Genomic DNA, 72,089 nt, shown 5'->3' with positions numbered 1-72,089 from the left:
TTAATGTTTTAAATGTAATCGTGACGTCTTATTTGTATATATTCATGTTTTTGTATGGAATGGTTTTATCGTTTTTCTGGTATTCTAGGATGGTTAGATACTGCAGCCACGAGCATCAATGAAGCTTACGTTGCCAACGTTACAGATAGTGGACCCAGCATAAAGACGTATTACATCACAGCGTTATATTTTACGTTTACGTCACTGACGTCAATAGGATTCGGAAACGTGTCACCAAATACTAGTGGAATTGACATGCCGGTAAGTTTATACAGACTTTCTATTAATCAAGAGTTTAACTATAGGTAGTGTACCGGTGATGACATTCGGGAATTTTCGTGAGATTACATAATTCTCCGTGTGTGAGTTCGGAATCCTTCTGCCATGATAGGTAATTCACAGTGAGGATGCGCGCCCGGATGTTGCCATTTAGTAATAAGATATCTTAGCTGACCTGAGCGGAAGACTCATGGTGAGGTTTTGTGACCGTCCGTCGTGTGACGTGTTCCGTGTGACGTGTGTCGTCCGTCCCTCAACATTTCTAAAAAGAATCTTCTTCTTGAAAACCACTGGGCAGAATTACACCTAACTTCACAGGAATGATCCTTGGGTGCCCCCCTTCAACATTGTTCAAAAAATTGAATTCCTTGCAGAACTCTGGTTGCCATGGTAACCGAAAGGAAAAAATAAAAATAACATTGTACAAAACCACAGGGCCTAGGGCTTTGATATCTGGTATATAGCATCATTTTCAGCAAGACCAAGACACCTAACTCCAAGGGCAAGGTCACACTTAGAAGTCAAAGGTTAACAGTGTCTTTTTGTGTCCGATTCATAACTCTGCCATTCACAAAGGGATTTTGTAATTACTTAGAACAAGTGTTTACCATAATGAGACAACGTGTCATGCGAAATCTCCTTAGCCCTAGCTCACACCTAGCTCTAAGGCCAAGGTCACACTTAGAGGCCAAATGTCAGGTACAAGAATGACTTTGTCCGGATCATTTCTTCTTAATGCATGGACGGATTTGATGTTACTTGGCACAATTGTTCATCATCATGAGACGGAGTGCTACGCGCAAGAACCAGGTCCGTAATTTAGAATAACTTCCGTTTGTTGTTACTAAAAATGGCTGATATTGTAACATATAATGACTGACTGTAGGAAAAAATCGAGACCGCTTTTCAGTAGTACAACATGCATGTTACGTCACTTTTTGGGGTGTATTTTGACGTATCGCAACATGTTAAGGATTTTTGCGTAGACTTAGGATTTTTTTTTTAAGTTAACTTCTCTTTGCTGTGAATAACTTGTATTGTTATTATATAAATATTGCATTCCTGAGAGGGTGATATGAAAAATGTTCACCGCGAGATATATGAATATTCATACTTTCTTTTTTTTCTAAACGAAACATATAAGTGTGAGCTCTCATTTTCTTAGTTAGATCATTTCCAAACCTATTGTGGTAGTTACGATTCAATATTTGATGAAAAATTGTTTTCGAAATATTTTGCACGTAGCATAAAAAAGAAAATTCGACCGTGTTCGCACATGCAAGAGCAGCAGAAAAGGGTAATTTAATCCTAAAGTATAATTATATAAGCGCCTCCTCAGAAAATTAATCGACTCACTCTTTTAATCAATGCAAAAGTATCAATCTCTCAACGGGTGATATGAAAAAATAATAACACAAGCGCAGAAAACAAAATAACACTGTTGCGCATGTATATGAAATTATAGTATCATATCACCTGCGCAGAAATTGAAAATACGATTTTGCGCATGTGATATAAAATCACTGGGGAATAAAGATATATTATTCAAGTTAAACTAATGGGAAATTTGCTTTGGACATTTATGTGAGGTATAATAATCTTTAATATTGACCACAGGGAAAAGTCAAGACCACTTTTCTTTGCCGGGTACGACACAGATTTCTTGTCGACTTTCAACATGTTCATATCTATAAATACAGATATCAGCATTTGAAAGAATTCAGATCAGTTTATATCTTCAGACATTTTCAAACTTAATAATTTCTTCTGATATGCTATATAGTTGTAACTTACATACGTTCTGTTAGTATGTTATATAGATGTAACTTACATACGTTCTGTTAGTATGTTATATAGATGTAACTTACATACGTTCTGTTAGTATGTTATATAGATGTAACTTACATACGTTCTGTTAGTATGCTATATAGATGTAACTTACATACGTTCTGTTAGTATGCTATATAGATGTAACTTACATACGTTCTGTTAGTATGCTATATAGATGTAACTTACATACGTTCTGTTAGTATGTTATATAGATGTAACTTACATACGTTCTGTTCTGTTAGTATGTTATATAGATGTAACTTACATAAAGTTCTGTTAGTATGTTATATAGATGTAACTTACATACGTTCTGTTAGTATGTTAATATAGATGTAACTTACATACGTTCTGTTACTAAGTTATATAATGTAACTTACATACGTTCTGTTAATGTTATATAGATGTAACTTACATACGTTCTCTTAGTATGTTGTCTCGTTATTTAGAAGCTGCTGTGTTGACATGCAGTATGTTTTGTGAAAATGTTCCTAGGCAGTAGACGTTGGTAACTCTGTTACATGCAGTATGTTTTGTGAAAATGTTCCTAGACAGTAGACGGTGGTAACTCTGTTACATGCAGTATGTTTTGTGAAAATCTGTTACATGCAGTATGTTTTGTGAAAATGTTCCTAGACAGTAGACGTTGGTAACTTTTTTACAAATTCTTGTTTCATTTTAGGTAAAGATGATATATTTTGTGGTGCTTGCAGTGACGTGGAATGCTCGGGAAAATCGTTCTATTTTGTACGTGCCCTTAGTTACTGTGATATTGACAAGATAGAGTTACACGTGCTGAAAGAAACAATGGATATATAACCAGAATTTTCAAAAAGAATTAATGGGTAAAATACAAGTGACATTCAATCTTAAGGTAAGTATAAAGTAATATAATCCATCCTAGCAATGAACAAGTCTCAATTTCAAAATTGTTCCAAACTTTAAGAAAAAGCTTTACAATGCTTGTTTTAAATTCTGAAATAAACAAGGTACCACAGATGTAACAGACGCACCACCTCTATCGTTTTTATCTCTATCATAGATATTTTGTTTAAAAGATATTTTTGGAACTGCTTTGATATATTGCTTTTGACCTTTTCTAGACAATTTCTGACAACTTTTTCACACGATAAGGTCATTGACGTATAAAGGTGAGGCTATGCCGAATGAGCATATACTCGCGTTTTAGTTGATTAAGAGACAACGAGTGCTTCGCCTAATTACATTAGCATTTTCAACTTGATTTATTAAAAACCATAAGATACTTTTCATTCACTCAAGATGCTAAATTGTGATCTCTTTTGACAAAAGCTCGACGAATGGGACCGCAGATCGGAGAAGATGACCCGACGTCTAGAGCATTCGAATTTTCTCCGCTATCAGCAAGTAGTGGTATAGATACGGCGTTCAAAGACAGATCAGTGTAAAGTATAGACGTTTTTACAATCATTTACATTAATCAAAGTCTTTCATAATATTAATGATATATCTAAGCGTTGGTTACATATAAAACATTTGAAATTTTCAAAATTTTCTCAGTTGAAACACTGTGAACGATATAACCACAATTGTTTATGTTTTCGAATTGTTTTAATAGGGACAATAGACCTAAATTATTGAGTAACGAGTTAAAAGATTTGCCCTCCTTACATCAGGTGTCTTTAAAAGTACAAACAAGGTCTCAAGAGTTATCTCCCTTGTAAAGTACTGTTTTTCTCTTCTATTTAGTTTTGTGCTGTTTGACGTGGAAGGAGGCTTGAAATCATTTTATGTTCTAATAATAGAATTACTGATAGTATTATAAGGGAATAAGTGCCATATCCGTATATAAAATGGCGATGTCTCGTCAGTTGAACATTCATAGCACTTTTAAATCACCAGAGAAGTTATCTTGTATGTTCAGACATGTTACAAAGATTTTTTGTGCCAATGTTTAATTATAAATTGTGAACTTCAAAATAACGGGGTTACCCTTAGCGGGCTTAATCTATAAAAATGTATAATTATGTCCCTTATATCCTTCTCATAAATGTAACGCGAGGAAATAAGAATATTTGACACTTTTTTTTACTAAATAAAAGAGAATATCTTGTTTTTAGCAAGACTACTGGGTGACGAACGTTCAGAAAGAGAATGTTTCATTTTCTTCATCAAATTCCAGCCGGTACGTCAACGCCACAGTGTGTTTTCGGTGGACCTATAAGGTCATTCTTAGAAACATCAGACAGTTGAGCGCACTCTAGTATTCGGCGCATTTCCGGGAAGCTGGTGATACAGCGCCACCTGTAAGAGTGAGACAGACGTCACTGCCTAAGCCCGAGGAAATCGACATGGAGTTTTAAGATCTACATGTGCCTTGTTGAAGAGATTTCATATAACATGGTGTTGCCTTCCAGCCGCATTGAAATTATAAAAATGAGATTAGTATTTTGTATTTTCACATCCTAAATGAAATTCAATGGCGTTAAAGACACGCCTAAAAATAAATGTCTTCTTTCGTATTTCAGTAATAATAATAATACTTAATGCATGAAAAATATTAGATATACAAGCATTTAGTTTCAAATTGACAGTGATATACATTAAGCCAAGACAATATGTTAAATGTCTTAATATTTTATTGTATTAATGTAGCAATATGTACATAAGTCAGTGTATTTAGTTAAATTTCAATCATATTTTGTTTCTACAATGTAAGGTAGATAATCATCTATATTCTTAAAACTATGGTGAAGAGAGATTGAATAAGTTTGCAGATGAAGTTGTGAAAACACATTTATTCCGGAAAGGCCTAAATTGTCCGACTCAAAACTTGTGGTATAGCTGTTTATTACCTGTATTATAAGAATGCTTTTCATGAAGTTTTGTGGGTAAAGAAGTAGGTCACTAGTGAAGGCGGGTCTTTAAGCTATTCTTGAAATCACGGAGGTGGTAATACTGATATTACATTGTTAAGAAAGGTATCATTTTCTGAAATATTTATATTCGGAGTTCATGTGAAATGAACGACATAATAGGATATCAAGGAATTCTTTCAGTACTACCAAGCGGGGAAATATGCATATGCCCAAGCACTCCTGTCTTTCCCTAGGGCAAATCCTTGTCTAAAATTGCGTGCACGTAGGTGACGTTATATAGAGAATATTAGGTTACTGTCTGATAAATTTAAATTTATTAGGCGAGTTGAAGAAAATATATTAGGCGAGGCTCTGTCGAGCCATATATTTTTTCGTAGACGAGCCTAATAAATTTAAATTTATTCAGACAGTAATCTAATATTCTATTTATCCTACCTGTTCAGAAAATTGGGGAAAAGTGGTTGAAAAGAGCAACAGCGTGCTAACTAGTGTAATTCAGTTTGTGGAAAATTGAAAAAATGCAATAACTTTTTTGTTTCTGGATAAAAACTTTTGATTTTACCACTTATTTTCTTAGTTAGAACATTTCCAATACAATGATAACAGTTTCAATGAAAAATTCGGAAAAAAATTGTTTTCAAAATTTCCGGCTGAAGTGCTGTACAGTAAAAGTGAAAAATAGCAATAACTTTTTTGTTTCAGTATAAAAACCTTTGATTTGACCACTCATTTTCTAAATTCAGACATTTCCAATACAATGGTGATGATTTAAATGCAAAATTTTGATAAAATAAGTGATTTCAAAAGTTCCCGGAAAAGTGATATCTTGACACTGACTAGATAAAGCAAAGTTTATTAGGCAGGCCGATTTTGTGCTTTTTATCCTGTCACTTGCAGTATTTTCGACCCGATATCAGGGTGCCGTATATCTTTCTTGATATACCGTCAGTTGATCATGTGACCAGTGATATACGGTCAGTTGATCATGTGGCCTTATGATCGATATTGTTGTCATAAGAAATTTTGCAACGAAACCATCATCATTGTGTTGGAAATGTCCGAACTAAGAAAATGAGTGGTCAAATAATGAGTTTTTATTCAAAAACGAAGAAGTTATTGCGATTTTTAATTGTAACCACATTACTGTGCCGGTGATTACGTCATTATATAAGTGACGTCATTACAAATATGACGTCATTAAACCGGTAAGATAAATAGAATAATAGGTTCGTGCCTAAGATAGAGAAAGTTTATCTGGCTCGGCTCCGGACGTTATCAGGTTCAATTCGGATCACCCGATAACCTCCTCCATCTCGCCAGATAAACTTTCTCATCTACGGCACTAACCTATTATTCTCTATATGAACCGTGCCATGAGAAAACCAACATAGTGGGTTTGCGACCAGCATGGATCCAGACCAGCCTGCGCATCCGCGCAGTCTGGTCAGGATCCATGCTGTTCACTAACAGTTTCTCCAATTCCAATAGACTTTAAAAGCGAACAGCATGGAGCCTGACCAGACTGCGCGGATGCGCAGGCTGGTCTGGATCCATGCTGGTCGCAAACCCACTATGTTGGTTTTCTCATGGCACGGCTCATATCCTTTTTCGACCCGATATCAGGGTGCCGTATATCTTTCTTGATATACCGTCAGTTGACACGTGACCAGTGATATATGGTCAGTTGATCATGTGACCGTATGATCGATATTGTTGTCATAAGAAATTTTGCATTGAAGCCATTACCATTGTGTTGGAAATGTCTGAACTAAGAAAATTAGTGGTCAAATAATGACTTTTTATTCAAAAACGAAGAAGTTATTGAGATTTTTAATTGTAACCATGTTACTGGTCAGTGATTACGTCATAAGTGACGTCATTACAAATATGACGTCATTAAGGTAGAACACGACACTTTGCGAACTTTCGAGTAGCGTCATGAAATTTTGCATGTCGAGGGCTTGGTGCAAAACTATTTAAGTGTATATAAATAAAGAACAAGATACAATAGTTTTGCGCCAAGCCCTCGATGTGTAAAGTTGACCATATTTCAAACAAGAAACAGTTTATTCTATAATGGTAGAGCCAACCAGTTTTTGTACACGAGACGTCAAAGTTGACCACCAAAGGCTGTTTTTGCAACTGACGTTGGCGCGTATCCTTGGCAACTATTACGGTTACTGCAACGGCACCATCCAACAAATTTTCTTAAATTATACATTAATCGACGAGAATTATGTTTTTCTTTATGTTGATGTAAAAATCATTGTTTTACATCGACAATGATTTGAAAAATGGAAAGAAAATCGCCGTTTTTAACTAAATATTGACGTTCAGTTTCACAGTATTTTTCGGCTTTAAATCGGCATATTAAAAAATCCTTGAATTAAATTTTTGAATTTTTTCAATAAACGATGTTTAAAATGTATACCAAGTCCAAATGACAAATAAAACTGGGGGTCACCGACTTAGTTTTTCTGTACATGTGATTTTATCCCCACCCCCATGCGTAAATTTCGTACCGTAATTGGACGTCTGCAGGTACGTTTGAGACATAATTTTGCCATTGTGTTTAGCTTATCAGCTGCGCCATTTAGTGTTTTGCTTGTTCTTTAAGACCTTTATACAAAAGAAGAACAGACATTTTGTTCCATGACAAGACGTTTATATATAAACAATGATAAAAGCGTATTAATAAGTGAAATCTCAGTACATTTCAATATATGATATAACGTGCCACTGGTGCAAAAATATCCGAAGCATTTGGTATCTTTAAATACGTGGACAAAATGTCCTATAATTAAGGTGAAATGCGCCTTAATTCAGAAGTTTATGGGTTCCGTTTCGACATTTTGTTTAATTCAAAATCCAGCATTTTCCTCATATAACGCGAATTTTACACTTTTGATATTTCTGTTATTTCTGTAACTTTTTTCTCCGCAAACCTTAAACGTCCAATTTTGATGAACCGTGATTCACGTCCGTCGGACTGTTTTCGTAAATCGTTCTGTTCGGTCAACAAGTATCTGCATTTTAAATGGTATATAATTTGTGGTGATCACTTAACCTTAGACTCGATATTTACGTTAAAGTTACGTCAGAGCGACAAATATGACGTTGAGTTTTGGATAAAAAAAATATAATTGAGCCGTGCCATGAGAAAAACAACATAGTGGGTTTGCGACCAGCATGGATCCCGACGAGCCTGCTCATCCACGCAGTCTGGTCAGGATCCATGCCGTTCGCATCAAAGATTTTAAAATAATAAGAAAAATAAAGCCCTAATATCGTTATGTCATCATGATGGAATTAAGATCATAAATTTATTTAACTTATTATAGATTTTACGTTTTGGAAATATTTCGATTTTATTCATTTATTCATTTGGGTTTTACGCGTATAGCGCACCAATACAATATAGGTTATATGGCGCCAAACAGGACTACAGATTTTGGTTTCACATCCAATTTACATCGAAATAAAAACACGAGGTATGAAATCAAAATATGCATACCTGCTGGAATCACAGAGTTACAGCAAAACCAAGTGTTCAGACCCTATTAGTCGCCTCTTACGATCATGCAAGGGTAAGGCAGTGTTGCCTATTCTTTTCGAACACAGATCGTCCCAGAACCGCATGGGGCGAAATATTTCGATTGTTTTGAGAGTAGTTAGATACCCCGATTCCAAATAAAGTGCAGCCACGGGGAAACAGAATTTATATTCACTGTACGGAGGTTGTTGCTTTGAAAAGGTTAATTTATTAACAACGCTAGATAGAAGCACCATCCTTTACAAAGAGGTTTTAGCTCTCCATAGATGTGTTTTAAGAAAGGTTATTTCTTGTATTCATGGACATATAATAAAAAAAAATATTCCATAATTATATAATATTTTCCTAATATTAGAGACCTATCAAACATAACAAGTACGAGTAAATACTCTGCTAAAAATGATAAATATTCCATAAAATAAAACAGAAAGAAAACTGTTTGTTTGTTTGTTTTAGGTTTAGTGCTGTTTTCTGTTACGATAGACGGTTACATGTAACCTAACCAGTGTTCCTCAACAAGTAACTTTCAACTTCACCACATAAAATCGGTGGTGGAGGACGAATGATTTCGAACAGATACCTTCTACCAAATTGTCATGCCCTACCCAGGGATCGAAAAAACGATTAATAGAACTGAGCTAAGCGAATGGGGTAAAAGAAAGAAACACAGAAAACAGTGGTTGTAATGGAAATTCGCTGTAACTCATCAGCGGTTTTAAGCATGTATAATTCTATGCTGTAATTATCTATATCAGCAACTCAAGAATCGTAACTTTGTACGTAGGACCGACAGCTCCAACTTGCTAGTCTTGGTTACGAGATACTAGGATTTGTACCAGTATAATTATGTTCATGTGTAAGATTTTATTTTTTTAATTTGATTTTAATAAGCGTCTGAGATGCCAACATTCAGAATGTAACAATTTTCAAACAATTTAGCAGTTCACTCATCAGAATTTTCTAAAGCTACGCTTATGCGTTAATGTAACTTTAGGATAGTATCGAAAGCAAAACCTCTTATTGAACCGTGCCATGGGAAAACCAACATAGTGCATTTGCAATCAGCATGGATCCAGACCAGCTTGCGCATACGCACAGTCTGGTCAAGATCTATGCTGTTCGCTAAGGGTTTCTCTAATTACAATAAGCTTTGAAAGCGAACAGCACGGATTCTGACCAGACTATGAGGATGCACAGGCTGGTCTGGATCCATGCTGGTCGCAAACGCACTATGTTGGTTTTCTCATGGCGCGGCTCATATCATGATTGTCCTGGAACTCATATCTCAAACAGTACCCTTTACTACAAAACTTCAAAATGCTCTGACTAGTAAAAAACCCGCCGTCAAAATACGTGAACATTTGCGTGGAACGGATAATTAACCGGAAGAGACTGTGGAAACTAATCTTATATATGACTAGGCTGGAGAATTAAGAAACGAAATAGTAAAAATGTATGACATTGAGATGTGCAGGCGTGCGTGCGTGTGTGCTTATGGGGGAATAGGGATAATATCAAGAAAAAAACACGAAACAATTAAACTTTACTCTCGTGGAGGACAAACCTAAAATTTATATGAAACTGCTGTATAATACTGATCTATAATATTTTACAATAATTATGCTTTAACTTTTTGTTTCAAATGTGAAATCTCCGAACTATCTAAACAATTGCATATGTATAAATTCTTCATTTTAGCAATGTATTACAACGTAAAACTTGTTTACTGGTACTTTGAAGTAAAAGATGAAAGAAATAATCATTATTATATAGAAAATATTTTTAAAGCGATTTTCAGAATGGCTGAATTATGATGTCTCGAAAGTATCTGCTGACGTCAAATTATGGTACAAAATTTACGCACGGGGGCGGGGGAAATAAAATCACATGTACTGAAAAAACTTAAGTCGGTGACCCTCCAGTTTTATTTCTCATTTGGACTTGGTATGCATTTTAAACACCATTTATTGAAAAAATTCAAAAATTTAATTCAGGTATTTTGTAATATGCCGATTTCAAGCCGAAAAATACTGCGAAACTGAACGTCAATTATTAGTTAAAAACGGCGGTTTCCTTTCCATTTTTCAAATATTTGTCGATGTAAAACAATGATTTTTACATCAACATAAAGGAAAAAGTAATTCTCGTCGAATAATGTATAATTTAAGAAAATTTGTTGGATGTAGAGATTTTCATTAGTGATATTATTTATGGCTGCGAAATAAGTAGATGTTAACTTGAGATTTCAATCAATTTGTTTATCTGTGCTATATGTCAGAAATAGAATGCAAAGACACTTTAACGTTATTTGAAGACATTTTGCATTTTGATATTCAAGTAATTAACATTACTATTTACTACGTCTTTTTTAAATGATTTAGTCATTACATTTCAAAATAAGCAGTCATTTTGAGGCCTCCAGTGTCGGGAATTTATAGTGTAATGATTGATGCAGACGTTATGTATACTTTGACGCCATTTTCTACGTGGCGTCTGTGACGTCATATCCGTATTATGTTGTTTATGATCAGAGTTTTGAATAGAGATTTATCACATGTTTGACGTCGCGGGAGTGTAATAAAGCCATTAAATAAAAATGATAATACACTAGTGTAATAAAGCTTTGACGTCGACGTCGTTTATAGTATAGGAGACGTTGGTCAAATTGACTTGTTTATATAGTAAAAGGAAGTAGAATTTATGATGTTTCGACAGGAAAGGCTAACATATGATAAAAAGAATATTACATTTGTGACTTTCCACATTGAATTTATTAAACGCGTTGAATAAATTCAATATGAAAAGACACTCATGTAATATCCTCTATATAATCCGAACGTCGTATTTGTTATATCTGTCATAGAAAACCCGCAGATATCTCCACAGTGGTCACGCAGTATTTGGAGTTTTTACCAGTACTAGCAAGTGTGCCATAATTTTGTGAAGTTTTTGTAGCTAAAATTTATAGAATGTTTGATAAATACCTGCTACTCATAAAAAAAACATTTTTATAGCCCCCTGTGTCATACAGTCAAGTGACATATAGTGTCAGACAGACAGCTCCAACATCTGTTACACATTCTTGTGTACTCAATTCTTACAGGTTCAATCCAATTGAAATGAAAGTTTGTATAGTATTACGTACATCATAAGCATGAAGTGGCATTCGCATATGGTTTAGATTTCATATAGAGGTGTATAAATAAAAGGTCCGTGATGAAACCAAAAATATACGGTTACGTTATCTCAGTAAAATCATTTTTAAACTGTTTCTAGATATTCAGATGTGTGATGTTTAGTTAGTAAGTGATACGCATAATCTAGCTGTTCCATTAATGACTTGAAAAATACGCACCATGCATGACGTCATACTGTTTTGATGACGTCGCGTCCCAAAATGCCTTCGGTGGCGTACTCAAAGGCCTTGTAACTCTTATGATAGATAAAATATAGATATAATAAATTTTCAGATTTGAAAGGTAAAAGGAAGTTCTTCAAAAATATTTCATTATCTCAATTTTGAAATTTTTGTCACTAATACAGGTTTTCTCATGGAACGCCCCATATATATACAAGTTGGTTAATTTTAGGGTCTTAGTTAGTTTGGAAAGTCCACAGGTGGGTCCGAAGTCGATTTTCGGGCCACGAAGTGGAAAAGAGTGGAATTGAGAGGTTCACGTTTTGACGACATCGAAGACCTGCAAATGGTTGTTCCAGAGTGTATTCGGAGAATACCAACAAAAAAAACTCCACAGCTGCATTAAATCTTGGGAAATGTGTGAAGTACTCCGGGGAGTATTTTGAGAAAATTTGATATGCCTTGTGTCCGACATTAGGCCTACGATATAGACTTCCTGGATTTATTTAATGAAGAATAATTTCTCAGTTGTGGTTTATCGTAGACTAACCCATGTTTTGAGTTCTTATGCGTAAGAATATATCACGAAGGCTGTAGGCAACAATAAACTCTGGTTATTCTACGATAAATCACACTTTGGAACTTGTTATTTCAATTCTAAAACAACATACTGGTACAAACAGTGTTAGAAAAAAAAATGTAACTACTCTTAATACGACCGTTTACGAACCTCCAATGACGTCACTGCACGCGCATGGTTTATCGCAAAATAACAATCGACTGATGTTTTCTTTCATGTGTATAAGATATTTGCTGGTCGTGATAGACTTACACACTTAGTTGCTCCGCTCACATTTAGTTTATACAGAATTTATGTTAGGTCGATTGTGAAGGAAGTTCTACAACTTATATCAATCACTCTCGACACCTCATTCCTGATGGAATTCATCGCCACGAGGGAATGAGAGAACAGGCCAGTTTCCCTTTTAATGCTGAGCGCCAAGCAAGGGAGCAGCTGATACCATTTTTCACCGTTTACGTTTACCTAACGTCGCTATGGTAATTCCTGGCGCAGATGGGCCTTTGTTTAATATGTGGCTGCCACATTTTCCATTATAAACAGAAAATACATTTAATATTTTGTTAAATTTCCTATTTATGATAATTAAGTTCTATAAAAATTGTCAAAGTTTTCAATATTGCTAAATCCACTAGAATGTTTTGTTAAGCCTATTGCTTTTTATTACCTCCCTTTATGAAAAGTGCGGTTCATTTTAATCATGGACAAATATAATAAAGATATGCACACGGACATTTACATTTATGTTCACCACATTATAGACCATGTGTCTATTTACAACTGTAAGAATTTTCATTAAAATTAACTTTGTAGAAAACTTTCTATATGAAAAATGTGAATTTTCCAAAGTATCTCATTATGAAAAATTGCATGCGGTCCATATTTGTCAAATCTGTCTAGCAAAATGTCAAGCGCATGATCCTTCATATTATTTGCTGAATTTTCTAGGTATTTTCAGAAGTTTTGAAAATCAGAGTTTAATCAAATATTATTTTGTGTTAAAAATATTAATCCGAACGTGCAGAACTACATGTACCTAAATGTCGTACAGTAAACCGCGAAAATACGATAACATGAGTCTATTGCGCGATATAATGAGCTTCTGCCGACTGCGACAGCACTGAAACAGCAGTGCGATAGCACGGCAACACGATACCACAGGCTCGAAATAATGTCATAACACGATCTTAACCGTGCAGTCTGATCTTAATCCACACTGTTCACCAAATATCTTTTTGGTAAGCACTCCTTTTAACAGTTAATGGTACTATGCAAACTGAAAAATGGCCATTTTAAATTTTTCATCAGAAATTTAGCGGGGTTAAGATCGTGTTATGACATTATTTCGAGCCTGTGGTATCGTGTTGCCGTGCTATCGCACTGCTGTTTCAGTGCTGTCGCAGTCGGCAGAAGCTCATTATATCGCGCAATAGACTCATGTTATCGTATTTTCGCGGTTTACTGTACGACATTTAGGTACATGTAGTTCTGCACGTTCGGATTAATATTTTTAACACAAAATAATATTTGATTAAACTCTGATTTTCAAAACTTCTGAAAATACCTAGAAAATTCAGCAAATAATATGAAGGATCATGCGCTTGACATTTTGCTAGACAGATTTGACAAATATGGACCGCATGCAATTTTTCATAATGAGATACTTTGGAAAATTCACATTTTTCATATAGAAAGTTTTCTACAAAGTTAATTTTAATGAAAATTCTTACAGTTGTAAATAGACACATGGTCTATAATGTGGTGAACATAAATGTAAATGTCCGTGTGCATATCTTTATTATATTTGTCCATGATTAAAATGAACCGCACTTTTCATGCTAATTTTAAGACAATTTGTATTAATTATCTAACATGTCAGATGTTTTGTTATCGTTTTTCAACTTAAGAATGAAAGGAATAGTGCCTTTGTAATAAATTTACTGACAAGCTGTTATTAAATCATAAAACGCCGAATCTAGGCTTTATTCTACGTTTTACGGCTAAATGTCGTTACGCAATCACTTCCGGTTAACCAAACGTGCAGAACTTCCTTAATATCATGTCATTTCGTTACAGTAAGACATGTACATTAACAATAACATAGTAAGTTAGTGTTACAGACCTAGAAATTCAACGATTCAGCAAAAGAGAGTTTTGTCTAGGAATCTGTGGGAATATTATCATGTGTACCTTATCTAAAGTTACGTTTTGTTTCGTCAAAACCACTTCCAGATAATAAAGTTGTAAAGCAAACGGTCGGCATTTTTTCTAAATGCAACATAATTATGGCCCCAAAAAGTGGCCCTCACACAATTTTTGTATTCCCATTTCCTCCCCTTGCAGATTGCAATCTCAGAGTTTTAGGAGTTTTAAATAATTTAGAATTAGCTCTTGTTTTAATTATCAAGTTAAATAAAATATTCTGGAACTCGTCACTGATATGAGTTTTTACAAATAAATCACATTTCTGTTTTAAAGTTCGTCAGAGGCTATATACTGAGCCGGATGTAAACAACCCTAGCAGACGTCACACAAGACCCGCACGTTACGTTTCTCGCCATTTTGTACATGGTTCAGACGAGTGTACAGGACATTATCTCTGCTGGGAACCATTTAATAATTGTCATAAAATCAGCTCTTGACCTCGTTGATTTGAACGCCCGTTCATTGAAGTTTGATTATAAACACATTTTTCTCACCTACTGAGGTACAGGCCTTTACGCAAGCTGACGTCTGCAAAAACAAAGTAGAGGCGGGAAACGTAACGTGCAGATTTAACGTAACGTCTGCTACCGTAATTTTTTATCTGGCTCAATATCATACATGTACCTCCTCACAAACTTGAAAATGAATTTTTCATATCATTTGAGTGTTTCTGTTCCATCTTGAATTGTCGTTCGTTTGGTTTCCCGGCATTTCCGGGCGTACGCCGATGTTCGCCGGTCTAGAGAGATAGGCCAAGCGGCAAAACATATATATTGATATAAAATCGGTTAAACAACTTAAACATTGGAAATATTTTGCCAACTTTTTTTTGACAAGGCCTAATAGAAAATCATAATAAATTAGAATTTCGTCTTTTCTTTATTTGCTGCACACGTAGCTGGCGAACGCCGAAGCGTTCATTTATCAATATGAAATAAGGCAAAGCCTCAAAGCCAGCTCAAAGAAATCAGGCCTAGCTAAACACATATACATCATTTATATTTAATAAAGAATCTATTCACTACTTATGGTGGTATATTTCTGCCAACCACATATCATTCCTGTAAAAGCGAATATCATACGTTGCAAAAGTTATGAGAAGCCGGTGTCACAGTGACGTCATGGCCTATTTTTACCACGTTTCCTTGGCTTTATGCTTTGAACACTAATTTTTCAAAAGTGAAACTTCGCTCGAAACAATTGACATTTAGTGTCATACCTGTTATAGCGAATATCATAGGCCTACTTTGCAAAATTTACGAGAAGCTGGTGTGATGGTGACGTCACTCACCGCGTTCTCGCACTGACTTTAGGACTTGTTGTTTTGTTTGTAGGGCTGGGATGATTTCAAAATTATGAAACGAGTTTAACTTTGGGGGGGGGGGGGGGGCAAACCTTTTTCGACCGGGGGGGGGGGGGAGGGGGGGGGGGGTGCGGCAAGGTATCCCCAGTGCATTATTCATGACAAAGCCTCAAAGCCTTGTACAGGGGCCAAAGGCCCAATCAAGCCTCTATGTTTTAGCAATCATTGACTTATTCTGATGATACACATACGACTAGGCACTGAACTGTCTTAATCAGTCATATTATGTATTTTATGTATTGTTCTAATTAAGTGTGCTATTTTTTTACGTTCTTCTGTTGAAGCCCTGGACATACAATCAATTAAAGTAGTGCTGCATTTGTCTAATTGTGATATAAAGTTGTGGAAATATCATTTCCCTTTAATGGACACTGAAAAACAAGAAAATACATAACGTTAACATGCTAAACAGGCTTAAGAGTTACATAGATTTTGCAGGCGCTCAAACCGGAACTGTAGTGGTTGCGCTCAATGATATATTATTTTTATAAAATGTAATCAAACAATCCTTGGCATGGCGCGTACAGATTTCAGTACTCACACTACGGAAAGAGACAAGTCAGAATACAAGGGAAGGCAAATTAGAAATCAGGTTGAAAAGAATTATATGATGCTAAGTAAATGTTATATTAGACTGCAAGTTATATCTCTTTTCCAAAATATTGGGGGGGGGGGGGGGGCAATCTATAGTTTGCCCCCCCCCCCTCTCCTAGCTTTGGGGGGCCTGGCCCCCGCTGCTCCTACGCCTATGTAATCTTATCACGACAGGCAAATCCGAGACTATTGATTTTGTTGATGTCCTAGTGCATAACATCTCTTTTTTATATGAATATTGCCCTTGTACAAATGAATATTGCTCTTGTCCAGACGGATATTACCCTTGCTGGATATTTGTGGAAACAATAAGTAGTAACCAAATCCTTGGAAAGTGTTTAGTAATAACACAAGTCAAAACTCGGTGACATGTTTTTATTTTCATGTATTTATACTATTTCAATAAATTGCACAATTCTGATTTATATTATTTATCAAAATATGTGTTACACAGAAAACCTACACTAGGTAATGCATTAAAAATATTAATGACATAAAAAAATGAAATAAAATACTCAAGTATGGGCATATACTTCATGAACTATGATTAAAGGTTATTAGCTTTGTATCGGGGAATATGCACGGGTTCTTCAGTACTCTAGGAGCGCAATATTCTTCCGCGAACGAGAACGAGTGCATATTTCCCATTACAAAGATAGTAATATTTTAATTACATATACACCTACACGTACAAATATCATATAAATATCATAAATATGTTTAATAGCCTGAATAGTATTGACAATACTTGACTAAACAGAAAATTATAGTGCAACAACACACACGCACCCGATATGAAATTCAGGCGTCAGTGTATGGAAAAATATTGGCGTTTCCGGTACCAGTGTAACTTAAGGTAGTTCTGCACTTCTGGATCGATTTTTTTTAAAGAAAATTCAGCAAATAACAAAGATAGGATCGTGTGCTTGATTTTTTGCTAGACTGTTTTGAAATATTTGGACCTCACGAATTTTGTCATAATGGAAATCTATGGGAAAATCACAACTTTTGTAACATTTTCGCAAATAGATTTTTTTCTGAAAAACATTTATAAATTTTAATAAAACTTTTCATTAACGGTAAATAAACATATGACCTATAATATGGTGAAATAAAATGTATAAGCCCGTGTGCTTACTTTTGAGATATTTGGCCATGATTAATGTGAACTGCATATGATATTTTAACTTTAGAAAGATAGTAAAGCCCTCTACAGACGGTAGGTTTTTGTTGTACAACACTAATTATCTCAAAGATGTACAATTTTGAAATTGTACATTTTTCACATACAGACAGTATTCCATTCCTATATAAATCAGAGATTTTCCTAGTAAACATAGTACATCAGGTACTGAAAAGAATGTAACTATTAATAATAAAAAATAATATTCACCTTTTTATGTCCCATGAATTTGATTATGCAGGACACAAATGAGCCACGCCATGAGAAAACCAACATAGTAACTTTGTGACCAGCATGGATGCAGACCATGGCATCCTGTGCATCAGCGCAGTCTGGTCAGGATCAATGATGTTTGCTTTCAAAGTCTGTTGCAGTTAGAGAAACCGTTAGCGAACAGAATGGACCAGACTGCATGGATGCTGGTCGGAAATGCACTGTGTTGGTTTTCGCATGGCGTGGCTCATTTAACTTTTCGGTGTCATACTTTTTCCAATATGCATTAGAAGCCATTTTATATTCAGATTTGTGTTTATTTTTTAGGCAATTGTTTCTGGAATTTCATTCACTTGCCTCTTATCAACTAATTATTTACCAATTTGTTGCTTGTCAATGTGGGTGGTACGTAAGGCAAAACTTACGAAATAGAACATGTCCTAATCATTAAGTCAAGACTTAAGGGGATTACTTAAATTTACACTGTGCCATGTCTTTGGAACATGGTGGGGGATAGAGTGAGGTTGGGTGCGCACTATAAACCGGTTTAAGCTCCCCAGTGGTGTTTTTGCCACTGACCGTTCCAAGGCGGTGCCCCACTGTGTTCCTTTGTTTGTTCGTTTTGTCCTTATGTGTTGACTTTGTGTGCGCGCGTGTGTGTGTGTTGTTCGTTTCGTCCTTATGTGTTGACTTTGTGTGCGCGCGTGTGTGTGTGTTGTTCGTTTCGTCCTTATGTGTTGACTTTGTGTGCGCGCGTGTGTGTGTGTTGTTCGTTTCGTCCTTATGTGTTGACTTTGTGTGCGCGCGTGTTGTTCGTTTCGTCCTTATGTGTTGACTTTGTGTGCGCGCGTGTGTGTGTGTTGTTCGTTTCGTCCTTATGTGTTGACTTTGTGTGCGCGCGTGTGTGTGTGTTGTTCGTTTCGTCCTTATGTGTTGACTTTGTGTGCGCGCGTGTTGTTCGTTTCGTCCTTATGTGTTGACTTTGTGTGCGCGCGTGTGTGTGTGTTGTTCGTTTCGTCCTTATGTGTTGACTTTGTGTGCACGTGTGTGTGTGTGTGTTGTTCGTTTCGTCCTTATGTGTTGGCTTTGAGTGTGTGTGTGTGTGTGTGTGTGTGTGTGTGGTGCACGCGTTTGCGTGCTGGGGGTTTCGTTTTGAGGAGGCTGCGCTTTTGGTGCGTGGCATTCCCTGTTTGATATTTTTCTTAGTTTTTTTAAGATTTACGAAATCACGGAATAGCATCATACACACGATAATATTTGGCTGTACATCTTGAATTTAATTAGTGTTGTACAACAAAAACCTACCGTCTGTTTAATAAATTAACTCACATATTACCATTAATTCATGACTGATTTTCATTCCCGTACGTCAAATTCAGGTTTTATTCTATGTTTTCCGGCTAAATGACGTTACGCCATCACTTCCGGTTTACCAAACGTGCAGAACTCCCTTAACAGGGAGCAGAAACGAGTATGTAATAATATTTATAATTAATTATGAAACTGATTTTGCACAGCCATGATAAGATAAAACCAATTTGTACACTATCAATAAACCGAAAGAATTCAATTTATCATTTAATCATAATGTTTTTTTTGTGTGTTGTTGGTCAACACTTGCACTATATATAAGCTCAGGACTGGGTAGCCAAATTATACCTTATGCCTTCATTGCTTGTAGTACCAAGTTGTTTCTTTTGCTTCTGCTTTGATACGGTGAACGGCTTTCAGCAGCGCAGAACACCGTTTACAGCGTCTAATTTTTATGTGATAAAAGATTTTGATTAAAAATGCCTTTAGTTATAGAACTCGTTGATTAAACAATATTATGTTTGGCAAGAGCTCGAATGCTATTATTCAACTTTACCCGTCCAATAACAACTACTGAAACTGCACTCATTTGATACCATTTTCATCACTAATATAGACAAAGCAAGTTTAAGAGAAGAGCCGTTTACCTATGTTGGCAGAACTTGTGGCCCGACCCTATTGCTATAATTCAATTGATTGTTAATATCTATATGTTGATGTAATGATATACATGCATGTATTATAAGCAATAAAATATGTTTAAACTAGACAAAGCAAATGTTATGAGAAAACAATTTTCACCGTCAATAAAGCAATATACATCAGACGACAATCTTATATTACAGTATATAGAACAAGACGTATGAAATGATACAACTTTTTATCATTTACCTATAAAACTTCTGTCAAAAATATCGCTTGTATTTCACAATATTATATGAGCAACCAGAAAATATCCGTATTGTACCTTTTGTATTGTATGTTGCCACAGCACTTTCATTTAATATGCATGGACTGACAGTTAAAAATAGCACATATAAAAACGTCACTCAGTTCTATTTTAACGTCAATAAACATTGAAGATTTCGTTCGATAACAAAACAGTAAACAAAAAGTGTGATGTATATAGTAAAAGGGTCATTCGGAGCTCGATCTGCATAATCTGTGATTTTGTATTCGTCTATATTCGGCTCTAGTGGCTTTTACAAGGTTGGATAACACTCGGTGCGAAATCAAGTGTAGTAAAATGGTCACCATATACAATATTCAATGTACGTAATAAAGCTAATCCGCGGGTAAAAAAAAAGGAAACAAACTTTACTATTTCTCTTGAAATAAGTATTTTAACAAGAGCTGTCACAGGAGACAGCGCGCTCGACCATTTCGATGCTGGATAGTAAAAAATCAACTCAAATATCCTTAATTAATACCAGGAAGCGAAATGTCAAAATACACCTAAATAATACGATTTAACATGCATGTTGTACTACAGAAGAGTGGTCACGGGTCTTGATTTTTTCCTACGGCCAGTAATAAGAAAGATACAATATAGGCTATTTACAGTAACAACAAAGGAAGTAATTCTAAACTAGGGACCAGATTCTTTTGCATAACACTCCGTCTGGTGATGCTGAACAAATGTGCTTAGTTTTATCAAAATCTATCCATGCATGAAGAAGAAATGCTCCTCCGCAAAAAAGAATTCTTGTATCTGACATTTGGCCTCTAAATGTGACCTTGACCTTAAACATAGAGACCTAGTTCTTGCGCATGGCACCCAGACTTATCGAGGTGAAAATTCGTGCCAATTAACATCAAAATCCCTCCATGTATAAAGAAAAATGCTCCGGACAAAGATGTAATTCTTGTGTCTTTTGACCTATAAGACTTGGCGTTACTTTGACCTTAGACCTGGGGACCTGGTTTATGTGCATGACATTCCATCTCATAATTGTGACAATTGTGCAAAGTAGCATCAAAGTCCCTCCATGCATGAAGAAGAAATGCTCCGGACAAAGTCATTACTGAAACAGACCTTTGACCTCTACTTGCGACCTCGACCTAAGGACCAACTTCTTATGCATGACACTCCGTCTCATGTTAGTGAATATTTGCGCCATGTAACATCAAAATGCCTCCATGTATAAAGAAGAAATGCTCCGGACAAAGTAGTCATTCTTGTATTCTATGACCTATAAGTGTAATTTTGACCTATGACCTACAGACCTGGTTTCTACGCATGACATTCCGTCACATAATTGTGAACAATTGTGCAAAGTAACATCAAAATCCCTCCATGCATGAAAAAGAAATGCTCCGGACAAAAGTCATTACTGAATTTGACCTTTGACCTCTAAGTGAGACCTTGACCTTAGACCTAGGGACCTGCTTTTTATGCATGACACTTCGTCTCATGTTGGTGAACATTTGTGCCTTGTAACATCAAAATCCCTTCATGGATAAAGAAGAAATGCTCCGGACAAAGTTATTGTTGAATTTGACCTTTAAGTGAAATCTTGATCTTAGACCAAGGGACCTGCTTATTTAAGAAAATTTTTTATAGCAAAACAGTGCTTTATCACTATTTATACACGATGGGCGGTTATACGTCGGGCGTAATAATTTCACGAGGGCGCAGCCAGAGTGAAATTATTTCGGACGACGTATAACCGCCCGAGTGTATAAATAGTGATAAAGTACTGTTTTGCTATAAATTATTTCGATTCTAATATGTTCTTTATTGTAAAGTTTATATCAAATATGATGGAACTGTTTCTTCGCGCAAGCATGGCGCCAATAGTAGGTATTTGGTAAAACACGCCAAGACCGGAAACGGTAATACGTCTTGCGGCAGAATTCAGTTCAAGCGAAAATTATTACGAATTATTCAGCATATCGAATAACTAATTTAGTATGTGTATAAATTAATCAAAACATTTGCGCAATGTGACATTTCGTTTAAAACAAGTTATTAAGTAAAATATTTCATGAAATTTGAAAGTGATATTTCTTGATGCGTACATGGCGCTAAATATCACGTTGATGTTACGTCAACATAACATCGTTGTGATGATTAAAGCATTGTTAGACATATTAGAATATGCATTACACTTCGTCTCATGTTGGTGAAAATGTGTGCCATGTAACATTAAAAGTCCCTCCATGTATAAAGAAGAAATGCTTCGGTCAAAGTCGTCATTCTTGTATCATTAAGACCTATAAGTGTCAATTTGATCTGAGATCTTTTTTATTTTATTTTTTATTTTAAAAACAAAGTCATTATTGAATTTGACCTTTGACGTCTAAGTCAGACCTTGACCATAGACCTAGGGACCAGGTTCTTATGCATGACACTACGTCTCATGTTGGTGAACATTTGTACCAAGTAACATAAAAATTCCTCCATGCATGAAGAAGAAATGCTCCAGTCAAAGTTTGTGGACGCCGCTCGCCCGCCCGCCAGGAGCGTTTCCATAATACGTAACGTTATTTAAAAGAGCGTATAAAAGGATTGCTTAAGTATGCATGGCAAAGTTACAGCCTGGACAAGCTCTATAATACCTTTGAGTTCGGAACCCGAGATTTCCGTCTCATAGAGGTGAACATTTTACGCCAAAGAAAAAGTGCCAGACTGACACAAATTACGCCCGACTAAATATTCAATTACGTAAATTCAAGGGCCATAATCCAAGAGTGTCAGGATGGATTAGGGTGGTTTAAAGTCTAACTTAGCCAAGATATTATGCCGAAAAAACATTGTCGTTAAGTTTTGTGAAGATCGGGTGTAAACTGACTTAGAGGGCGGACATGGCTTAAGTCGCAGTTTTTTTTTCTAATTAATCAAGAGCCATGATAATCCAACAGTGCCTACAGCGCTTTTGGTTGTTATCGAACTTGGCCAAGACATCATGCCCACACACTTTGTCAACAATTTGGTGAAGATCGGATGAAAACTCTTCGACTCAGAAAGCGCACAAGGCTAAATTGGTAGTTTTTCGAACTTGGCTGTGATATTATGCTCACAAACATTGTTTGCAAGTTTCTTAGAGATCGGACATGCTTTTTGATGCCATTTTGGTCAAATATTTAAATGCCGCTTTCTCAATTTTTAATTTGATTTTGAAAATTCTTTCACTACCTTAAATGATTTAAGAAATCCCAGCGGTTGAAATTAACATACAAACAACATAACAACCTTTAATTCTATTATATTAGTAACTTAAATGGGGAGATAATTCATGAAATATTCGTGCAAGAGTTATGGCCCTTGTGTCATGGTGTCAGGTCAGTGATGACGTGGAACAGCTATTGCTCATATTATAAAGTAACAAGGCAGTCTGAAAGACAGCTTAATTCCCCGCCACTGCTATGGATAGTGAAAGGGTAAACCTTTGATTTTAGCTGTGACCTTGACCTTGAACTGACATGGCTGACTCATAAATTCTGCACAACGTCTTGATGAGGTGATCATTTGACCCAAGTTTCATGAAAATCCTTCAAGGGGTTAAGGAGATACAGAGTGGACACAAAATGGAAGGCTCAAACCTTCGACCCTTAGTTGTGACTTTGACCTTGAGCTGGCATGGTTGACTCATAATTTCTGCACATCGTTTTGATGAGGTAATCATTTTACCCAAGTTTTAAAAAATTCTTTCAAGGGGTTTAGGAGATATAGAGCGGACAATGGAAGGCTCAAACCTTTGACCTTCAGTTGTTACCTTGACATTGAGCCGACTTGGCTGACTCATAAGTTCTGCACATCGCCTTGATGAGGTGATCGTTTGACCCAAGTTTTATAAAATTCCTTCAAGGGGTTTATGAGATATAGAGCGGATACAAAATAGAAGGCTCAAACCTTTGACCTTGAGTTGTGAACTTGACCTTGAGAGGACATAGCTGACTCATAAATTCTGCACATTGTCTTGATGAGGTGATCATTTGACCCAAGTTTTATGAAAATCCTTCAAGGAGTTTAGAAGAAATAAAGCGGACACGAAATGAAAGGCTCAAAACCTTTGACCCTAAGTTGTGACCTTGAACTTGAGCCGGCATGGCTGATTCATTAATTCTGCACATCGTCTTGATGAGGTGATCATTTGACCCAAGTTTCATAAAATTCCTTCAAGGGGTTTATGAGATATAGAGCGGACACAAAATGGCAGGCTCAAACCTTTGATCTTGAGTTGTGACATTGACCTTGAACCGACAAGGCTGACTCATGGGTTCTGCACATCATCTTGATGAGGTGATCATTTGACCCAAGTTTCATGAAAATCCTTCAAGGGGTTTAGGAGATATGGAGCGGACTCGAAGTGTTACGGACAGACGGACGGAAGGACAGAAGGAGGCCATTCCTATAACCCCCGGGGGATTAATAATCCAGATATGTCAAATTACACCTAACAATTGGAAGTACCATCCATGTTGTACCACATAAAAGTGGTCTCGTTTTTTTCCTACAACCAATAGTAAAAATGTTGCAAAAAAGCTATTTATAGTATCATTAAAGGGAAAATATTCAATTAAAAGAAATGTAAGTGAACAGAAAAGAGATCTGCGAAAGGAAAACAAAAATTAATGAAAACCAAGACCATGGCAATGGTGAGCAATACACACATATGACCTTTCACCTCTGACCTTGACCTTGAAGCGGGCCATCCGAAACATGCGCACTGCAAGTTATCTTGATGTGATGAACATTTGTGTCAAGTATCTTCAAAATCCTTCAAGGTGTTAAAAAGTTAGAGATCAGACACAAAATATCATCCCATGACTTTTGATCCCCAAGTGTGACCTTGACCATGACCTAGCGCAGTTTGAACATGGGTTCTGCACATCGCCTTGGCGAGTTAAACATTTGGTGTTAATATAATGGAATTATGTAAAGGGGTTCAAAAGATATGGACCGGACACGAAATATCACCCCATGACCTTTGATCCCAAAGTGTGACATTGACCATGACCCAACGCAGTTGGAACATGGGTTCTGCACATCGCCTTGGTGAGTTTAACATTTGTTGTTAATATAATGGAAATATGTCAAGGGGTTCAAAAAATATGGAACGGACACGAAATATCACCCCATGACCTTTGATCCCCAAGTGTGACCTTGACCATGACCCAGCACAGTTGGAATATGGGTTCTGCACATCGCCTTGGTGAGTTTAACATTTGTTGTTAATATAATGGAAATATGTTAATGGGTTCAAAAGATATGGACCGGGCACGATTTTGTTACGGACGGACGGACGGAAGGAAGGAAGGACAAGGACGGACGCAGACCGTTCCTATAATCCCTCCGTCACGGCGGGGGATTAAAAATCTTGTCCGAGATTTCTTAAGGCTATCATTCTGGAGCCGGTTGTTCGAAACTTTAACAGTTGATTAAGCTAACAGCCGATTAACTTTTAGATTAATATTTTTACACTTTAGAAAACTTAGCAAAGTAGGACTTAAGGTTTATAAACAATAAATGTCTTTACAGTAAAATTAAAACATCAATCAATATTTAACATGAGATTAGTTTAACAGGCTGTTAAAGTTTCGAACAACTGGGCCCTGATCAAGTTTCGTTGAAATTTAGTCAAAATTCATGGAGACTGATAACGACGGGTGCTGGACGATCACATTTTGTGCTCTCAAGTGAGCAAATAACGTGTCATTATGGGTATACAGACACTAAATAGCCTGAGCACCTATGAAAAAATGGTATAATCGCATAATGGCGGATTCAAATAGTTCTCAGTTCTTTTTGCTGTAAGAATGATTTCTCCTTGAAATCATTGCCATATATTGGTTGAAATCATATTGCATGCCTATACTTGACATACTGATAGCATTTGCATGTTGAAAAATGACTCCAAACTGATTTAACATGTGAAATTTATTCATACACCCCTACCCTAAATTGTGATTGTCATTTCAGTGTAAAAATTACGGTGTGTTCGTTTGACCAGAAATATTTTTCTTGCATCAAATATGACCCCTACTTTTCTTTGGATATTTTTACAGTATAAATGTTGCTCTACAAGAAAATGTAAGTTAAAAAAATTTAAAATGGGTCTAGGTGTGTATTGCAACATTGTGAAAACATGTCATTTTATATAGAATATATAGTGCTGGCTGTTTAGTGTGTTATAACCTTGTAACGTGTCATTGTAACAAGGTTACGATCAAAACAGCATTAAACTATCATGTCTTCTGTTTACAAGCAATCAACATAAACATTACTGGAAAAACTCAAAACAATTCAAATATAATACAAATTACATAAGGCAAACATACCATACACCTACCATAGTCTATCAAATATATATACACATCGTCCTATACAAATAGACTTACATGAAATCTAATATTTGTAAGCTTATGTTTTGTACATAGTCCAAAGTCCCCTTTTCTTGTTATACCAAATTTGGAAACGTTTTATGAAAGAAAAATAGAAAATGGAGCATCTGGAAATTTAATTATGTTTCCAATTAATTCTACATATTTTTATGATTTATTTGAAATAGTGGAAATCTTGTCCGAGATTTCATCAAGGTTAACATTCTGACCTTTAAAAGTTGTTGACACCAGACGAGAATGGACGATCGCAATAGCTGACTTTAAGCAATTTATGCTCTCAGATGTGCAAATACTAATACCAAAGTTTAGATCAAAACAACATTTTTATACTATTAATATATACTCTTTTCATAAACAAACAATAAACATAACTAGTAAAACTCAAAAAAAGTTCATATATAAAACAAAATAGCTAAAGCTTCAGACAATATATTTACCATATTCTATCAACTGTATATACACAAGGCAACTGCTATAATTCACATAGCAAACAAATATCTTCCTTAAACAAGAGGGTCATGATGACCCTGTATCGCTCACCTGAGTACCATTGCTCAAAATGATATGATCAAGTTTTGACATAGAGCACATAGGCATACACATTAAATATGATCAGGATAAACATTTTCATGTAACAGTCCCTTTTTACCTTGTCAGGGCCAATTTCCATACCAAGTTTGAGGGTCCTAGGCTCAAATGCTAGATTTTTATACTAACATGACTATTCCTTATCCTAGAAGACTTAAGTAATATTTAAAACCAATCTCATATGATGCTGCTGATATATATTCGTTTATATAAAATAAAGGGAGGTAATTTGGCATAAATTCAGTCAAAAGTTATCAACCCTGATTGTCCGAGTTCATCTGATGACACAAATGACATTTCAAATCAGTATCTTCATTGGTTACTGAGATACACCCATTTTAATTTGAAACAAGGCAGTCTGAAGGACAGCTAAATCCCCCGCCACTGCTATGGATAGTGAAAGGGTAAACCTTTGATTTCAGCTGTGACCTTGACCTTGAACTGACATGGCTGACTCGTGAATTATGCACAACGTCTTGATGAGGTGATCATTTGACCCAAGTTTCATGAAAATCCTTCAAGGGGTTTAGGAGATACAGAGCTGAAACATTTGACCTTCAGTTGTGACCTTGACCTTGAGTTGACATGGCTGACTCACGAGTTCTTGATGAGGTGATCATTTGACCCAAGTTTGATGAAAATCCTTCAAGGGGTTTAGGAGATACAGAGTGGACACAAAATGGAAGGCTCAAGCCTTCGACCCTTAGTTGTGACCTTGACCTTGAGCTGGCATGGTTGACTCATAATTTCTGCAAATCTTTTTGATGAGGTAATCATTTTACCCAAGTTTTATAGAATTCCTTCAAGGGGTTTAGCGGACACGAAATGGAAGGCTCAAACCTTTGACCTTCAGTTGTGACCTTGACCTTGAACCAACATGGCTGACTCATAAGTTCTGCATATCGCCTTGATGAGGTGATCGTTTGACCCAAGTTTGATGAAAATCCTTCAAGGAGTTTAGGAGATATAGAGCGGACACAAAATGGAAGGCTCAAACATTTGACCCTAAGTTGTGACCTTGACCTTGAGCCGGCATGACTGACTCATGGGTTCTGCACATCGTCTTGATGAGGTGATCATTTGACCTAAGTTTGATAAAATTTCTTCAAGGGGTTTAGGAGATATAGAGCGGACACAAAATGGAAGGCTCAAACCTTTGACCTTGAGTTGTGACCTTGACCCGACAAGGCTGACCCATGGGTTCTGCACATTGTCTTGATGAGGTGATCATTTGACCCAAGTTTCATGAAAATCCTTCAAGGAGTTTAGAAGATACAGAGCGGACACAAAATGGAAGGCTCAAACCTTTGACCCTAAGTTGTGACCTTGACCTTGAGCCGGCTTGGCTGACTCATGGGTTCTGCACATCGTCTTGATGAGGTGATCATTTGACCCAAGTTTTATAAAATTTCTTCAAGGGGTTTATGAGATATAGAGCGGACACAAAATGGCAGGCTCAAACCTTTGACCTTGAGTTGTGACCTTGATCTTGAACCGACAAGGCTGACTCATGGGTTCTGCACATCGTCTTGATGAGGTGATCATTTGACCTAAGTTTCATGAAAATCCTTCAAGGGATTTAGGAGATATGGACCGGACACGATTTTGTTACGGACGGAAGGACAGACGGAAGGACGGACAGAAGGACGGACGGACGGAAGGACGGACGCAGACCATTCCTATAATCCCTCCGCCACAGCGGGGGATTAACAAAGGGAGGGAATTTGACATAAAATCAGTCCATAGCTATCTACCCTGATTGCCTCAGTCCAACTAAAGACAATAATGAAATTTCAAATGCGTTCTATAAATATTTACCGAGATAAATCCATTTTTATTAAAATCAGGGGAGGTAATCATGCATTGGTATATGCATTTAATAGATACAAAGTACAAACCTATACAACAATATATTAGTAAAGAATTCATATCGATAAATGTTCAGTCAAGGGTTATTTAATATGACTATTTCTTACCGTGGAAGACGTATAACGAATAACGTTTCAAACCAATCTCATTAGAAGCTGCTAAGGTGTAATTACTTATATAAAAAAATAAAGGGAGGTAAATTGTCATAAATTCAGTCAATATGTATCTTCACTGATTGTCCAAGTCCATCTGTTGACATAAATGAAATTTCAGATCAGTATCTTCATTAGTTATGGAGATATACTCATTCTAATTTGAAATAAAGTCAGGTAATTTGACATAAAATCAGTCCATAGTTATCTACCTTGATTGTCTCAGTCCAACTAATGACAATAATGAAATTTCAAGTAAGTCCTATAAGTACTTACTGATATAAATCCATTTTGATTACAATCAGGGGAGGTAATAAGATAAAAAATAACTCTGGAACCTACGATTGGATGATTCACATGATTCGTCACAAAATCCAAGATTTATTGCTGTTGAAGATATTTTGGAAGTTTGAATCAAATCAAACCATAAATGAAGTCTCTATAAGGCTGCAAAAGCCAAAATAGCAAATTTTGGACTTTTTAAGGGCTATAACTCTGGAGCCCATGACGGAATCTGGCCAGCTCAAGAAAGGAACCAAGATCTTATGGTAACACAAATCTGTGCAAGTTTGATTAAATTCAAATCATAAATGAAGCTGCTATTGTGCAGACATTTCAAACGTATGATAATTATGAATAATATATTAATTATACAACAAATAGTAATATTTAATGATGGAAGATGAACAGTTATAATATAACATTCATAATATATTTATAATAATTCTATCAACAAGTAGGTTTAAATGTGTCGTTAAAGCTACTAATAGAAGATGCATATGTTAATTTTAATTGTTAGCATTCATAATCATATTTCTAGTTTTAAAAGAATCTTTAATATACTTTGCAAGATTTAGTAATATACTCTTTTTATTTGTAATAATAAGTTCAATAAATTTGTACATCGATGGTCTATTATAATAATACTTCTTAATGTATTTTCTTATAATATCTATATAACATGGGCATATTAAGGTATTAGATCACTAATAGAGAACCTCCTGTTTGAAGAGTATATTTAATTCCTACCATAAACCTACTTTTACTTCAATTTTTTTTTTTTTTTTTGGGGGGGGGGGGGGGGGGGGGGGCGTAGGTTCAAGCCCTACTGGGACCAATTTTTTTTTCTTTATTTTCCTTTTTTACTAGTAAGTTTTTACTTTTTTCAAGACTTATTATTGATGTTTTGTACAAAAATGGAAAATGATGAATCTTATAAGCGATTTTTGGTGTTCAAAGAGAATTTACTACTTAAACAGAAAGGGATAGAGTTACACATCTTTAAAAATATTGAGTTACGCATGGTGAAAGTTCTCTATTTTGCTTTCACTCTTAGATTATATATTGTGGAAGAAATTTAGGTAGGTTTTACGTCTTCCTTAAGGTTATTTTTAAATGGAGTAAGCAAAATTCAAAACAGAAACACATCATTTGACCTTAATTTTTTCAATGTTGAAGTATGAATTCTGTCTCATTAAATCTGTTTACTTGAGGCACCATAGAAAAAATGATATTAACATTTTTATTTTGTGTTTTATAATTGGTTACCAATGGTTTGATGTTTCTTCTATTGAAATTAATGGTAAAATAAGTTCTCTGCAAACGTTTTGGATAGTGGCTATCACTTTGAAATATACTTCTACTTGAGCTTGAGGAGATACCATAAGTTATTCAAAATTTATTAAAAAAAAACGGCACGGTAAAAGTCGTCCAAAATTTGCAAACTAGTGCAAAACACGGTTACCTTTCAGAATATACCAAGCAAATAAAATCTGTAAAAAGATCCTTTGGAAGCAAAGAATGCAACCAAGGAGAATAATAGCAGACTCGGTTTGATTGAGTCTGTTCATGAGAGGTAATGAAATGTGCAACACCTCTCACGCTCCCTAGCACCGGCTTAAGCGGAACTCTATTACACATATGTTGAATGGACTCCATGATCCCAAAGGACCAGAAAATATAACAACACTGAATCCAAATACGGGGAGACTTTTTACAGCCGCCACACGGCACTTAAAGATTGTTGTTATGATAGTTAATAAAATCTGTAAAAAGATCCTTTGGAAGCAAAGAATGCAACCAAGAAGAATAATAGCAGACTCGGTTTGATTGAGTCTGTTCATGAGAGGTAATAAAGAAAAGGTCATTTTATAAACATTACTATTAGTGACCTAATACCTTAAAACGAAATGATATTCATCTTCAATATCTACAGTGTTACAACATAAACAGTATCGTTCATTGCGTGGTATTCTATTTTGTCAGTATCGACCAGTTTGAATTCTAAGAGTATGTGCAGATATTCTTATTCTTGTAACAAAAAATCTTTAACTTTTAGGTAATAAATCTAAGTAACATTCATATGTGAGAGTTGTTTTACAATTTTTATAAAGATCTAACACGGCACTATTTTCAACAGATGCAAGCACTCTTGCATGTAATTATCAACAAGTCTTTGTTTAAAAATCTTTGGAAACATTTTACAATCTATCAAACTAGTATTATTGAAATATTCAGAAAAGCCATACATACATGTATCTAATACGTTTTTAATATTTGAAACCCAGTTCTTTTTATCCATATTACAATCAGATACACCTAGTTAATAGACTTTCCTTAGTATAATATTATCAGTATTTATCAATTTGCACCAATATTTTATTATTCTCACATATCTATCAATATATAGAGGGTGCCTACCTAACTCACCATAAACACTTGCATTACAAGTGTTACTTCTAACATTTAGGATTCTTTTACAAAATTTCATATGTACACGTTCAATATCTTTTGACTTATTGTGGCCCCATACTTCAGAGGAGTATGACAAAATAGAGCATACAAAAGAATCAAACAACTGACATAATAACTTTGGTTTAAAATCAAAATCTTTACAGTCATACAAAAAACATTAAAAGCCTTTAATGCTTTACCAATCAAATGTTCTTGGTTTAACACAAAACTCCCGGTGTAGTTAAAAACTGTACCAAGATAATTAAAATAATCTACAACTTCTATCGGTTGGTTATTGTAAAACCATCTTTCTTTATCGAAAGTAATTCCCCTTTTCCTAAATACAACAATTTTAGTTTTTATAACATTAAATTCTAATCCCCATTGTATACAATATGTGTGTAATAAATCAAAACTATTCTGCAAATCTTCCGGAGTTTTACCCATAATTGCCTTATCATCGGCAAAAAGTAATAGAATTAATACAATGTCGTCAATCAATAAACCAGAACTAAAATTGCCTTGTAAGTACAATTCAAGGTCTTCTACAGAGAGAGAAAAGTGTAACAGATGACCCCTATTGATTTTGAGGTCAATATGTTAAAGGTCAAGGTCACAGTGACCCTGAATAGTAAAACGGTTTCCGGATGATAACTCAAGAACGCTTGGGCCTAGGATCATGACAGTTGATAGGGAGGTTGGCCATGACCAGCAGATGACCCCTATTGATTTTGAGGTTAATATTTAAAGGTCAAGGTCACAGTGACTATGAATAGTAAAACGGTTTCCAGATGATAACTCAAGAACGCTTGGGCCTAGGATCATAAAAGTTGAAAGGGAGGTTGGTCAGGACCAGCAGATGATCCCTATTGATTTTGAGGTCAGTATGTTAAAGGTCAAGGTCACAGTGACAGTGACCCTGAACAGTTAAACGGTTTCCAGATGATAACTCAAGAACGCATAGGCCTAGGGTCACAAAAGTTGATAGGGAGGTTGGTCATGACCAGCAGATGACCCCTATTGATTTTGAGGTCAGTATGTTAAAGGTCAAGGTCACAGTGACCAGGAACAGTAAAACGGTTTCCGGGCAGTAACTCAAGAACGCTAGGGCCTAGTTTCAGGAAAATTAATAGTTAGGTTGGTCATGATCAGCAGACGACCCTATGGATTTTGAGGTCATTAGGTCAAAGGTCAAGGTCATATTAGCCAGGAACAGTTAAAGCAGTTTCTGATCTTCTTGTCTAAAACCACAGAGTCTAGGGCTTTCAAATTTAGTATGAATTATCATCTAGTGGTCCTCTACCAAGATTATTCAAATTATTGCCCTGGGATCTAATATGGCCCCGCCCCGGGGGTCTCATGGTTTATATAGACTTATATAGGGAAAAGCTTTTAAAATCTTCTTGTCAATAACCTACAACATTTAAATTTTGACCATATGTATGGTTTTGAGTGGCAAGATGAACCTTGACATGAGTTGACCTTGACCTTGACCTAGTGACCTACTTTCACATTTCTGTAGCTACAGCCTTCAAATTTGGACCACATGCATAGTTTTGTGCACCGAAAAAAATTTTGACCTTGACATTGACCTAGTGACCTACTTTCACATTTTTGAAGGTACAGGCTTCAAATTTGGACCACATGCATAGTTTTGTGTTCCGAAATGAAATTTGACCTTAATTTTGACATAGTGACCTACTTTCACATTTCTCAAGCTACAGCCTTTAAATTAGGAGCACATGCATAGTTTTGTGTACCGAAAATTTTGACCTTGAAATTGACCTAGTGACCTACTTTCAAACTTTTGAAGGTACAGGCTTCAAATTTGGACCACATGCATAGTTTTGTGTACCGAAATGAACTTTGGTCTTGAGATTGACCAAGTGACCTACTTTCAAATTTCTTATTGTACAGACTTCAGAGTTGGACTGCATGCATATTTTTGTGTTCTGAATTGAAATTTGACATTGATTTCTACCTACTACCTACTTTCACATTTCTTAAGCTACAGCCTCCAAATTTTGAAGCACTTGCATATTTCTGTCTACCGAAATGAACTTTGACTTTGATATTGATGTAGTGACCTACTTTACATTTCTCAAGCCACAGCTTTCACATTTGGACCACATACACATTATATAGTACCGAAATGAAATTTGACCTTGATTTTGACCTTGAGCTAGTCTTGAAATTTGGAACATTCAAAAATCGCTCAGCGGATGGCACCAATGTCATTATATGTATACATATAAAATTTGGATTTACAAAATTTTTAAAGCTTGTGGAAATAAAAGTAGTAATAATTGTAAAAACGGCAAAATGATTTTTACAAATGTTTACATAAAGTTAAATTACCAGGTTTTTATAATGATTGTGATCATATGTGGGCTGAGTATTTCTGTGATAAGATTGTGAATCCATTGATGTCTGTATAAAAGAAAGACTGGTATAATTCTTTGAATAATGATAAAGGAACAAGTGGTAGAAGTTAAGGGCCTACAAGTTATTTAAACAGAATTATGAACTGGAACCTTATATAGGAATGTTCTGCACTTCTGCCTGCAGTTCTCAGTTCGCAATTCGTAGTTCATAATTCGAATTGCGAACTGCAAACTGGTCTGCTGTTCGCAGTTCGCAGTTTGCAGTTCACGAATCGAATTGCGAACTGCAAACTGGTCTGCAGCTCTCAGTTCGCAATTCGTAGTTCATAATTCGTATTGCGAACTGCAAACTGGTCTGCAGTTCGCAGTTCACGATTCGAATTGCGAACTGCAAACTGGTCTGCAGTTCACGATTCATAATTGAAAGTTTATTGAAACACTACTCTTATGATTTAAGTACTAAGCTAGTGCTAGCTAAATAATGTTAAGGGTCTGCACTCTCTCCCTCTCCATTAAGAATTTCAGAGTGCCGGCTAGTCTGCGGTTCTTAGTTTCCGATTCGAATTGCGAACTGCAAACTGGTCTGCAGTTCGAAATTCACGGTTCGAATTGCGAACTGCAAATTGGTCCGCAGTTCACGATTCAAAATAAAAGTACAAGGAATGTTACTACTATAATTTAAGTACTTAGTAAGTAGTAGATAAATTGAGGTTATGAGTCTGCACTTCTTGAAGTAATCAAAAGATTTCTACATGATTTTAATTAAGTTTTCTCTGCATTTTACCGGCTTACTCGTAAGAGTACATTACTCTGAGGGCAAAATGAATTTGGCATAAAAAGTACTAAGAGATTAAAAAGAACACCAGTGTATTTCTTTCTTTCATTCTATCTCTCATTCATACCCATAAAACAAACCAAGAAGATTGGTCATACATGACAAGAATTCACAAAGACTGTGCGGGCAAGGATGAAGTACCTCGGACATCTCCGTTAATATTCGTGATATAACGTACATTGCCGAGGATATCCTATTCAATTAAACAGCAACCGATACCGCGAGGGCAAAGTATATTAGTTTCCCCGCTATGCGCGGCGCACGTTACTATTAAGTTTAAAGAACATGAAATGTTACGTCCCGTGACATACATGCTATAACTTCTACATGTTTTCTTTGTTTATATTTAAGCTTGTCTATATTCGTCACTGGTAATTGATATGGGCGGCTCCTCCATAAAATTGTTACCAATTTCATTGGAAAAAAATTCTGCAAGATAGAGAGGACGCTCCACTTCAAGAATCATTCTTTCTTCTTTACTATTCCAAATGTAAAGCACCCATGCACGTGACACTTATCCAAGTGTTAGTAACTTTAATTGGAGGAGCTGTGTATCGAACAAATAACCTGATTTCGTAGTTAGATAGTGGGTCATTGCGTCCGCTCTAAGTATTTAGCTAGCACTAGCTTAGTACTTAAATCATAAGAGTAGTGTTTCAATAAACTTTCAATTATGAATCGTGAACTGCAGACGAGTTTGCAGTTCGCAATTCGAATCGTGAACTGCGAACTGCAGACCAGTTTGCAGTTCGCAATACGAATTATGAACTACGAATTGCGAACTGAGAACTGCAGACCAGTTTGCAGTTCGTAGTTCGAATCGAAAACTAAGAGCCGCAGACTTGCCGGCACTTTGCAGTTCTAATGAAGAGGGAGGAACTGCAGACCGTTAACATCCGAGCCATGCCATGAGAAAATCAACACAGTGGGTGTGCGACCAGCATGCAACCGCGCAGTTTGGTCAGGATCTATGCTGTTCGCTTTTAAAGCTTTCTGCAATTAGAGAAACGATTAGCGAACAGCATGGATCCTGGACAGACTGCGCGGATGCGCAGGCTGGTCTGGATCCATGCTGGTCGCAAGCCCACTATGTTAATTTTCTCATGGCACGGCTCAATTTTATACTGAGCAAATACTGACCTATTACTTAAAAGTATACGAGTAACGTTCAAATATATTTTTATTTTGAATCTTGAACTGCAGACCAGTTTGCAGTTCGCAATTCGAATCGCGAACTGCAAACTGCGAACTGCAGTCCAGTTTGCAGTTCGCAATTCGAGTTATGACCTACATATTGCGAACTGGAAACTGCAGGCGGAAGTGCAGACAATTAACATTTGAGCCGTGCCATGAGAAAACCATGCGGATGCGCAGGCTGGTCTGGATCCATGCTGGTCGCAAACCCACTATGTTGATTTTCTCATGGCACGGCTCATTTATATATTTAGCAAATACTGACTTATTACTTAAAAGTATTAGAGTAACGTTCAAATATATTTTTATTTTGAATCTTGAACTGCAGACCAACTGTGAAATGCATTCTTGTCTGCAATGCGCAAGAAAGTGTTGATCAGACTGCACTATGAAATTTTAATTGTTATCAACAGACAAAATTGCAGTTTGCAATTCGGAACGCGAACTGCGGACCAGTTTGAAGTTTGCAGTTAGAAACGCGAAATGCGAACTGCAGACTAATTATGAAATGCATTCTTGTCCGCAATGCGCTGGACAGTCAAGTCAAGTCAAGTCAAAAGTTTATGAAATGTAACAAAGGCCTGCTGCCCAAAATACACTACATAATATATAGTAAGTAAATATATTAACAGTTGTGATCCCACAAAATGTATACAATCGGATAAGTTGAAATACATATTCACAGGTTCAGCACACAGTCGACTAGTAAACATAGGCTGCTGAATATCATATTTAACAGGTCAAACATTATTTAAGAGTTTCTCAAGATACAATGCTGTTAGATATAACATCTTTTCATGATCAGAGCTAAGTATGTTATAAAAACTTTGTATACTTCTGTCAGATTAATACTAATTAAGAAGATACTGATTACGGATCTCACGAAATTTCTCACATTGAAAAAAAGCATGATATTCACATTCAGCTATACTAGTGTTACTTCTATTATAACAAAATTGGCAGATACGAGATTCAAAAGGTGTATTGTTGTGCCTACCAGTTTCAACATGCAGCTTATGGCTTGAACAACGAAATTTTGACATTGTTAGTCTGTATTTAAATGGCAAATTTATTGTAAGCTAACGTTCTGTATTTAATAAAGTTTTAAAATGTTTCTAATGGTGACATCTACTTTATTCTTCGATAGACTCTTTCCATAAAACCATACAAAAATAACAAGTGTTTGATCTGAGTAGCCCAGGTGATTCTACCTACGTTATTTAAAGATTTTAGCATATAATAACAGCGTTTAGGGTATCTATAGAGTTATCCATTTGTATTAGTTAGCTGATCAGACTGATCAGACTGCACTTTGAAAGTTTGCAATACGAATCCCGAACTGCAGACCAGTTTGCAGTTCGCAGTTCGAATCGCGAACTGCGAACTGCAGACCAGTTTGCAGTCCGCAATTCGAAACGCGAACTGGAAACTGCAGACCAGTTTGCAGTTCGCAATGTTTAAATGCTCTTTGTACAGGCTCATAGACAATGTCTTAATATGTCATTTATTAATTAAAACTCATAGAGCAACACTATATTGTTTTTACACTTTTATTACTACGAGAGCTAGGCAACTACTACTAAAGTATCAAAGAGGCTAAACAGCATGCAGCAGTGTAACATGATATAGCACCTACGTCACAAGTATATGTAAACACTACATTCCATCTATTCTTTAATAAATTGAAAATCAATTTCTTTATAATAATCAGTCAGTTCAAATCATGTTAAAATTCAATTTACAAAATTACAGTTTTTCTAATCAATTGAAATTCCTAATTAATCAAAATTTCTAATATTCCATCTATTCTTTAATAAATGTAAAATTTAGTATTAAAACATTTGTCATAACTCACAAATTTCAAAATGTTAATTTTGCACTGGTAAAATAAGTTCTCACAAATTTTGCAAGTTTACAGTATAGTTTTCCGGCAAAGTTCATAAATGTTTCAAAAATGTTCTCACGTTCTGATGTCCTACAAATGTTTCAAAGGTAATTGTGGTTTATCAACATAATCATGATAATGTAAAGTTCAATTTGAAATACGCGCTTATCGGATAATTGAAACAATTATTTACAACAACATGCGTCTGTTTATTTTCAATTCAAGCCAATTACTTTCAAATAACATCCAACAGTGTGGTCCTGTTAATAGCATATACGCCTGGCATTTAGGTCGTAATTTATTAGAATAAATTCCAGTGTTTTTTTTTTATGAATCAAATTCCAATGAGAGTTCAAGTTTATGTATAGTTAAGTACACTTCACTCCATTAATATCAATCCCGGTAACGAATTCCTCTTCGGTCGAGGTTGTACAACGGTTTCGGGTGGTTTGGCTGGAACTTCCGGTGCCATTGGTGGTATTTTCCAAATTGGTTTGAAATGAGAAACATCTCGAGTAAACAAATTTGTCTCCTTGTTTTACAGTTATCATTGATCCTTTTTGTTCACAATAACTCCAGGCTTGTAATTGAATGGTGCAGATAATTTATTTTCTTTCTTTTGTTTCAGAGCACCGAATCACCAACTTTCATATGCACAGGTCGTGCTTTCTTCCTCTTGTCAGCATACAGTTTATTCTTTGTGCGCAAATTTTCATCACGCTTCCTTACGTATCTATCCGATCGCTTAGGTTTAAATTCCGGTAACTTAGTTTGAATACTCCTTCCAAACATAAGTGTACTGGGCGCAAGTCCTGTACTCGTGTGTGGTACAGCTCTATAGTTCAATAGAAACGTGTTCAGGTCTTTCTTCAAGTTTCGTCCTTGAATGTGTGAGGCAAGAACAGTTTTTGTCAGTGTTTTCATGAACCTTTCTACAATTCCATTTGCTTCAGGATGTAATGGGGTGATTCGTCTATGTTTAAATCCCATTTCTGCTGCGAAGTTTGCGAATTCTTGTCCTTGGAATGGTGGGCCATTATCGGAACGGGTAACTGAGGGTATTCCGAACATAGAGAATATATTTCTTAGTCTTGGGGTGAAAGTTGCTTCTGAAATATTGTGCAATATTTCTACAAACGGATATCTGCTATAGTCGTCAATCACGACCATAAGATACACATTTAAATTCGGTATAGGTCCATAAAAATCGACACTAATTTCATTCCAAATTCGTTTTGGCAACGTGCACAACTTCATTGGTTCTGTTGGGTTTCGCGGATCAACGGCCATACATGTCATACATGATTTCACAGTGTTTTCACATTTTTGATCAATGAGAGGGAACCAGACTTTTTCCCGTAACAATTGTTTTGTTTTTACTAATCCACTATGTGACTCATGGGCGATGTCAATGACCTTCTGATGCATTGTTTCTGGTATGACTAGTCGCGTGCCACGTAACAGAATTGTATGGTGTTCAATTTTGACCACTGATAATTCTTCACGAACTCTAAAGAAACAGTCGTAAGTTTTGTTTTTCTTTCGCAGCTCTTTATCCCATTTATTTGAATTCACTGACTGTATTACTGTTTGTAATAGTTTGTCATCAGTTGTTGCGGACGCTATTTCATTCAGTTTCATAGCTTTGGGCACGGCGCATTCAGCCACAAATCGTACATATTCCTCAGCAAGGATATATTGAATAGTGTCTTCACTTTCAGTGTTTTCTAATGGATGACGGCTGAGAAAATCTGCGGGGTTCTCACTTCCTTTTTTATATTGGACGCGAAAATCATAGCCAACTAGTCTAAGTCTCCATCTTTCAAATCTCAGTGGCTGGTTAGCTTTTGGGTTGTTGAAGATTCAAGACATTTTGCATCACTGATCAATTTGAACTGTTTTCCAAATAAGTACATCTTGAAATGTTCAATAGAAATCACTAGAGCGTAGCATTCTCGTTCTGATTGGCTAGTTCGCTGTTGTACTGGAGTGAGGACTTTACTTGAGTACGCAATTATCTTATTTTCCTGGCTCAAGATACTAGCAACCCCTACAGCACTAGCGTCGACTGTAAGTTCAAGTTCTTTGCTCGGATCATAATATGACATTACAGTGTCACTAGTTAATGCATCTTTTAATTTCACAAACGCACTTTCTTCTGTTTCTGTCCACTGCCACTTAATTCCTTTCTGAGTCATTTTGCGTAATGGCTCAGTCAGCGTAGAATAGTCGTGAATAAATCGCGACACATAATTCGTCATGCCAAGAAAACTTCGTAGTTCTGCTACTGTCGTTGGACTGGCTGCTTTCTTGATAGCTGTGACCTTTTCAGGGTCTGGAGATATTCCCTGATCGGAGAATATATATCCATAGAATTTGATTTGATTCACTTTGAAGATACATTTCTTTTTATTCAGAGTTAAGTTTTTGCTTCTCAGTCTCTGAAACAATGATTCCAGGAACTGATCATGACTTTTTTCATCTTCTGCATACAGAATAATATCGTCTGCGATATTCATCACATTTTGCAATCCATCTTACGCTTGTCTTATTTCATTCTGGAAAATTTCGGGCGCTGCTGACGCACCATAGTTCAGTTTTTTGTACCGCCATAATCCTATGTGCAGTGTACGAAATTCAGATTTGAATCCAATAGCCCGTTCGGGCTACCAGATTAAAAAATTTCCAAGCCCGACACCAATTTCACTAGCCCGAACTTTAACACCTTAAAATACATAATTTTTGCACCATATAACATTTTGTTTTACAGACATCTCTATGCATGTTTGAAGTAATAAAAAAGACATACAGTATATGTTTGCCATGTTTTTGAAAAATTTTAACTCGAAATACTCCAGTCCAGATCAGCATCGTCAGAATCCAAAAGCATCGGACATGACACTCCTTGCCAAAACGAAATCTAAACTGTTATGCCCGATTTTTTAGGATCCGCACTCGCCAATTACTGCAACTCGGACTGTTGACAATTTGTAAGATGTAATACCGAGTGCTGAATACACATTACACACACGCTGATAGCATAATTTAAGCTCCACCTACTGCAGGTACTTGTGAGATTTTCGCGAGAAGTGTGAAAGCTAATCAAATTATCCGTTACGCTAGAGGTGATTGTATTCAGCCAATTAGAGCTGCGGTTACGTCTTTGACACTGTGTTTGATTGTCAACATGTAAGAGTGCAAAAACCAATAATTCCATAAGCGTTTCTCAGTCTGGAAAATCACGATGCAGTACTCGATTAATTATCATGTTTTTTTTTAAACAAATGAGGAAAATTCGGTAGCCCAGTCGGGCTTGTACCTGTGGAAAATCGGTAGCCCGAGCTGAAATTTGGTAGCCACGGGCTGTCGGACTACCGTGAATTTCGAACACTGTATGTGCGTAGAGAACGTCGTAATATCTCGATTCCTCTGCAAGAGTGATTTGATGGAACGCTTGATTTAAATCCAGTTTACTGAAGTATTTTGCATTGTTCATTTTTGCAATTATTTCGTCAATGGTGGGTGTGACATGTCTCTCTCTAATAATAGCCTTGTTTGGTTCACGCATATCGACACATAATCTAATTTGTCCATTTTCTTTCGGTGCGCACACTATTGGCGAGACCCAAGGCGTTGGTCCAGAAGATTTTTCGAGTATGTCCTCTCTTTCGAGTCGTTCAACTTCTTGTTCAACTTTTTTCCTCATATTGAACGGAATCCTCCTGTGTGTCTCAGCAACAGGGGTTATATCTTTGTCAATGTGGAGCTTTATTTCTTTGTCTTTTAAGTTCCCGACACCTTGAAATCGGTCAGCGTAATTGTCCACAATGTCCTGTGTTTTATCGTGAACTTCATTAATGACAGGTACGATTTGCAATTCTACAGCAGTCTGGTATGATAATAAGGATTCACCTGTTTTCACCACATGAAACTCCGTAGTTGTGATTTTATCTTTACTTTCTACAGAACACACACATTTCCCTATGAAATGTATAGGCTGCTTTTGGCCATAGGCATAGGCTTTCACATTGGATTTTACAATTTTGGCTTAGGTTTTAACAAGTTATATTCACGCTCATTCATGGTATTTAAGGTACTTCCTGTATCAACGGTAATATCCATTCTTGTGTTGCCGATTTTCATACTCACACGCGGTTTCTTGTTAATTATCGAATTCAATCCAAAGCATTCATTTTCTGACTCACTTTGTTCTTGAAATGATCTCACTTTCCCCGAACGGCAAACAATTTTGAAGTGGTTGGGCTTCCCACAGTCTAGGCAAGTTTTTCCAAACGACGGGCACTGGTCCTGATGTGGAAATTTTCCGCCACATCGCCGGCAGTTTTTACCACGCTTCGCTGGGTTTCTTTGACCTTCATTCGGAAATTGACGTTGAGGACGTTGACGGCGTTGGCGACGTCTTCTAGGATTTATTTTAGATACGTCTTCGCGTTTTTCTTCCATAGCACGTGCTTGGTCATTTGCGATTTCAGAAGTCCTACACATTATTATTAATTCCTGCAGTGATTTTTCTTCTTCCAAACATCGTTTTCGAAGTTTTTCCGATTGTAATCCTTGAATAAACTGAGTTTTGATCTGAGATTCTTTGTCCTTGAATTCACAATCATTTGCTTTTTGCCGCAAACGTGTAACAAATGAGTCTATAGTATCTTGATTTTGTCTGAGATGGCCAAATTCGTATCGGAGGAACTCTGTATTCTTCTGCGGTTTAAAATATTTGTCCAGTTCGGATTTCGTTTGAGCGTAGTTATCATCTGCATGTTCAAGATCTAATGTCTTGTAAATTTCGAACACTTCATCTCCTGAATAGTGCAAAAGTAACGCTTTCTTTCGTTTGTTCTTGTCAATTCCGAGTCCATTAAATAAGTTTTCTAGCTTTTCTATGTATGTCTCCCATCGAACACCCACATTGCTAGAGTAAGTCCCGTCAGTATGTAAACAAGTGTCTTACACAGATTTTACATTGAGATTAATCCGAATTCCACTTTTTTTTTAATTAAATCACATTTTCATCTCGTCGCCATTGTAATGTTTAAATGCTCTTTGTACAGGCTCATAGCCAATGTCTTAATATGTCATTTATTAATTAAAACTCATAGAGCAACACTATATTGTTTTTACACTTTTATTACTACGAGAGCTAGGCAACTACTACTAAAGTATCAAAGAGGCTAAACAGCATGCAGCAGTGTAACATGATATAGCACCTACGTCACAAGTATATGTAAACACTACAGAAACACAAACTGAAAATTTTATACATTCTTGTCTGCAATGCGCAAGACAGTGTTGATCAGTCTGCACGCTGAAATTTGAATCGTAAAGTGCAGACCAGTTTACAGTGCGAAATGCAGACCAGTTTGCAGTTCGCAATTCAAAACGCGAACTGCAGACCAACTGTTAAATGCATTCTTGTCTGCAATACGCAAGACAGTGTTGATCAGACTGCACGCTGAAATTTGAATAGTAAAGTGCAGACCAGTTTACAGTTCGCAATTCGAATCACGAACTGCAGACCAGTTTGCAGTTCGCAATTCGAAACGCGAACTGCAGACCAACTGTGAAATGCATTCTTGTCTGCAATGCGCAAGACAGTGTTGATCAGACTGCACGCTGAAATTTGAATCGTAAAGTGCAGGCCAGTTTGCAGTTCGCAATTCGAAACGCGAACTGCGAACTGCGAACTGCAGACCAACTTAAATGATATGATCAAAACCTCGAGGTAATCTGAAGAACTAGCAAAGCGACAATTTAGGGACATCGATCTATTGGAATATCGACAACTTTGCCTATATAAACAAAGAAGGATAAAATTACTTAATCTTAAATAGAAAAAAATGGCCTATTTTGAAATAAAAGTCGGTACCCCACAAAATAAAAGTTTTATTCTTTTCGAATATTATGATTTTTTTTTAATATTTAAATATTTCGTTGATCGTTTTCGACTTTAGATAGACACCCCCACGTCCAAAAGATTCTGAAGAAAGGGGGACAAAAAATAAACTTTTTCAATTATAGCAGATAAAATTAGATATTTTCAGAAAATAATAAAAATTCGGTACCCCTAAAAAATGAAAATAATTGTGCAATTTTTATTATTTGTAGTTTTAAAGCTGAAAATGGTTTGCTTGGTCCTTTTTGTATTTTAATAAGTACAATGAACATTTCTTCAAATATACCGCCGTTTTCCGCCGTTATTCGTAAGAAACTCGAAATAAACTTGACAAATTACATGTATATATCATTGGAGAGATATTTTCATCGCTTTCTAAATATTTCAGAAAACATACTCATATTCAAAAATATTATCGGTTAAGAGATTTACTAAAAGTTGGTACGTTCAGTAAAATTTGGCTCTGTGACGGCCATTTTATCGGATTTGGGGCATCATTTTATGACATACTGAAAACGGAAAAGTTTTATTTTATAATTATTAAAACAAAAACACACGATAGAGAAAAAAAAACTTGCCCCAAAACTTTTGCTGGATTTTAAAATACGCTATATTTGACAAAGCATGACCACCTGAGTGCAAGGTTACACTTCTCGATTTCGAAAATTTTTACCTTCAAAAGCAATGTAAGGGGAAAGTCCCTCTGTTTTGCCTCTGAGTTAATTTTAAAGATAGTTAATACTTTACTGATAAAAGAATTTTTTTGTGTGTGTGTGTGTGTGGGGGGGGGGGGGGGGGGGGGGGGGGTTAACGTCGCACCGACACAATTATAGGTCATATGGTGACTTTCCAGCTTTGATGGTGGGCACCTGGGTAGAACCACGACCTTCCGTAAGCCCGCTGGATGCTTCCTCACGTGAAGAAATTCAAGCCCTGAGTGAGGCTCAAACCCAATCGATGAGGGGCAAGTGATTTGAAGTCAACGGCCTTAACCACTCGGCCAGGAGGCCCCCGATAAAGAAGTAGTACGTTTGTATATGTGTATGTCCTACCGGATTAGCAAACTAATATTAGCCTATGTTTTTATATTTATTCTTTTAAACCCGTGTCCGGGCTGATGCATTTTTGGATCGATTCCAAAGTTAACAATGCAGAAATTTCCTTACTGCAAACCGTACAAAATAGTGCGAAAAGTAGTTCCATGCTTATAGATTAAGTCAACCATCAAAATATAATTATTCTAGCGCTACTGCATTTTCAGCTGTCAAACGTCCAAAATAAGAAATTCTTAACGTATTTTTTCAATTTTTATTATATACGTTTCTGTTGTGTATTTCTGACTACAGTTACATATTAATGCGCGAAAACTTGGTCACCAACAAACTAGTCCAAATAATTTGACGTCAAAAGTGATTCTGAGATATTTTTTGTGATAGGTCATAATCCCTCCTTTTGGAGGAAAGATATTGACCTGTACAAAAATTATCAGACATGCGCGGATCCAGGGGTGGGGTCCGGGGGTCCAGACCCCCCCCCCCCGGGGAATTTAATATAAAAAACCTTTAAATTTTAATGTTATTTTGTATAAAAGTGTACTAGGACCCCTTGGCAGAAAGCATGAATTTGGCCCCCTCTGACAGAAATTGCTGGTCCGCATATGTCACAATTATCTGGCTCACGTACAATTTACGTTGGACTACCGAAAAACCCTACGATGCCAGCTTTGTTTGCAGCACGGTCTGATCCTTACTTTAAGACGTTGTTTAAAGAATACAGCTAGCCTAAAGAGTCTTTTTTGTAGCGATTTTGATGGTAACATCGTAAGATTTTATTGAACTGAAAAAAAAAAAAACAATCTGAGATAGTAAGGGATACAGCTGTAGTTCGATTCTTCTTTAAAACGTTACCTTCCTTTGTTAATTTAACGCCCTTTGCATACATGTCAGAAATACTTTTTTCCACGAAAAAAAAGGGGTTAATGTCTTTTCCCAACTATTCAAAACATCGGGGAAAATTAACATTATTTTAAAACAGACATGCTGTTTTAATCGTGGGCCTAAAGCTCAAAACTTTATTTTATTAATGTCTGTTTATGCGGGACAAAGGCGTACTTTCCCCCCAGTCAGTTCGCCCCCCAATTTTTTTTGGGAAATTTGGGTGAGAGATCCGTTTTAAAAAACAAAAGTACATGTGGGGTTTTTATTACTGTATAGCAAGTGTAAAATTAATTGTGAAAAAATTATGATTATTTTCTTATCACGATTGTTGCAATCACCAAATCTTTAAATTTATAATTATTAAGGTTTTTAATAAAACCGGCCCAGCCCAAACCACGGAAAAGCCTTTCCCGTTGTACGGAAACCCCCGGGGAAACATGGACGGAAAAGGCTAATATTTTACGAATGATATCGGGTCGTTACCCAAAACTTCATATTTAGAATTTAGAAAAAACCTGAATTTATGATGCCCGCGGGAATTCTTTGATGAATGGTTAAGACTGCGTGTTCTTCTGGTTGCAAAAACATCTTGATAAATTTGTAAACTTTCCCCAGGACGTCGATACATAGCTTTTTTGAGGGCCCTTCTAATTAGTTTCGAATTTTGTAACGTTATCATTAAATATTTTATAACACTTTTAGCCCAAAAAAGTTGTTATATTTCGAAGAAAGGAATTCCCCCGGGGCCCTCAAAGGTTTTTGTTTCCCCTGGCTTTCCAAACCTAAAAATTCTTTGTTCCGGAACATCCCAAAAAAAATAGGTAGTCATGGGCGGGTTTTTTTTTAATACTTTTTTGTTCAGGGGGACTTTCCGGAAATTATTTTTTTGAAAAAAAAATGAATACGAAAATTTTCAATTACGAAAATTTTTTTAAAGAATGAATGAGCATTTTTTTTAAAACTTTTTTTTAAAAAGTTTTTAAAAAATCTCAAATGCTCAAAGACCATAAAAATTTTTTGGGGTCAGTAAAAAAATTAGGTAGGTGGAACCGATTACCCCACGAAAAAATGCGCTTTAAATATTGAAAAGTTTTACCCCGGGGTACCCCATTTTTTTTTAAAATTTTTTTCCTGTAAAATATATAAAACAAAACTGAGAAGGTTTGTTCACGCAGTATTTGGATCTCTTGAATTTAGTCGATGAAGGATAGATGAAAGCCCACACATTAATTTATTGGGTACATGCAGTTTGTGGCATAGAAATTTGCCTTTCTATAATAAATTTCATTTTCGGCAGTTGTATGATGTTTTAACATTTTTTTTATTCTTTTTTTTTTTTAAATTTGCAAGTAATCTCTGAAAATGTCTTATTAAGTTATATTAAAATTTAGTTCAAAACTATATAGAGTGAATCGAGTAAAATTTCCCCTTTTTTTCATTTTTGTGCAGATGGGTCCTAACCCCGGGGCCCGGGGGGTCGAATCCTGTCGAGGGGATTTTCCCGTGACCTAACATCCCTCTTTCGGTGCGGTATGGTTAGTTTCCAGGAAGCAGTCTTTCGAGGGGATTTCACATTAGTTGGTGAAAAAAACCAGCAAAAAAAAAAAAATTTTTTTTAATGGGAACAAAATTACCATTTAACTGCACCAATATATGAAACGTTTCACACTGTTTGTGAAAAAAGCCCAAGTAAAAAACTTTTAAGTTGTTTGGAATTTAACCAATGCTCTACCTTTCGATTATGCGTTTAGAACTTAAAGATTAAATTTCAATGGTTAGACATATTTGCAAAACTTTGCAATTTTTGGGTTAAAAATTGAATATTATTGTATCAAAATCCCCTTTTTCAGTCAGTTTGCTAGTGCTGGCATTTTTGTACAAACAAAAAAGAATGTTTGAGCCGTTAATCATAATTTACAAATAAGTCGGGAAAAAAAAAAATAAAACTTTGAATGGAGGGTTTTTTCTTCAAATCCAAAAATTTTCTCCATTAAGATTTTTTTTTTTTTTTTGTAAATTTATCAATATACGTGTTGCAGACGTTTTATCTAACATTGTTATTTTACTAGGCACGGGGGCGGCCCGGGAAAGTGAATGTTTTTGGATCTATATTGAGCAGTTTTAATGGCTGTCGCATTCTGAGACCCTACTTTTTTTGGATTTTTCAGGGGAGAACCAAACCTGTTGTAATTATGAAAATTTAAACTTTTGCTCTTTTTTAAAGTAATATACAGGTAATTGCACGTAGTTTGCAGTTTTTACAAGGATTGGTGTAATCCCCAGATAAAGGGTTTTTTTAAAATGCCCTGTGTGGCCAAATCCAAAAGCATCTCAGAAAAGTTTTAACCTTGAAATTTTTTTTTTTAAATTTTGCGGTAAAGAAGGTGTAATGAGGGGGTTTTTCCAAAACAAGTTGCATCCTTAAATAATTTTGTTTAAATAATTTTAAAAGTTGATCTTCACCCAAATTTTACAATTTACATTGTATTTGAAAGGGAAAAATTCTACTTCTTACGAAATGGGTCGAGAAACCCCACATTTAGCTCAACCCAAAATAAAAAAGTTTTGACGTTTTGTTTTTACGGAGTTAATTTATTTTTTGGGTTTCCATTAACCCAAAAAAAAAAAATTAGTTTCTTTGGTATAACGGGCCCCATTAAAACCAATATTTTCAAGGGAAAGATAAGTACTGTGTTTTTTTTTTCAAAAATAAAATTTGTGAAAAAAAAAATTTGAATTGTAATATGAACGAAAAATAAACTGGGTCTCCTTTTTCTTTTTCGCGGTTTTGTTTTAAATTTTTCCCCCTACCCTTTTTTTCACGCGCAGTATTGACACTAAATTTTTTACATACAAATGCCGTATCAAAGGGAAAAATAAGTTATACCAAAAAATTTTACAACAGCAAGATTTTTTTTAATTTAAATTTTTAAATTTGTTAGCCTTTTTCGATTCTTTCCGGCCCTTTATTGTTACGCGGTAATGAAACATGTTAAACACAAAAGCGGCGTGAGAAAAACATAAAAGTACTTCTTAAAAAATTTTCTGATCTTTCGCCATCATTTTTTGTATCTTTTATTTTTGAAAAATTTTCCCTGAAATGTTTTGAATAAAAAAAAAATTATAAAATGATACCAGGTTCTTTTTTCATGGGCGGCGTGGGAAAATTTTGATGTGCTATCAAAGCCCCGACCAATTTAAAAAACCCCAAAATACCCGGGGAAGGGATTTTTTCCTGTTGTGGCCTTTTGGGCTTTAAGCCCCATTTTCGTAGCTTTTTATTATACATTTACTTTTTAAAAAAACAAAAACTCTTTCTCTACAGTACTTAAAATTGTCGCATTGAAAAATATAGTCACGGATAGAGTTTTTTCGAGGGATCACCCCCTCAGGAAATACTTATTTATTTTATTATCCCCAAAAAAAATTAAATGAAATATTTATTTAACATTAAAAAAGTTTTTACTTACCAAAAAAGAAAACAGAATTTAAAGGGAAGTTTTTTACTTTTTTAGCACTTGATATTGTGGCTTCGCTGTGTAAAATTTTCATTTTGATGGGTATAGCTGAGGTTCATATCGCTGTTTTTTTTGGGCATACTTAACAAATCAGCAAAAGTAAATTCGAAAAAAAAGGCGATAATACGGAAAAATAAAGAGAGCACTCATTTTCTTAGTGTTAGTAGTTATTTAATTTCCAATCTGATGGTGATAGTTTAGTTTAATTTTTTTTTGAAAAAATTTGTTTTCAAATCTTTTCAAAAGCAGAAAAAGAAAAATAGGGCCCGGGGTTTACACTTTTTGAAAAAAAGGTAAAGTAATTTAATCCTATTATAAAAAAAGCGCATGTCTTTCAATCAGTCGAAAGTACGATCTCTTTAGGGGGCATGAAAATTAAAAAAAATTTACACGCGCAGAAAAAAAAAAACACGATTGGCCTCCAGCGTAAGCCCACGTTATTTCGTTAAAAAAATGCGACCGATTACAAAAAATCACGAAAATGACCTAAGGCTGCAGAATTTTTATCTAAAGTTTTCTTTTGGGGTAAGGCCTCGATTAATAAAAAACAATTTTGCCTTTTATGTTTTGGGGCGATGTGTGGGTTTATCGCCTGTTAAAACGATATCGTCGAAAATTCGCCCGAGGTTTTATTCTTTTTTTTGGTGATAAATCACAAAAGAGCAACGCCTGAGAAAACCAACAAGTCTATTGCGATTTGAGAAAAACCCTTAGCACCTGACCCGACTGCGGGATGTTGGTTTTCTCTGGCGGCGGCTATACGACCCACCAAAAAGGGAATATTATACAATTATCGACTTTTTCATAGGTTTTTATCAGGATTTATCAACCCGAAAATAGTTATATTCACGAGCCAAAGGGGAGGTGAATTAACTTTTTTAGGGTTGTAAATCCTGATATCAACCTATGAAAAAACAATAATTGTTTTTACTGAATAAATGTAATCGTTTGTTTACAATGTATCTTTAATAAAGAAATAAGGAAAAAATTTAGACCAAATCAGGTTGATATTTGGTTTTTTAAAACACTACTTCGACTATTTTATTTTTGTACTATTTAGGTTTAAACACTAAATACCACCCCTATATATTCAAAAAAAATGACAAGTTTTCACAATTTCTGCAAACACACCAGACCCATTTAAATTTTTTAGCTTAATTTTTTTGTGATCAACATTAATACTGTAAAAAAATCCAAAAAAAGTAGGGCGTTTGATGCAAGAAAAAAAATTCTGGTCAAACGGACACACCGTAATTTTTACACTGAAATGACAATCACAATTTTGGGTAGGGGTTTTAGATAAATTCACATGTTAAAAAAGTTTGGGGTCTTTTTTCAAAATGCAAATGACCGTTGTCAAGGATAGGCATGCAAAAGATTTCAAACCCCTAATTTGCAAAAGTTTTAAGGAAAAACCTTCTTACAGCAAAAAAAAAAATGAGAAAAAAATATTTTTAAACCGCCCTTAAAGCGAACCTTTTTCATAGGGGCTCAGGGTATTGTGTCTGATGCCCAAAGGAAATAGAATTTTTTTTTTTCCGCTTTTTTGCTCTCTATGTGAAATTTCATCTATATTTACTTATAAAACAAGTTTCAGCCCCAAACAAACCAGTAGTTTTCCAAAACACCTTTTTTGTACGCCACATTTTTTCCCAAAAACGCGGTTTTTTTAAACCGTTAAATTTTTGGGCTGAATACATTTTAAATCATTAAACGCGTTTTTTTTCAAAAAAAACCCCCTAAATATTACATCAAATATACCACCAGCAAGTGCGGAATAGACAACCACCTGAAAAAAATTAAATTATGCAAATGTGATAAAAAATAGAACAAAAATTTGTGTTTTGGAATTTTTTTTTTTTTTTAAAAAAAAAAAACTTTTTTTTTCAGTAAAAAAAGGGGGGAAAAAAAATTTCTTTTTTTTTATCTCAAATGCAACAATACTGATATTTTTGCATTCTATGCAAAGTCAATCCATGGGCCTGGTATTCAAGTTCTCCCAACTTTTCTTTTCAAAAGTAACTAAAAGGTGTTTTTTAAATGCCCAAATGGTTCGCTCAAATGGAATGAAATGGTTTTTTAAGGAAAAATTTCTAAAGTCTTCAGTTTCACCCACACGGGGATGGAATTCAAAGGCATTTATTTAGACAAAGGGCAAGGACTAAACTTTACTTGAAAAAATGTGAGGGGACCAGCAAATTTTTAAAAGGCAAATTAACCGGGACCCTTTAGTGACAAAATGTTCGTGGTAAAAAGAAGTCTAAACTAAAAAAGATTTGCCATTATTAAACGGTGTGTTTTAGAGCTTTAAGTGCACTAAGAAGTAAAAAGCAATTTGAAAGTAATAAAACACAAAAGCCTAAATAATTTCAGAAATGTACTATGGTTTTAAAAGGTTCTGTGGGCCTCTGTTTTAAAACAGCTGGTTTTTTTGGCCCAAATACAGAAAAAACAAAAAAAATGCTAGACAATGTCAGGGCTTTTAAAAGATGTAGATGGACTTTTCTCGGAAAAGTATTTAAATTCTCCTTGGCCGAAAAACAAGAAAAAAAATAAATTTTTTTAAAATCACACAGAAATGTGAAGAGTGAAAAGATCCCAAATGCAGCTTTCCCAAAAAGTTACATTTTTCCGCAACTGCCTGGGCCGTATCCCCGGCCCAATTCTAAAACAAAAAATGGGCTTGCTGACATGTTATCCTTAAAGCTAGGGAAATGGGGTAAAACTGTCACAGGGTTTTGTTATCAGACACCTTTAAAAAAACAGAGTACTACGACAAGTTTCGTAAAAAAACAGGGGACATATCGCGGCAAAACGCAGTCGTTTTGCATCACGCCAGATGGTACAAATTACATACAGATTTACACTTTTCAAAGGGTCTCACTGACCCCAAACCCGTTTTCTAGCACCCCCCACCTAAAAGATCATGCTTTTTTGATAGAGTGGTATTAGATGAAATAAAGATGGTTAAAGAAAATTATTGTGCTGCCTTTGGCCAGTGACGGCATGCACACATATAACAAGTTATTAACCGCACAAAAATAAATAAGCCTTGTATAAAATTTTGTATATAAAGTGCATATTTATCAAAAATATTATACAAAAAAGTAAACTACTGTTACCATAGAATACGTCCCTTTACGGGAAAATCCCTAAAAATAGGTGAGATTTGGGCCCCCCCTTTCTGCTCAAATGTTCCGGGTTTACACAAAGAAAAAAATGGCATTATGCGACATGTAGGGCCTTTGGGTATTTTAAAAAAATTTTTTAGTGGCCTGAAAATAATTGTGCAATAAAATTTTTTTCTGCGTTTTCCGGCAGTTTTGTGGGTTTTTTTCCATAGCTAGGTTTTTATTTACTGTCGAAAACCAAGCCATTTCCGCACCCTTTTTCCCCACCGGTAAGAATTATCTTTATTTTTTTTTGGCTTAAATTTTTCAAAAATAATGTCTGGGGGATATGCAATGTTTACAAAAATTTTTTTTTTTTGCAGACGACAAAAATTTTTGTAATTTTTACGGGGACAATTCATGGTTTTAACACACTAATGCCACCCTTTAAAATTTTATTAAAAATGAAAATTTTTACAATGCGCAATCACACCTAGACCCATTTTAAATTTTTTAATTACATTTCTTGTGATCAAAAAAATACTGTAAAAATACCAAAGAAAGTAGGGGGGCAGTTTGATGCAAGAAAAATATTTTTTGGGCAAAACGGACACCCCCCGTAAAAATTTTTTAAATGAAAGACAAACACAATTTTGGGTGGGGGGGGTTTGAAAAAATTTACAGTTAAACAGTTTGGGGCTTTTTTTTAAAAAGCAAATGTACCCGATTTAAATATAGGGAGCAATTGATTTCAACCAATATAAGCAATGATTTTTAAGGAAAATCCTTTTACAGCAAAAAAAAAAATAGAAAAACTATTTGAATCCGCCATTATGCGACTACCCTTTTTTCAAGGTGCCAGGCTTTTTTGTGTCTTATGCCTTTTCAACCCAAGATAAGTGATATGATATGTACTCATTTTTTCGAACAGTTTTTAGCAATAGAGAAACATAGAATACGTTATGCAATAATGTTAAAATCACTGCGAGAAATTGAAAAAAAGATTGGCCACGAGATATAAAAAAAAGCTTGAAATATGATAATTATTCAAGTTAAACTAAGGAAAAATTTTCATGGACATTTGTGGGGTAAATAATTTAAAACTGAATTTTCCCATTTTTTAATCATGCTTTAAAAGTTCATTTTAAAAAAAAAAAAGTTAACATTTTTGTGAATAGTTTTAAACATGGCTGAAATAGTTCGTAGTCCGACCAGACCGGTTTTTTTTTAATTCTGTGTTAAAAAGATATGCTAGTATTATTTCAAATATAAAAGAAAGAGAAATAAAAAAATAAATAATATAAAAACAAAAATAACGTTAGCAGTAAATTGTTAAAACACGAAAGTTCATTGCCATTACTACCCTCTCATTTATCCATATTAGATATTTACCGTTTTTTATTGTTTTGTTTGAAACAGACTGAGCGGGCATGGGGGGGGGGGGGGGGGGGGGGTCCGGGTTCGAAACTTTGCGATCGATCTTTCATATTTTATACTCCAGTTCATTCATTTCTACAACTTACCGTGTAACTCCGGGTATCATCTCCATACATATCACCCGGTTTTGTTTAAAGCTAAATCATATGATTTATCATTTCAGCAACATTTTATGATATTTTTTTTTCAGTTTTCTTGTATTTCAGGAACAAAGACCTATTACATAGAGTTATACCTCTTCTGGAAATGTTTACTTTGATACTTTTTTATGAAATTTTGTAATTGCCTCCCTTTAATATGAAAAAAATGTAAAAAGTGGACTATTTTTTTTTTTTAGGTTTTGATATAATTTATAGTTTTATATTCAGATTTGAATACTTCAACAACCTGAAACAAATGGCAAGTATGAAAACAGCGCATAGCTTCGAAGTTCATCTATTTTCGATCTATCTTGGTTGCGCCACCGAGATAGGCAAAAGGAGTATAATAATAATTTCATAAACTTACATTTCTAGTTAATTTTCGCAAAATGTGTACTTATCAATGCAAATCTTTGACAACCTTAATATAAGAGTGTTTATATTCATGTTCCCTAAGGCAAGATATTTTTATTAAATTAATACCAAATTTTATAAATACTTCCAGTGCGCACTAGTGTACGGTATAGACCCTTTCGCCGTACTGCACAACCTAGTGTCACATCGTTAGGTGTGAAATAACGACGTACCATTAACTAGCCTGTCAAGTTCTGTTGAAAGTATCCTGCAAACTGCTATCTCATGTCTGTCCGGTACACAAAATGACACACCGACTGCCGAACGTAAATATTACTTCTTTGATTGATGTGATTCAAATATCTTATTATTTTAGGTCTTTGCTTATGTCAAGTGCAATACTTCATCAAACATACGTATCACCAATATTAAAAACTTTGCTTCTACTTTTGTAATAATGAAATAAAATACACATAAATTTGTCTTGATTAAGATGACGGTATCACCATTCGTAATTATATTAGCCTTCCATCCGTAAGTTTCCGGTGGTTTCCGTACAATCGGAATCGGCTATTTCCGTGGTTTAGGCCGGACCGGGCCGGGTTTTATTAATAACCAATTATTAACAAGTCAGGAGCACAATCCATTCCTTTTGAACTAAAACAAAGAGCTATTAAAATAAATAGATTTGCAATTTGAAAGGTATATAGAGCAAAGCTTGCTAACATCCGGTGACAACTGAATGAGATCTCGTTGTAAGCGTCTGTTGATTACTCATCAAGTTGACAAACGCTTTGAAATTAGATTAATTTCTGATTGTTTTTTTTTTACAATGATAATGGTGTTTTTTTTATTGTTATTAGTATTTCCTACATGTTGAAGGAACGAAATTATGACTGGAAGTCTCAGCAAGGCTCCAGATATTTTTTTTGGCCAATGAGTATTTACTCAACATAATGTTTGTGAATGAGTAAAATGGTAAAATCTAAAAATTGATAGAGTAATTTTACTTCTGAAAATTTTGATGTGGAAAAAAAACGAAATCATTTTTTAAAAAATTATTTATTGGGGTAACCCAGGCTTTGTTTGCAGTTTGTTTCGTTATTCATTTAAGTTTTTGCTTCATTTTTTAGGCTTGTTTTGGGTTCACATCACTACCAAATAAAAAAGAATATTTAAATATATCTTTGCTATGTTTTGGGGACAGTTTTTTTTGGTTTTAAAAGGAATGCGAGAGTTGTTTTTTCACTTTATTCTTAGAAAGAGTTTTTTGTTTATTCCCACCAAAAGTTGATTTTTTAAATCGAAGCTTTAAATACACTCCCGTTATCATAATATTAATTCCAACTTTTTGATTACGCAGAATTGGGTAAAAATAGTTTAACGGTTTTAGGTACTTCAATGGTGTGTCGTTTCAATGTGGGGAATTTGTCCCAACTATGCTCTTTTCCCTAAAGTTTCCAGCGTTTCAGTTTTTTTTTTCGCAATAAAAAGTCATTGGTGCGTTTCTGTTATTCAATATGTTTTTTTAGCTTAAAAAAATTTAAAGAATGGTTATGTTTATTTCAAAGCGTAATTTTTTCGCAAATGACTTATCTGGACCCCAGAGTCTGGCAAGTCAAAGTTGTTTTTGAAAAGGGACTGGCATCGTTTGTTTAGGCATACAGATTTAAAAGAAAAGGGCACGAAAAAAAAAAATGGTAGTGCATAATGGCGGGAAAATAGTCTCAGTTTTTGCTCGTGAGCTTTTTTCCCTTTTTTTTCTTTGAAATTTTTTTTTGGGCTAAAATCACTGAAGTCTAGCTGACTGTAGGTAGCTTTTTAAAATGAAATAACAACATGACAAAATTTTTCGGGAAAACTTGATCATACCCATAGTAAAATTTTGAGGTTTTTTTTTTAGCTGATTTTGCGTTTGTGTGTTTGATAAAATTTATTTTTTGCATCAAACTGACCCCTACTTTTTTTTTGTTTTTTTTTTAGCACTATCATATTTTTTCAAGAAAATGTAGGTTACAGACTTTAAAATGGGTTGGTGGTGCTGCGGCCATTGGAAATGGTCAGTTTTATAGAAAAAAGAACGAAACTATTTGTGTTTTATAACCTAATCAGGGCAGGGCACCCCCTGTTTTTTACTTCATGAAATTAAGCGTCTGTTGATTTGATCAAAATTGTCAATTTGGCAAACGCTTTGAAATAAGAAAACGTGCAAAAACGGGTTTAAAAGGTCATAATTCAAACCCTTCTTTTTTTCTATAAAAAAGCAACTTCGGGTCGTTTTACGTATCTTTAGAGAAAAATTTTCTACACCTATTTTTCACGAAAGTTCTTCACAAATTAAGAAAAATGAAAAGAAAATGGGGATTAGTTTTTTCCTAGTGAACCCAGTAGTTGGGTCTGCTACCCTAAAAATGGGCTTTTACTCTGCCGCGCAATAAACCCTATTCCCCGGTTTTTTCGATCTGCAAAATTGCCATGTGGGGGATGTTTGACTAAAAAACCGTCTCATTTCTGCGAATGTCTTCTAGTGTAAAAAAAGGGTGATTGAAGATCTTTCTACACGAATTTGCGTAAAAAAAGGGAAAAAATTGGATCAATTTTTATGGACTTTTTCTTTTTATTAGGGATTTCTTTCGACTACACCAGGAAGCAATTTTCGCCCGAATTAAAACCCTTATTCCTACATGTGATGATGGGGAAGTATCTCCTTTGCCATTCTTTGGTTTTATAGTTTTTGATTAAAAGAAACGTTAATTTTTCTCATTCAGTTCCGAGACAATAAGAATTTGCTTCTGATTATGGTGTTCAAGTTGTATTATGTTTTATTTCATTATTGAAGTGTCTGCGTCTGGTAACTGGGTGTTTACTATAGCCTGTGTTCTGGGTCCAGTAGTCAAAGTAATTTGACGTTGTTCTTGGAAATACTGAGAATTTTTTTATATGGAAAATTCCCCATTTTTTCAAACATTTGTAACCAAAATATTTAAAAAGTGTTTTGATGAAATTTTCCCCGCGCTGTGTTTTCATGTATGATTTTAAATGCCATTTATTTCACGGAATTGGAAAATGCCACTTACTGTATCAAAAGGGAATTCAATTCCTGATTAATTTTAGTAAAAAGTAAATTTCCCGAATTACAAATTTTTGGTGTTTACCCCAGTATGTACTGTCTGATTATCATTACCTTTACTTTACAAGTGAATTTGGCACAGGGGCAATCACATAAAGGTTTTTTTTTTTGGGGGGCTGGGGGGATTTTTAAAACCCCTATTTTTAGATTAATGGGGTTATTTTACACCAGCCATTATAAATAGGGGTTAAAATACCCGACCCCCCAAAACTTTTGTGTGTCCCCCGTGGAATTGGGGCCCAAAAAAAATTTTTTTTTGGTAACATGCGCAAAAAAATTTTGGGTAGGGAAGGGCGGATTTTTTTTTGAGGGGTTGGGGGTTTTTTTTTTTCAGGGGACTTTTCGGAAATTTTTTTATATTTTAAAAATCTGAAAGACATTTTTAAAATGTCGTTATATTCGTTTCGACTTTCACAGTAAAAGAAAAAAAAAGAGAATTGTCTTTGGGATGAAATATTAAAATTAGCAGTGTACGGGACCAAAGACTGACTTCTAGACACAGGACAAAAATGGTACTGCATGCTGAGAGACATATATTTTATCTTTAAAAATTGGGTGGAGGGTTTTAAAAAATTTTTAAACCGATTAAAAATTTGTATGAAATCGACCCATGTTTAATCAGCCACATATAAAATGTGTTTTCTTTCCGTGAAAGGGGGGTTTTAGCCGCCAGTAAAGGTTTTTGAGCCAGCTGGAAACCAATGTTCGTTTGCAACCCAACTTATACGACCAGCCTGGAAACTGCCCCGTCCAGGGACTGCGTTTTAGGCAAAGTTTGGGGTTTCTTTGCTTAAAAAATTTCCTTCGCCCTTCCCCCCAGAAAAAAACGATATTTAAGTGCCCCAAGATTGGATGAAAGAAAAAATAATTGGCAATAAAGAAAGGGGCTGGATTATAAAACACGGGTTATGTAAAAATTTTAAAAACAATACGCAAAACAAGGATGTCACCGGGAGGCAGCCGGCGAAAGTGTCCCCTGCAACAAAAAAATGATCACTCGTTTCGATTGGGCGCCCAGGTTAAGCTGTCTTGTTTGCATTTAAAGTTTATTGTTTTTTTACGATGTTAAAGAAATGTAAAAGGGAAAAATTTAAAATTGACCCATCGGGAAAACAAGAGCCGAAAACTTCGTAAAAAGCGTAAATTTAAATTTCGAATTAAAAAACCCAATTACCCGTCAGTCGGGCGTGGCGTGATTGTTTGTTTGATTGTTTTTCAACAGTATTTCAGTCGTAAAAGGCGGGCGTTAACCGAAACCGGTTCCTGGATTTCGTCCCCGTACAAAACCCGTTCTCTGCAAGTAACTGCGCCCCCCCCGCTTAGTCAGTAGGTAGATTTTCATTCTACGGAAACGCGGGGGCGTGAGTTCGATCCCCGGGCATGTTTCTGGGCTATTTGAAAAACGACATTGTGTCTGAAATTTTTAGTCCCCACCTCTGATTCATTTGGGGAAAATTGGCATTACTTGCGGAGAAAAAGGGTTTTTTACTGGTACAGAATCCCGGAACACTGGTTCTAAAGGTTAAAAATGCCGCCGTTAATGAAGAAAATCTGTTAAAAAAAAGGCGTTAAACCCCCAAAAAAAAAAGCATGTAAGCAATGCTGTCTCCGTTGCCAAACTTCTCCCAAAATTTCAAAATTCTCCTATTTCCCCAGGAGGGGAAGTTTATTCTCCCTATTTTTTCCCGGCGTGCCCGGCCCCCCTTAGCTCGAGGTAAAAGCGTTAGTCACGGACCCCGGGGTGGCGGTTCAATCCTCGGGGGGGCGATGTTTCCGTGATTTTTTATAAACGACTTTTTGTTGAAATATTGTTTCCACCCCCGATAATTATGTGGGGAAATTGGCGTTCTTGCGGGAAAAGGTTTGTACTGGTCATAATTCAGGAACACTGGTTTGGTTAATGGGCCCCCGTTAAAGACTGAAATACTGTTGAAAAACGGCGTTAAACCCAAAACAAACAAACAAAAAATAATTTTCAAGGCTAAGGTATTCCCTGCAGTCTGGTAAGGATTCATGCTGGTCGGAAAGCCACTATGTTGGTTTTGTCATGACGCAGCTCTCTTGATGAATAAACTTACTGATACCTGCTATTTACTAAAGATATTTATGTGCAAACAAAATTTTGATTTGAAACAAGATTTTAGAAAAGCATTGGTTCCTGAGTAAACATTGAGTGAACTGTTTTAGTGACTGATAAAGTGTAAATTCCAGATTAAGCAAAAATATAAAAGAAACAATAAGCTTTTGAACAACAGAAATGAGTTGTTGTTGAGCTTGCTTGCGATGGGCTACTAGCTGGACTTAGTCGTCATTTTGGCGTGTTGGTGTGACAGTGTGTGTGCGTCTGTGCGTCCGGACTGGACTTAGTCGTCATTTTGGCGTGTTGGTGTGACAGTGTGTGTGCGTTTGTGCGTCCGGACTTCCGTCCGAATTTGTCCAGATCATAACTTTTACATGCATCTTGTTTACATTTAGCAAGAATGTTTATACCTAAATGAGAAGATGTGACATGCATAAACCCCACGTTCCTATCTCAGAGGTCAAGGTCACAGTTGGGGGTCAGATTTAAAATTGAAGTTCTTCTTCATGCATGTTTGGATTTTGATGTAACTTGGCATGAATATTCATCTATGAATTTGCAGGTGACACTGCAGTTAAGTGCTTTTGCTTTCTGTTCCTGATTGCCAAAAACTGACAGAGTGTTTAATTAGTATGTTCTTTAGCTCAGTTTTAGTGATTTTAACACAGTGTGACTGAAGTATTTCTAGTTTTAAAAAAGAACTGAAGGTTTAAAAAATGCTGCACAGAAGACCTAAAGTATTTACGAAGAAATGATATTCTCATCCTATTTCAAAATGATTGAAAGGTAATTTCATAAACTTGCATTTGGTTGAAGAATTTAAATTTGGATTAATCTCATGATTTTTAATTTTTTGAAATAAACTAGATGGAGTACATGTAGGCATAACTATACATTTTCACTTTTTCATTATAATGTGTATACATTTGTTTTGAATTCTTCTGATATTGTATTTTCAAGTTTTACATTTTTTGCTAAATCCTATCCATATTTCAATGTAAGAATGCTTCTTACACCATGTAGGAAGAGGTCTTGGGTCAAGTCCCAGTAGAGAGTATTTTACTTCTGGGTATAAACAAATTGTAGACTGGACAAAAACATACCTCCTCTGCATAAAAAGTGACCTAAAAGGAAATGTAAAAATTATAGTATTACCCCCACCCCTAATATACCAAAGTCAAAAGCTATACAATAAAAATGCTTTTAAATGTTTGTATTTTTATATTCAACAATGATATTGTTTACAGATAATAAATACATATTGAATTGATTTCACAAAGGGTACGTTTAACTTAATACCTGTTGTGCGAGCTTTGAATTTTCAGTTCAGTTTTGTTAAAATCTACTTCTTGATTACTATTCAAGATACTGCTGTGATACGTCATAGGATGGTGATATATAATTACTGAATGTAAAAGGCAAGCGCATGCATTCCTTCACCAAAAGTAAAGTTCACATATATGGTTCAATGTCAAACTTTGTGTGCATTTGTACACTAGAAAAGGTTCCCCTGATATTTAAACATAATGTGTACAATCTATGTTGTTCAGAGACAATCGATCCTCCAGTACTTTCAGTGCTTTGATTAATAATGTCAAAGTAATATATGATACCACAGAGACTCAGTTACCGCGCAAACGTAAAAGCAAAATTATCTTGTAACTACGTAATTCTGAGTATTTTGATGTTTTCGGCTTTAATGTTTGATTTGTAATACCTATTTTTCCGCTTCCATTGTTAAGTTTGACTTGGTTATTACACACTAACTTTAATATCTAAAACGATTCATGTTTCGGTTAAAAACATGATATTTTGAAATTAATGTCATATTGTGAAAGAACATCGTGATCTATATGTCTGAATGTAGAAATCAAACGCACTGAGTCTTACCTCAGTGACTATATATCGAAGGTCATGATGTCAGACAGTGCTTAAACGTTTACTTGTATGATAGCTTGAAAACTATTTTCTCACGATTTATGCTGAACAACAGACCGCTAACTCAAGTGTCATCAAGCTTTTATGACATAGACCAATGCCATCGCCACCTCGAATCTGCGGTCGGACACTGGCGTAATTTCCGTATAACATCATTGCTTTAGACTTTGAAAAATCATTCAGATTTGAATAAAAATCGGGCAAAATTATTAGTAAGGCTTTTTGACCATTTTGAAAACGAGGGGAGAATGGAGTATTTAACAGCACTGTGTGAGAGTCACCTTAACTATTACAGAAAAGCAAAAAAAGCACGAAAAGTTCTAAATTAATCCAACTTACTAGGATGTTATTGTGACAATGAAAAGTAAGTAGTAGATTTCCCCCAAAAAATTCATAAGAAAAATGATAAAATTGTGCTTAAAAGAAAGCAAATTGTTTTAAATTATTCTATTGAAAACATTGAATGCGAGAAATAAATTGTATCTTGCTCGGATGGATATTTTGTGGAAACAGTAAAGATGACTTTAGTATTTTTCCGTTGTTAAAACACTTCCTTTCATAATAGGAATTTGTCAGGATACGGAAGGCAGTTTATAACAGATTTTGAGCATGTTTGAAAATATTGTATATTTATTTGCGCGGTACTTTGTATGAGAAAAAAAATTGTATTGGTAACACAATGAGCAAAATATATAAATTATTTATTTATTTCAAATTTAACATAGTCATGTATATTACATGGCTTACAAGGCAATCAGAGGAAAGCAAGATATTAAATCTACTAAACTATTTAAAGGGAAATTGAAAAAGTGATATTAATCTCCCTAACAAATTAACGAGATGATTTTCGCACTTAAATCATTCTGATATGTAAATGAGACAAATTTGACTGACAGTGTGGGAACCAATTTTGGTGAGTTTACAGCAATTAATCTGTTCCTATAGGCGGCTGATTGGTTCAATTTTCTGTCTCGTGCTTTCCGTTTTTTTATGGTTGAAAAATGTCTCAAGCGGTTCGTATATCAAATAACCCGCGTTGTACAGTATAGGGGATAGTACAATTAAAGTATGTAGCATACATTTGATATAAAAGTACTTATTTTGTTATTTGTGGATTTAACCAGATTATGGACTCGGACTGAGTTAACCACATGTGCCACATGTGCGGCTCTTGTGAGTATTTCATGCTATATATCCATTCGAATATAGCTAAATTTGCGTGACCAGAGTATTTTTGAATATTTGTCTGAAAAGAAAAAAAAACATCGTCAAAGAAGTATAATCATGGCTGTTTTAGAACGCGTTACTTTAATAGAGAATTTGAATTAGGTAAGAGCAGCGTGGTATAAAAATATCATTTTAATTCCCACATTGTAGGAGATGTACATAAAATATGATTTCGTCACGTAAGTTTTAATGATTTACGAAGAAATAAATTTAAGATATTTACTCTTAATGTCGAAGAGAAGTTGTTTGTAATGAATAGATCAGCCTCTATCTGTAGTAAGATATATATACTAAATGTATTAAATGAATATTGTTTTGTGGTTTGGTTTGCGAAACAAAGCGTAAAGCACGTAAGCACAAACATACATTGTCATGCATGTATCGTTCCTGCATCAATAATTATGTTAGGATATTGGGCTATTTTCATTATATCTACAAAAAAACTTTCATAATAAATGAATTCTGATATAGATCTTATAAAATGCAGTTGTATTGCAAAGTGCTGTTTGTACATTTCTATGTACAAGTTAATCAAGATGAACAAACGGTAAAAAATATTTACCATCAAAAGAACAATATCTTTGTTCCATGCATATAGTGATGGACGTACATTTTGTATCATGCACAACTTTGTATCATGCATATAGTGATGGATGTATCATGCACATCTTTGTATCATGCATAAAGTGATGGACGTATCATGCACATCTTTGTATCATGTATATAATGATGGATGTATCATGCACATCTTTGTATCATGCATAAAGTGATGGACGTAGCATGCACATCTTTGTATCATGCATATAGTGATGGACGTATCATGCACATCTTTGTATCATGCATATAGTGATTGACGTATCATGCACATCTTTGTATCATGCATATAGTGATGGACGTATCATGAACATCTTTGTATCATGCATATAGTGATGGACGTATCATGCACATCTTTGTATCATGCATATAGTGATGGACGTATCATGCACATCTTTGTATCATGCATATAGTGATGGACGTATCATGCACATCTTTGTATCATGCATAAAGTGATTGACGTATCATGCACATCTTTGTTCCATGCATAAAGTGATTGACGTATCATGCACATCTTTGTATCATGCATATAGTGATTGACGTATCATGCACATCTTTGTATCATGCATAAAGTGATGGACGTATCATGCACATCTTTTTATCATGCATATAGTGATTGACGTATCATGCACATCTTTGTATCATGCATATAATGATGGACGTAGCATGCACATCTTTGTATCATGCATATAGTGATGGACGTATCATGCACATCTTTGTATCATGCATATACGGACGTATCATGCACATCTTTGTATCATGCATATAGTGATGGACGTATCATGCACATCTTTGTATCATGCATATACGGACGTATCATGCACATCTTTGTATCATGCATATAGTGATGGACGTATCATGCACATCTTTGTATCATGCATATAGTGATGGACGTATCATGCACATCTTTGTATCATGCATATAGTGATGGACGTATCATGCACATCTTTGTATCATGCATATAGTGATGGACGTATCATGCACATCTTTGTATCATGCATATAGTGATTGACGTATCATGCACATCTTACTATCATGCATATAGTGATTGACGTATCATGCACATCTTTGTATCATGCATAAAGTGATGGACGTATCATGCACATCTTACTATCATGCATATAGTGATTGACGTATCATGCACATCTTTGTATCATGCATATAGTGATTGACGTATCATGCACATCTTTGTTCCATGCATATAGTGATGGACGTATCATGCACATCTTTGTATCATGCATATAGTGATTGACGTATCATGCACATCTTTGTTCCATGCATATAGTGATGGACGTATCATGCACATCTTTGTATCGTGCATATAGTGATTGACGTATCATGCACATCTTTGTATCGTGAATATAGTGATGGACGTATCATGCACATCTTTGTATCGTGAATATAGTGATGGACGTATCATGCATATCTTTCTTTCGTGCCAATAGTAATGGATGATGTGTAGTTTTTGTAAATATTTCTAAATATAGAGATTTACAATTATAAGAATGGGTGTCCTGTTTAAAAGAGTGAAAACAAACGAGCATTAATATTTATTACATTAAAAGTTCATTAATAAATATTTAATTTCATTGTTGAAAATGGGTGACTGTAGCCATATGTATGCTTTGCTCTCATTTGAGGCTCATGGTCCTCACCATTTCAAGCATTACGTTTAGTTATTTAAATAGGTTTATCAATTACATTATAATAAGAAATTATGACATCCGTACTATAAACCGTCTTGTCTTGTTGCGCGTGCCCATCACGTGACACGAATAAATAGTTTCGCCAGACATGTATTTTTGTCATAAAAAACTTTTAACAGGTCAAGTACACCTCCCTTCATGATTGTATTATCTAGATCGGGATATATCATATAGATGATCGGGGTAACAGGGGACAACAAAAGAACAAAAGAAAGTATTAAGTTCTGGTGAATGTTTGTTAGGAAAATGTAAATGCTCATCCGTAATATCAAATTAGATATTTTCTAAAATACAAGTTTGATATTTATGTTTCATGACTATGATAGGGTATGAAAATCCTCGTGACGGCAACGTCGGTATATAGTTATTCGTCTTTGTTATCTGCATAATAAGGGGCAATTTTCTCATGTCTTCCGGTATTCCGCAGATGGTTGTTTGAATGAGTAGCAAAGAAACTTTGTAAACCGTGCCAACATGTTTTTTTTTTATTTCTTTCACTAAAAAAAATGCAAGAAATGCTTCTTGTTATTTGAGAGAAATAAAAGATTATTTTACTTTAGAAGATGATTGGACTGACAACGAAAATATTGCCATTAGTAATCATAAAGTGGCGAATAGAAAATGACGTCACCGGCTTTCCTCAAATTTTGCAAAGTTTGACATGTTTTAAATTTGTAAATCATTCTGCATAACTGGATTTAAAGGTCGCTTGAGTTAGGACTAATCCATAAGATATTCGCTGCAAAAGGCACAATATAAACTGTCTGTTTTCAATATGTTTAAACCAAACAAGATTTCATCGAGTGTTCGCTTTGAAGCTCTGCCTTATTTCGTATTTACAGTAAACCCCCATTAGGCCAAACTCATTTCACATTTGCGACGTACGCCGTTTTGTTTCGGGCAACCGGCTGTGCGGTCGTTTGGTTTCCCGGCACTTCCCGGGTCTACCCGGCGTACGCCGATGTGCGCCGGTCTAACGAGATAGGCAAAGCGGCAGATCATATATTCGCGATATAAAATTGGTTATACATCTGACAAATTGGGTTAATAACAGTAAAGATAGAAAAATACTTCAGGAATTATTTTGCTAACTTTTTATGACAAGGCGTCTATACGAAATCATGATAAATTGGAAATTTATCTTTTTTATATTTGCAGCTCACGTGGGTGGCGTACGCCGAAGCGTTCGTTTATTATTCAGCCGGCGGAAATTATTTTCTTACCCGCTCACGTGACCGGCATGTACCGGGTTGAGTGAAACGATTGGCCCTATAATCTCGGCGGTACCTTAATTCATACTTTTCTTTGCATACTAAATAGAAACAGGACAATTTTGGTGTTAGCATTTTAGGGCAATGTCGGTTTAAGAGGAAAGATCTTGGTCCGTTTTATATAGCAATATTGCCTGTTATGTCATGCAAACATAGAATGTGATTTTTTTTCTTTGGTATACCGTCATACATCATGTGACCCTGTATATTGTCCAATTCCGCTACAAATAACGTTGAAGGAAGCCCGGATATCGTCTTTAGGTTAGAGACCATCAACTTATTTCCCATAGACGTACATTATAACATTTTGGCGTGTACGGCTTTAAAGGTGGTCAATCACATTTGAGGAACATTTTCTGACATTTTTCAGTATTTATATATTCTGTTAGAGATTTATTTAAGGAACAAAAAGACCCATTACATAAAGTTAGATACCTGTTGGAAATGTATGATTTATTACTTCTTAAGAAATTTTGTAATTATCTCCCTTTAATACAAAAGTGTTTAAAAAGTGAATTATTTCTTTTAATTTCAATATAATTTCTAGTTTTACATTTGCATTTGATATATATTGGAATATTACAACTACCTGAAACAAAAGGCAAGTTTTGAAACAAAGTGTAGCTTTGGAATTGATTTATTTTAAATCTATCTGGGTTGCGCAACCAAGATAGACAAAGGGAGGTAATAATAATTTTATAAACTTGCATTTCTAATGAATTTGGCAAAATATGTTCTTGTCAATGCAAATCTTTTACAACTCTAATACAGTAGTGCTTATATTCATAACATTCCTTAGGCAATGTATGTTTATTAAATTTATACTTATGCTAAAATAACGCTATCTTGGTTGGGCAACCAGGATAGGAAAATCATAGTTTAAAAATTCTTCCAGTGAAAATCTGATGTGTATTAAGAACTTGATAAACACAAATAAGTGTAAATTATCAGTTGGTAAAGTTTTAAAAAAATCTGAAAGTTGACCAAAATCTGATTAACCACCTTTAAATGAATCGAAACATGTATATCTAAGTACATGTATTTTTCAAAAAGTATTTTGGTTCTACTAAAATATCGGACGAAAAGCATATGAATAGTCCGGTCTTATTTTATAGGACTAGTATAATTCTTTGACCAGAATTATGAACTGGAACCTTATATAGTGATGTTTATACCCAAGAAACATAAAAGGGCGTATGCGAAATTTCGATGAGTAGCCCCACTTCGTTTTTAGACGGGGCGGTATGAAAATCTTCCAGTTGAAAATAGAGTATGTCTATTTTGTAGATAATCAGTAGAAAATAAAGTCAAAATTAAAAGAAGTTTTTCGCAATTATATTTCCCTAGACACTAATCGACGTTTTGTTTGAAAATAGCGTAAAGGAATGACTTTCTTCTCAGTAAGCTATCAAATAGAAAACAAAATCTATATATATTTTTAAATGCAATTGTAGTAATGCGACACACTGTTGAAATTTCCGCAGAAGTACTTTTATACCATTGCGATACAAGTCTGAGAAATGTGGGGGACAGTAGAGTGAATGTTTTGCATTTTCGTTCGTTTTTACGTTTATCGATTTCAGGACACTAACAGATTATGAAGTAAGTATATGCAAATTGCTTATGTATTGACACCTGTTACATATTACTATCTATATTTGTATAGCAGGAAGTTAGGTGTATTCAGTGGTCTTAAAATTTTTTTTTTTTCGCAAATTTGGGAGAAAATTGAGTTGAATCTAGATGATTGGTTGTCCGTTTCAGTTTTGACTGAATTTCGATACGTCATGTTAGGTCTTAAACCCGACCGCCACAACGGAGCTAAATAATCTAATCGAGCATTCCTTATTTTACACAGTTTACACTTTCGCGGTCATTCTTAGTTTGATAAACATCAAAAATAACCAATTGAAAATAAGAATCTTTGAAATGCGTCCTTTTCTTTTATTCAGAAAACTCCTTTCATTTAGGATACGCACTCGGGCCGCAATACGAAACTTTCGATGAAACTGTCCCTCGCATCGAACCCGTCGGGGATCGGTTGCTGTTTTCCATGTTAATATTAACATATATCTGAATACATACTGTATCAATAACCAGTTTAAAAAAAAAATCAGTATTGAAATATCGCCTATAACAGTTTGTATACATCAGGTATATCTGCTCCTCCCATAACTTCCGGTTAGCCCGTAACTCCCTGTCAGAAGACCATTCAAGGCTCCGTTCTCCGGGATGACACTAGTAATTCTTCAAAATAATTTTAGGATTTTTACTTTGAAATGGTTCTAGTTATATGTAGCAGCTCTCTGAACATCAACAATTTTATGTAGAATTATACAGGGAATATTACTTAGGTGTGCTGGACCACAATGCAACAGGAATATACAGAATCAACACAGCTTTAGACGAAATTATTTACGTTTTTAACATACGACACTATGATTAAAAATATTTTCAGTCTAAATACCTTATATTAAAGGATATTTGACAGCTTCACGTTATATTGCCAAAGTAAATTGGCGTACATGTGGGCAAATCTTCAGTGCATTCAGTATGTTAAGACATTAAATCAAATGTGTAAAATAAGTTTCTTTGTCTTCGGTTGGTATTTAGAAACCAAATTTTAGCAAACTGTAAAATGAACTAATAAAAGCTTCCGCAATATGTTATATTGTGCGTAAAGCTCTATTGGGAAAGTTGTGATAAAACGTCCGGCTTTGTGTAAAATATATATGCCCGACGTTACTTACATAACAAGCAGTATTTATTTTTTTCAACAAATGCACTGTATTGCCGTATAGAGCTTGCGCCGTATATAGAAGTCATGGGTTCAATCCCTTGCTACGTCATACGAAGGACGTAAAAATGGTACCAGAAATGTCCGTTGCTTGGTGCTCAGTATTAAAAGAAAACTGGTTCCTCTCTTTCATACACTCACGGCGATAGAATAAGATGTCGACAGTGATTTATATATTTCACAGTGGACCGAAATGAATCAGCATTAATCAAATCAAAATCAAGATAAAAAGGTGGTAATAGCAGTGATTCCATGGAATGTTTAGTATTTCTCATTCTGTGTAAAATGAATATATACATGTATCCAGTTCCTAAAATATTTTCAGTGCAGAGATCCTAATAGTGTCTGTTTGTTGAATGCACAAGCTACTAAATCCTAAACTGGTTTAGTTACCCAAAGATTCCCTAACTGTTAAGCTCATTTCTGCAATATGGGAAAAGCGATTGGTGCACTATTCTAGTTGCACGAGATTGGTCCTTCGTGTGCCAGTGAGCTCTTTTTGTTCATTTAAGATGGCCGTAGCATTAAAAGGCAATAATATTATGGTTTTCGTAAGCCCGCTTTTGATTTGTTACTTTCATCAACGAACCGCCATTTTGTTTTAGGCTGCTGGCTTGCTCTTTGAAATTAAGGGGAAATGCTGGGAGCCAGGAGTTGGAGATTTTCGGATTTTTAAATAGTTTCCACAGTAAAATCCTATCGTAAAAAGTATAGAGAAAACATCAGTATTAACAGCTGATTATAACACTGTGATGTCTCAAAAAGATTTATAGATGAAATATCATTTATTTCATTGGGTTTCACAACCTCATTTTACGGAATCCGGTTTGAGCCATGTTAAGCTTAATACGACACTTGACACGGTACATGACAATGCAACACGACACTCGTTTCAATAGTCGATATTGCAACGTGACATACTAAATTTGTACGCGGGAACGTCGCGTTGTTGCACAGTCGTGTATCGCGCCTGTAGCATGAAATGTCGCTGTAAATATCAAGTGTCGCGTTGCACTGTCGTGTATTGTGTCGCTTGTCGTGTGGCATATCGTGTGTCACGTCGCATTGTCGTGTGAAAGTGTGTCACGTTGCATTGTCACGTGACATATATTGTGTCACATAATATTGTCGTATGGCATATCGTGTGTCACATCGCATTGTCGTGTGGCATTTCGTATGTCACGTCGTATTGTCGTTCAGCAATCGTGAGTCACGTTGCATTGGCATGTGACGTATCGTGTCTCCTCGAATTATCGTGTGTCACGTTGCATTATCGCATGACATATCTGGTGTCACATAACATTGTCGCGTGGCATATCCTGTGTCATGTCGTATCTTAATGTGACATACTGACACACTAACGCCAATATCCAACTATTTATATCATATTTACACCCAGATGACAATTTGTAGAGAAATTTTAAATGAAAATAGCGTGGTGTTACATCCATGGATAACTTTACCAGAACAGTGTAACAGTAAATGACTTAAATTACACAATATAGGATGTTCCAAGAATGTTCCAACATAAGGTAACGGGTGCAAGTAGCAATTCTAATGTATAGTTTGTTTTCACGTATAAATCTACTCCAGAATATTATATCCGAATAATTACATGTACATATACGTCAAAGACAAATTATCTAGATCAAGTTTACAGATTTAGTGGCGCGGGCAAAAGTAGTCTATGGACTGTGATAAAGAAAGGCAGACGGACAAAAATGCAAACAAATGGACAGCATTTCTATTTAATATTCTGGTATCGTGACGATGAACAAAGCGGTCTAGAATGAAGTATTGTTCGAAAACTGAATCACCAGCAGTTATGTGCCGCCATATTGGTCGTCATCTTGGAGTTTCCGAAATTGCCATCAAATCTTTCTTTTATTATTAAAAAAAACCTCGACAACCTCTGGTCTTATTTACTTTCCTTTATAGAACATCATTTTTTCCTACACATACTTTTCATTAATGTTCCATCATAGATTTACAAAATATATATGGGCCGTTCCATGAGAAAACCTGTATAAGTGTATAAATGACAAAAGATCAAAATTGAAATAACAAAAACATCATCTTACCTTCCAGTTCTGATCATTTGAAATAATAATCTTCACTAGTTCAAGAGTTACTGTACCCCCGACAACAAAGTTGTAAGGGGGATTATACTGGTTTCAGGTTGTCTGTCTGTCTGTCGGTCTGTCTGTCTGTCCGTCCGTCTGTCTGTCCGTAGACACAATCTTGTGCGCACCATCTCTCCTCATCCCCTTGACAGACTTTAATGAAACTTCACACAAGTGATCAGTAACAACAGTAGTTGTGCATGGGGCATGTCAGGTTCTTTCAACGACAAAAAATGCAGAGTTATGGGACTTTGTTTCTTGTTAACATACAATGTCTATACAGTCTGCATATGCAGTCTTGTGTGCGCCTAATTCCGAACCCTTGCGCAAAATTTAATGAAAACTTCACACAAGTAATCAGTGCCAAAACTAGTTGTGCATGATGCATGTTATGTTCTTTTAGATAAATATGCATAGTTATGGGACTTTGTTTTTTGACACTAAACTGTATACATACAGTCTATATACATACAGTCAACCTAATTATGCAATCTTGTGTGCG

General features: G+C 35.3%; 2 long non-coding RNA genes across 2 annotated transcripts in view; one reads left to right on the top strand and one right to left on the bottom strand.

Moving 5' to 3' along the window:
- The window catches only part of LOC123541399 (uncharacterized), an 8,837-nt gene extending 3,777 nt beyond the window's left edge, over positions 1–5,060 (top strand). The window contains exons 3-6 of the long non-coding RNA XR_008367617.1: positions 89–261; positions 2,789–2,980; positions 3,418–3,529; positions 4,206–5,060. This is a non-coding gene — a long non-coding RNA (uncharacterized LOC123541399). The remainder of the gene's footprint in view (positions 1–88; positions 262–2,788; positions 2,981–3,417; positions 3,530–4,205) is intronic.
- A 16,149-nt stretch (positions 5,061–21,209) lies between these two features.
- On the bottom strand, positions 21,210–29,887 carry LOC128549437 (uncharacterized). Its single transcript, XR_008367624.1, has 2 exons — positions 24,495–29,887; positions 21,210–24,022 (listed from the first exon to the last, which is right to left on the bottom strand). It is a non-coding gene; the product is annotated as an uncharacterized LOC128549437 (long non-coding RNA).
- Positions 29,888–72,089: the final 42,202 nt, after the last annotated feature.

The sequence above is a fragment of the Mercenaria mercenaria genome, chromosome 16 (genome assembly GCF_021730395.1).
Source record: "Mercenaria mercenaria strain notata chromosome 16, MADL_Memer_1, whole genome shotgun sequence".
NCBI lineage: Eukaryota > Metazoa > Mollusca > Bivalvia > Venerida > Veneridae > Mercenaria > Mercenaria mercenaria.
This window is presented reverse-complemented; position numbering and strand designations above follow the sequence as displayed.